The sequence below is a fragment of the Vicugna pacos genome, chromosome 6, assembly GCF_048564905.1.
Source record: "Vicugna pacos chromosome 6, VicPac4, whole genome shotgun sequence".
NCBI classification, from domain to species: Eukaryota; Metazoa; Chordata; class Mammalia; order Artiodactyla; family Camelidae; genus Vicugna; species Vicugna pacos.
In genome coordinates, this window is record NC_132992.1 from 418,444 (window position 1) to 479,391 (window position 60,948).

The window sequence follows — 60,948 nt, forward strand, 5'->3', positions numbered from 1 at the left end:
ACGGGTTGAAGGAGAAACACTTACTCTGGTTTCTCAGTCTGTTTCCTAGTGTCGGTTTGAAGTTCCTGCAGTTTTCACTGTAAATCCGTGTTGGAGAGTGTATCTCCACATATATGTATGTAGTGGATTTTGCAACTCAAAATAAACTTTGTGTTCCCTTCAATTTAGGTGAAGGGGGCTTTCACACACACATATCTTTGAGAAATGATCATGTGGAGAGACGATCATTCATCCAGCACAAAGGGAACGGGGTGCAGGAGAAACACTTACTCTGGTTTCTCAGTCTGTTTCCTAGTGCCGGTTTGAAGTGCCTGAAGTTTTCACTGTAAAACCGAGTTGGAGCTTGAAACTCCCCATATATATATATGAGTGGAGTTTGCAACTGAAAAGAAACTTTGTGTTCCCTTCAAGCTAGGTGAAGGACGGCTTTCACACACACTTATCTCAGAACCGAGCATGTGGAGAGACGTTCGTTCATCCAACACAAAGGGAACGGGTTGTAGGACAAGCACTTTCTCTGGTTTCTCAGTCTGTTTCCTAGTGCTGGTTTGAAGTTCCTGCAGTTTTCACTGTAAATCCGAGTTGGAGAGTGTATCTCCCCATATATGTATGTAGTGGATTCTGCAACTCAAAATAAATTTGTGTTCCCTTCAATTTAGGTGAAGGGGGCTTTCACATACACATATCTCTGTGAAATTATCATGTGGAGAGATGATCGTTCATCCAGCACAATGGGAACTGGTTGCACAAAAAGCACTTACTCTTGTTTCTCAGTCTGTTTCCTAGTGCCGGTTTGAAGTTCCTGCAGATTTCACTGTAAAACCGAGATGGAGTTGTCCATCCCCATATATATGTATGTTTGGAGTTTTCAACTGAAAACAAACTTTGTGTTCCCTTCAAGATAGGTGAAGGAGGGCATTCACACACACTTATCTCTCAGAATTGAGTATGTGGTGAAACGTTCCTTCATCCAGCACAAAGGGAACGGGTTGCAAGAAAATCACTTATTCTGGTTTCTCAGTCTTTTTCCTAGGGTCGGTTTGAAGTTCCTGCAGTTTTCACTGTAAAACAGAGTTGGAGCTTGTACTTCCCAATATATTTATGTAGTGGAGTTTGCATCTGAAAAGAAACTTTCTTTTCCCTTCAACCTAGCTGAAGGAGGGATTCACACATACATATCTCTCAGAACTGAGCATGTTTAGAGACATTGGTTCATCCAGCACAAAGACAACGGTTTGCAGGAGAAACACTTACTATGGTTTCTCACTCTGTTTCCTAGTTCGGTTTGAAGTGCCTGCAGTTTTCACTGTAAAACCGACTTGGAGCTTGAACAACCCCATATATATATATGTAAGGAGTGGATTTTGAAACAGAAAAGTAACTTTTCATTTCCTTCAAGCTAACTGAAGGTGGGCATTCACACACAATTATCTCTCAAAACTGAGCATGTGGAGAGACGTTCGTTCATCCAGCAAAAAGGGAACGGGTTGCAGGAGTAACAATTTCTCTAGTTAGTCTGATGCCTAGTGCTGTTTTGAAATTCCTGCAGTTTTCACTGTAAAACCGAGTGGGAGCTAGAACCTCCCCATATATTTATTTAGTGGAGTTTGCAACTGAAATGAAACTTTGTGCTCCCTTCAAGCTAGGTGAAGAATGGCATTCACAAACACTAATCTCTCAGAAGTGAGCATGTGGGGAGATGTTCGTTCATCCACCACAAAGGGAAGGGTTTGTACGTGAAGCACTTACTCTGGTTTCTCAGTCTGAATCCTAGTGCCGGTTTGAAATTCCTGCAATTTTCCCTGTAAAATCGAGTTGGAGCTTGTACCTCCCCATATATTTATGTAGTGGAGTTTGCAAGTAAAAATAAATTTTGTGTTCCCTTCACCTAGGTGAAGGTTGTTTTCAAACACACATATTTCTCTCAACTAAGCATGTGGAGAGAAGTTCGTTCATCCAGCACAAACGGAACGGTTTGCAGGAGAAACACTTACTCTGGTTACTCAGTCTGATTATTAGTGCTGGTTTGATGTCCCTGCAGTTTTCACTGTAAAACCGAGTTGGAGGTTGTACCTCCCCATATATTTATATGTAGTGGAGTTTGCAACTGAAAAGAAATTTTGTGTTCACTTCAACATAGCTGAAGGACGTCTTTCACACATAATATTCCCTTAGAACTGAGTATGTGGAAAGACGTTCGTTCATCCAGCACAAAGGGATCGGGTTGCAAGAGAAACAATTACTCTGGTTTTTCAGTCTGTTTCCTAGTGCCGGATTGAAGTTCCTGCAGTTTTCACTGTAAAACCGAGTTGGAGCTTGTACCTCCCCATATATATGTGTGGAGTGGAGATTGCAACTGAAAAGAAACTTTGTCTTTCCTTCAAGCTAGGTGAAGGAGGGCTTCACACACACTTATCTCTCAGAACTGAGCATGTGGAGAGACGTTCGTTCATCCAGCACAAAGGGAACGGGTTGCAGGAGAAATATTTACTCTGCTTTCTCAGTCTGTTTCCTCGTGCCGGTTTTAAGTTCCTGCAGTTCTCACTGTAAAACCGAGTTGAAGCTTGAACCTCCCCATATATATGTATGGACGGGAGTTTGCAACTGAAAAGAAACTTTGTGTTCCCTTCAAGCTTGGTGAAGGACGGTTTTCACACACAAATATCTCTCATTAGTACCATGTGGAGAGACGTTCGTTCATCCATCACAAAGGAAACTTGTTGCAGGAAAAACACTTACTCTGGTTTCTCAGTCTGTTTCCTAGTGCCGGTTTGAAGTTCCTGCACTTTTCACTATAAAACCGATATGAGCTTGTACCTCACCCTATATACGTATGTCGTGGAGTTTGCAACTCAAAAAAACTTCGTGCTCCCTTCAATCTAGATGAAGGAGGCTTTCACACACACTTATCTCTCATTAGTTACCATGTGGAGAGACGTTCGTTCATCCAGCACAAAGGGAATGGGTTGCAGGAGAAACACTTACTCTGGTTTCTCAGTCTGTTTCCTAGTGCCGGTTTGAATTTCCTTCAGTTTTAACTATAAAAACCAGTTGGAGCTTGTACCTCCCCACATATATGTATGAAGTGGAGTTTGCAACTGAAAAGAAACTATGTGTTCCCTTGAAGCTAATTGAAGGACGCCTGTCACACACACTTATCTCTCAGAAATGAAGATGTGGAGAAACGATCATTCATCCAGCACAAAGGGAAAGGGTTACAGGAAAAACACTTACTCTTGTTTCTCAGTCTGTTTCCTAGTGCCGGTTTGAATTTCCTTCATTTGACTGTAAAACCGAATTGGAAATTGTACCTCCCCGTATATATGTATGTATTGTGGTTTGCAGTTGAAGAGAAACTTTGTGTTCCCAAAAACTTAAGTGAAAGTCTGCTTCCACACACACTTAAATCTCATAACTGAGAATGTGGAGAGTCGTTAGTTCATCTAACAGAAACGAAACGGGTTGCAGGGGAAACAATACTCTAGTTGCTAATTCCGTTTCCTAGTGCTGGTTTGATGTTCCTGCATTTTTCAATGTAACACCGAGTTGGATCTTGTTACTCCCTATATAAATGTATGTAGTAGGGTTTGCATCTGAAAGGAAACTTTATGTTCCCTTCAAGCTAGGTGAAGGGCCGCTTTCTCACACACTTTTCTCTCAGAAATGGGCATGTGGAGAGACATTCGTTCATCTAGCACAAAGAGTACGGGTTCCTGAGGAATACTTACTCTGGTTTCTCAGTCTGTTTCATAGTGCAAGTATGATGTTCCTGCAATTTTCACTGTAAAACGATTTGGAGCTTGTAAATCCACATACATATGTATGTACGGTGGTTTGATACTGAAAAGAAACTTTGTGTTCTAAATATCCAGGTGAAGGACGGCCTTCACATCCAGTTAACTCTTTGAAATAAGTATGTGGATTGACGTTCATTCATCTAGCACAATTGGAACGGCTTACATGTGAAACTCTTACTCTGGTTTCTCAGTCTGTTTCCTAGTGCCGGTTTGAAGTTCCTGCAGTTTTCACTGTAAAACCGAATTTTAGCTTGTAACTCCCCATATATATTTATGTATTGAAGTTTGGAACTGAAAGGAAATTTTGTGTTCCCAACAAGCTAGGTGTTGAATGGGTTTCACACCCACTTAACTCTTAGAAATGAGCATGTGGAGAATCGTTCGTTGATCTAACCCAAAGGGAACGGGTTGCAGGAGAAACACTTACTCTCCTTTCTTAGTCTGTTTCCTTATTCCTGTTGAAAGTTCCTGCACTTTTCACTGTAAACCCGAGTTGGAGCTTGTACCTCCCCATATATATGTATGTTGTGGGGTTTGCTATTGAAAAGAATCTTTGTTTCCCAACAAGCTAGGTCAAGTACGGCTTTTTCACGCACTTATCTCTCAGAACTGAACATGTGGAGAGACGTTCGTTCATCTAGCACAAAGGTAACGGGTTGCAGGAGGAACACTTTCTCTGTTTTCTCAGTGTTTTCTAGTTTCGGCTTGAAGTCATGCATTTTTCCGTGTTAAACCGATTTGGAGCTAGTACTTCCCTGTATATATTTATGTCCTGTTGTTTGCCACTTAATAGAATCTCTGTATTTCTCATAAGCTAGATGATTAACTGCTTTCACACACAGTTAACTCTCAGAATTTTTCTCATGAATTGACTTACATTCATCTGAAATAAATGAATGTTTTGCAATATTAACACTTATTTTCTTTTCTCAGTATGTTTCTTAGTGCCCGTTAGAAATTTATTCCATTTGTTTTTAAACTGATTTGAAGCTTGTACCTCCCCTTATATATATTTGTAGATCAAAACCCACTGTGTGTTCCTAAGAAGCTTTGTTATTGTAGTTATTTTATTCTTTCATACATATTCATCTCTCAGACTTTAACATGTTCAGAGACTATTGTTCATGAAGCATTAGTGTAATGTGGAGCAATTTTAACGCTCTGGATTTTCAGTATGTTTCCTAGTGCCTGTTTCAGTTTCGTTCTGTTTTCTCTGTAAAACATTATTTTAACAAGTGCCTCCCCGTATACAATTATGTAGTGTGTTTCCCCAATCTAAAGTTAACTTATGTTCCCAACAATCCAAATTATTGTCGTCTTTATGCAGATTCAGCTCTCAGAATTATTCATGTGGAGAGGCGTTCGTTCATCTTGCATTAAACGAGTGGGGACCCGTAGAAACAATCTAATTTCTCAGTATGTTTCCTTGTCCATTTTGAAATTTATGTAGTTTTCGCTGTAAAACCGAATTGTATCTAATCCTCCTCTTATATATATATATATGTGTTTTGATTCCCCACACAAGAGAGGCTGTGTTTTCCTGACAAATTAGTGAATTGTTTGCTTTCACACACATTCAACTCTCAGTAATTAGCTGTGGAGAAACGTTCGTTAATCTAGCATAATAGAAATGGATTGCAGTAGAAAGTCTTACTCTGCATTCTTGTATGGATTCTTAGTGCCTGTACAAAGTTCATATAATTTTCACTGTAAAACTGAGTTGCAATTAATACCTCCCCTTGTATATGTATGTGTTCTAGTTACCCACCCAAAAGAAACTGTGTCTTCCCAACAAGCTATGTGTTTGGCGGTATTCACACACATTCAACCCTCAGAATTCAGTATGTGTTGAGGCGTTCTTTTTTCCAGCATAAAAGGTAGAGTGAATTGTAATAAGACATCCTCTGATTTCTCTGTATGTTTTCAAGGGCCGGTTTCAATGAAAAAATTGTTTGCTCTGGAAAATACAATTGCTACGATTGCTTCCCCTTAGATATGTAAGTTGCGTAGTTCCTCTAGACCAGAAACTCTGGCTTTCCAAGAAGTTATGTGAAGGACGTCTCCAACACACATACTGATGTCAGAGGTGACCATGTGGAGAGACATTCTTTCATCCAGCATAAAATGTAGAGTGACATGTAGAAACACTTACTCTGATTTCTCAGCATGATTCTTAAAGCCGGTCTCAAGTAGAAGTGGTTTGCAATGGAAAAGAGCCCTGGAGTTTTTGCTGCCCCTTAGATATGCAACAAGCCTAATTCCCCGTGGCCAGAAACTCAGGGTTTCCAAAAACCTAAGTGAAGGAGGCTGCAACACAGATTCCGTTCCCAAAATGGTACATGTGGGGACTCATTCCTTTATGTAACGTAAACAGCAAGGCTACACCTCAAGCACTTACCATGATTTCTCAGCATGTTTCCTAGAGTAGGTTTAAAGTTAAAAGCATTTTTCGCTCAAAAACCTTATTAGAGCTTGTTCCTTCTCTTATATTTATAGGTCAGGCAGTGCCCCTAACACCAAAATTCTGTGTTCCAACAGGGTTGGTGAAGGATGGTTTGCACACACATTCAGTTTTCTCTCCTCCTCACTCTTCTGCTAAGGGAACCATGCAGGTTGTCTATTCTGGAAGCCAAGGAAATTTTTTTCATTTAGGATCAGCCTCGGAGATAAATGAGACTTACTTCTCCTTCTTTTCCCTGCTAGATTTCCTCTTGATGCATTTCCAGATCCTCAAGTGTGAGTTCCTGTAACCAAGAAATTATTTCAAAGAAAATGAACAGGTTTCCATAAGGCCACTAATTCTTTTATATTCTTGCTTTTTAATACCTCTTTTACATCTCTTTATCTCCAGGTATCTTATTTGTATGTCCTTTGGTTGGGGCTGAAGGCTAATCAGCAATAGTGTAGAAATTATTGCTTGATATTACTGATCTACTTTCTTTCCATGGATATTTGAATTATCATTGGATTTTAGGGAAGATAACTTCTTTTAAAAAATTCTGGTAAGTATCTTGTGGGTGATTATGAATCTCTTCATTAAGAATTATAATGCTTAATTTCTGAATAAGTGATGCTCTCATAGAGCTCAAATTTCCAAAGGTTTGAGTGTCACCACTCTCCCGAAGCCTTTCAAACTTTTCCTTGGGGGCACTCAGAACTGTGTGTGTGTGTGTGTGTGTGTGTGTCTTTCTGGACTTAGTTTAGCATGAAATGAGCAAAGGGAAGCACCCCCCTTTTTACACAAACAGCAGACGACTTTCACAAATATATAACTTTCAAAAATATATGAACTGTAATGTTGTAGAATTTTACAAGGTGCAGTGACCTTCAGGGCTGTCAACAATGGAGGCAGAACAGTTGGAGGGACAGCAGGTGCTCGTGCTCAGTGGCTGAAGTCACATAATATCCACGGCCACCTCTGGTTAATCTTATAGAGTTGGTGCTGTCTGCAGGCTTTCAGGGCTGTGCCCCCCTCCCCACCAAACATATATATTAGGAAAAGTGGTGAGCCTCAGTATGAGAAACAATAAAGAATTAGAAGGGGAAATTGAGTTTATTGTTTTTAAAAAGAAAAATTAGCTTCCAGGTAGTTTAATTTCGGCTCCTAATAGACTGATGTGATGACATTGACAAGGATGCGTAAACACCTGTAAGATCATGGGGCAGGACCGGAGACTCTGAAGCAGCAATCACCACACACAACCTTCACTGCTGTCCTTGACAGCCTTATTGAATTACTTGATTTAAAAAAGACCATAGATGTAAAATGTCATCATTTTGAGAAAGCAGTTCTTTTGAAATCTTATATACTAATGTAACTGAATTGCATAAAGAAATGCTAAATGTGTGATAAAGTATCCAAAGAGGTAATGATTACTGAAAATACCACAAATTGATGATGACCACAGAATAATGTGCATATATATTTTAATGATCTGGAAGAATCAGCTCACCATTGTATTCAACACATCTAGAGATGATGTCAAATGTGGTTGTCCTTGGATAGCTTTTTGTGAATGTTAGAATGAAGTCAGGGTCAAGCACACAAGTTTAGTTTAAAAGCAAAAGGTGAAACAGTCTTCTTTTCAAAAAGCTATTGTGTCTGGTTAGATATCATCGAATCCATGGGTCAAGGGAAGAAAAAAACCTAGTGACCACGTGACTGTTTCAGGAGCTGGTAGTAAAATGACAGTTGACAATTGTGTAAATTAGATATTATATTCATGTCCAACTGACCCAATGATTTTTAGTCCATGTGCAAAAAATATATCAAGGAATAAATACTGATTTATGTTTTCTCAGCTCTGTTGCCCCCCTTCAAGCCTGCATTCCGATTGGGAAACTAAGAACTTCTACTGCAGGGAGGGGGATTTTCAAAAAAGGAGTGTCCCCCAACCGAGAAAATAAACAAAAATTAGACATACACTGTAGAGACACAGGGAGATCTGTTGAGCCAGATGACACTTGTTTTACTGTCAATTAGTAAGAGGAGCAGCTTTTTGATGAGTTGGGTAACATATTGCTGCCTTTCTCAAGGTATATATTGCCCACGGCTCTTGAGAAGTGATGAAGTGGGGCCAAGGAATTCGCCTCCGCATGCCCTCTGCCATGGATGTTGTCTCTATTTTCCACTTTTAAGCTTTAGCTTAGACAATTTGCAGTGTCTTGCAAAGTGAGCTACAGACAGTAAGTGCGTCTTGAAGCACACGACTCTCCTCCTCACTGCAGCAGAGAACCTCTGCATTGGAGCAACCTGAGATGTCATCTGTCGTCATTTTTCATGTTAGGAATCAGTAAGGATGCTATGTCCACGTGGATGAGGAGGGTAAGGTTTCAGTTTCTAAAGTGGTAATGATGGGTTGACATTTTCACTAAAAGAGACTCACATCAACAAATGCGTGTCTGTTCTGGACCAAGAAGAAACAAATTTTTCAAAAATAATAGCTTGAAAGGTTGGTGGGGCAAGTCAGGCATCTTCTTCATGTCTTCAAGTTCAGGTATCAAACATGGGTTTCCTATCCTGAGTGATACTGACAATTTGTCATGCTCTGTGCCTCATGTATACCAAAGGCTTTCCTAGATAAAATGTCTAGAAATGGTATCATTCTTGATATGTGTTAAACCGGGGGAGAAGGAATTAAAATTAGTCCCTAATGTGCACTGATTTTTTTAAAGACATCAATTTTATAGAAACTTTTGAAGAATTAAAGTGACAGAAAATTGCAAAGCACCTTCTCCTTCTGGTAGAAAACTGTTCTGTTTTCCTTTTTTGATGAATGTGACATAGAACCAGTACTAATATTGTTTGTATTGCACTTAGTGTTTACAGAGTGATTCACAGCTATTCTCCTTTTTCATCTGTGCAATGACGTCTGGAAGATAAGATTTCCTAGTTATGCTTTTTAGTGTCTATTTCTTAACTGTGTCTAAAAGCAGATTGATTGAGATCCATTTGTTCAATTTAGAAGGCTGGATTGATTAATTGTGTCAGAACATTCCAAGAGGCAGAGGAAAGGAAGAGACAGGGGTTCTACACGATGGAAGCTGTTCCTGAAATAATTTGACCAGCAGCCTTATCCATTTTTCCCATGGCTGGGAACAAAACACAACCCAAGACAAGGAAAACAGGGAGCCCATGTGACTCCAGCCTTGTCACGTAGAGTCACAGCTGACCTCCTGTGCCTTGGAGAAGAGAATGCTTTGGGTCTCTGTTCTACAATCTCTGTTTTGCTTTTCCTCCACAATGTCTTATTTTACTAGCATATGCTGAAACTTGACTTACATTTCATAGCATTAAAACAAAAATCAGGAACTCTTTATCATTTATTAACTATTTGGTAAATAGTTTTTGGTGAAACTTTAACTTTATTATTAGGACTTACCATGGCAATGTACAACAGCTACTTCCCCAGATAACAGCAGTGGCTTACACATGCTAAACTTGTATTTCCCTCTTACATAAAGAAGTCAAGCAATCGGTACCGCAGGGCTGGTTTGCATGAACGCCCCAGGGTCAGAGAACCAGACGCCTGTTATTTTCAGCCCGTCAACTTGATGGCCCAAAGTGGCTGCCTGAGGGTCAACCATCAAGTCCACATCCCAGGCAGCTGAGAGGAGGGAAGAAAGGTGCTTCAGTTCCCTTTTGGGATGGTTCTGTATAGTCCCAGGTAGCTTTCCTGCTTTTATCTTGCTTTAGACAGAGGGCTGAGAGACAGCTTGCTATGAGGGAAGCTCAGCTGAGGACCAGCCATCTCCCTCGAGGGGAGGGGAGGGAGGGGCCTGGGAGGCACCTCTCATCCTGCACGTGGTGTAAGGCACCACGATGAGCCGCCAGGGGCCTCCGCAGTCCGTCCATTGCTTCAGGCTGCACTGAGCGGCTGGTAACGATTGAGATTGTCATGTAGAGCTGCGTGTATGCTGGAACAATTGCTCGGTTCATTTAAACTAGTTGCTACCAGAGCATGTTGGAGAACACATTTGTTCTCACCTTCTAGCCAGGGAACCTCCCGCCAGGTTTCTGTCCTGCTGTTCATTTCCACGTTATTTTCCAAGACTTCTGGAGGAAATGTAAGCAGCCTGATGCTCAAATGCTTTTCTGTGTGACTCCCCCCTTGTTCTTTGAAGGGACAGCAAATTGCCAAGAGAACAGTGGACAAAATACCAACCCCCCATTTAGTTAAGGGTCTGAGATTTCGTGTTAGGAAATAGAAGAAATTTCCAGGAACACACTTAAGAAACATTATTTCTTTCAAATGTGATTTGGAACAACAAAGGACAATATATTTTATAGCACAGATTTTAAGACAACTGAATTGGCAGTAAGTTCCCATAATGAAACGTCCAACAATTCTTTATATTTCTCCTGGAATTTCCTTGGTTCTTGATGTAAATTTTTAAAAATTAATATCAGCTTTCTATTCTTTCTCTTCCTGTAGTTGTAGAATTAATGTGAAAATAGCTCGTTGTCTCACTGATAAAGCCTCCTTGTCAGCCTTCTATCTAAACAGCTTGTGTACGTTTTGGTGGCAGGTGTGCTAAATAGTAGTTTTCAGGCACTTGAGCGATGCCCATCACACCAGCACTGCGGGAGCCTATTTCTCACCCACGACCAGGTGAGACCCTCCTTTCTTCCGCTGCCTCACCCAGGCCCCCATATTCTGATTCTTTCTCACGACCCATTTTCATAAAGTTCAGCCCTGCACCAGCAGAGGAAGCCTTGGTTTCTCAAAGACCAGGAAATTAGTTCTAGATTTTCTGTTAAAGGACAGCGTATAAAATCAGGCAAATTGATATGTCTTTTGAGGTCTCAGGATCCCTGCATTTAAAACAAGAACTTGAGTTACAATACTATTCTCTTCCACTTTTGAAATTCTAAAGCTCCACACAATAGCTTTTTTTAATTGCTAAAATTTTTCTAGACTATATTTTTCGAAGTTTCACAAATATCTGTTAATTTATACTTAAAAATGTTATATTTAAGAAATGGAATAATTATTTACATTTAAATAGGAATTTAACTCAAGAAATGTTTGATACTGGATGTTTACTATGAGTTCAAGTATGTAAGCTTGATTTCTGTGGTACTGTCGATAAACCACAAAATTTGAGAGATGTTGGTTAAAGTTTATCTGGGGCAAAATGAGGACCAGAGTCCAGGTGACAGCATCTCAGAGAGCTCGGAGGAACTGCTCTGAAGAGGAGGGGGAGCTCAGAATTATATAAGATTTCAGTGAAGAGGGTCGTGCGGTCCAGTACACGTTTAGGCAGAGGCTGCTGCTAGTCAAGGAGCAGGTGTCTGTGTTAATGATTTTCATGCTTTTCTAGATAGGAGGAGATGCAAGAATTTGAGCTCATAAAATTTCCTGAAAATGTCTAACTATCTGAAGACTTTTCTGCCCATTTTCCCAGAGCACAGAGCGTCCCATTCTTGATGTTCAGAGGGTGTTGGAGGTCAGCAGTGCAGTGGCTCATGACTTAACCAAATCAGAGGCAGATGACAAGTGCCAATTTTTAGTTGACAATATGTATATATTGTAGGAAAAAATGTTATTTTCCAACCCTACCTGTACTCTAGTTTTAGTTAGAGATCAAAGGATAACTTTGTTAGATGACTTAGGTCAGACGAGGGGGCGACGGAGTCGTCTCGTGAGCCGGCCGGTGCTCTATGTCAGTCTCCTTGATCACATTCAAGTTTCTTTCTCTTCAAACAGCATGCTTCTGACTTTGTGAAGTTTGGAGCCTGTCCTGAGCACATGGGTTCTGGAGGTGGCCCTGATCCTGTGGTCTTTGTTTATTCTGTGAATTATGGTGTGAATCTTTATGTGCCCAAGCTTCATCATAATTTCAAACTTAAAGGATTTAAATATGGGAGATGGATGCCAAGTTCTGGGAATAGATTTTTAGGATAACTGCCAGGATTGGTAAAAAGTAGAGAGAATGGATACAGCCTTCAAGAGAGAAATGCTATTTTACAATTTCTGGCAGATAAGTTAAAGTGCTTGTTGGGATTCTATCAGGAATGTTTAATTGGGAAACTTGTCTTCCATTTTCATGAAACAAAATAATTTAATTATTTGTTCAGTGCCTACTGTCTGGCAATGAGGTAGCCCGTTTGCATATAGTTTTATCATTTAATCTCTACAGAGTCCTAGGAGAACACACGTGTCACAGGTGAGGGAACCAAGAACATCCAGGGTATGTGGCAGGAAGGCAGATGGGCTGGAGGGCTTACGCTCCTTCAGGCTGAGACAGAGACACCAAGGTTTATTGACAAGCATGTTGCTGGAGTGGTTTATTTAATACTTTGCTTCCTTGATGAATTGGATCTCTTGAAATTGTTTATGTCTGGCTTATTTCCCCTCTCTCCTCTGCCTCAGGACTTCTCATAAGTAGAATGAATTTGGCCTGAACATATTCAGTAAAACCAGAAAATATAAAATTAGCCCACACAAATGTCTGTTTAGCCCTTGTAATTCAGTAATTCCTAAAACTCCTAGAATCGCAAGGAAGGTGTGTTACCTCGGGGACTGAGTTCATTTGAAGAGTGAGAAATGTAGTGTGATCTGGTAAAGGCACAGGCTCTATAGACAAAGATCCGGGTTTGGATCCTGGCTCCACCAAGTACTGGAAACATGACCACCCATAGCCTCAGTTCCTTCATGTGTTGAATGGGCTGATGGAGCTCACCTCCAAGCCATCAGGTCAAAATGAGATGGTATGAGTGACTCACATGCAGAATGTTTGACATAGTGCTAGTTGCTCTTGCTGCTTTATAATGTCTTCTTAGGTAATTCCGTTGTCCATTGGCTTGTGAATACCTCCTCATTTGGTTTAAGAAAAATAGCATGCCTTCAGAATTTTAAAAAAAGAAATGAAGATATACTGATTAATGCTGGGTGTATTCTTATAGGTCATTTATTAAAAAAATAAGTAGGAGTTCTCTAAAGAGAATTTATTCAGTGTGCCTAGAATATGATTCACTTAAATATGATTTTCCTTTAAATTCTTTTCAGAAATTTCCTGTGATATTTTTATTGTATAGTAGTTCAAGTTTTCTGAGGAGGGGTTACATTCTAAAAAGTTTATTCTAGTAACAATTGATACATTAAATTAATTATTCATATCCCTGGACAGCGTAAAGCCCTTTTTTTTAATATATATAGTTTTGGGGGTTAGTTCTATGACATTTTATTGGGCAGAATTATTTCCCATTTTCATTTTACAGACAGAGAAGATGAGTCATACGATACTCATTATACAAGGAGCAGCAGAGGCTGATTAATTTGGGCAGAGGAGGAAAAGTGTGTGGAGAAAAAATTCTTGATTCTCAAACTAGACACATTCTGCGGTGCTGTGCAGCTGAAACGGTTTTGAATTTGTTTCTCGGTTGTCCTAGATTTCGGCCCATGTGCCTGGAAAGGTCTCTCAGGCAAACATGCTAATTTAAGAAGTTTGTCATTCTAAATGCTCTTAAGAGGATTAAACAAATTCCACAGCAAATAAATGAACATGTTTGGAAGGTTTTCCACCCTCATGCAATTTCCAGAAAACAGACATTATTCACTTGCTAAACCAAACACACAGGTATATTAATGAGCCTGGCTCACATGACTGGACAGCACGGAGGGAGCCTCATCTATTGGCGTGACTTCTGCTGCAGGAACCACACCTGAAGGTTTAATTAGAATTTATTTCCAGCGAGTGCTGCTCCCTCCTTTTTCTCCCCAATGTAAGGAAGAGCCCTCCTTGCCTGGCCGTTAGTGTGCAGAGCCCCGCGGCTAACACACTCCCCTGATCATCAGGAGGGTGATGGAGCCAGTTTGCTTAGAAACGCTTAGCTACACTCGCAGCGGGGATCATCAGTCACTTCTGTGTGTTCACCTCCACGTGCAGGGGAGAAAATCGAGTTTTGCTGGAGACAAACGCTAAATGACCACCAGTTGTTTCAGAGGGACTGTGATGTTGAAAACTGGAGTCCCTTTCATTTTTATATGTTGGATGCAAACTGCACGGCGACACCCCCACTGTAAGTACACCCACCAGGGAGGGGGTCGGAATTTGGATCTGCACGTATTCAGATCCTGGCACTGGTCAGCTTACTGTGTTCTCGCTGGGTTTGGGAGACTGTTTCCGTAGTGATTGATTTGGTTTCCAATAAATTTGCACAGCCGTCTCCTTCAGTCGAGTCCTGATGTGTTCAGTTGGGAGGGGCATGTGAAATTGGGGCAGGCAGAGAGGTGCAATGAAGACTAGACACCATCTGGTTTCCTCTCATTTTTTATGGGCCCAAAATGGTTGTCTTCTTTTCTTTTCCCCTCAATCCACCCCTTCATGTCAGGGAGTCGTCTTCAAGAATATCTTCCTAAAATATAAAGTAATGAAGAAGGCAGTGTGTCTCTTTGGTTGATTTCATTTGACTTGGGTTCATTATTAAAGATTTTCTGGTGAGGATTTTATGAGCTCTTAAAAGCTGGAAGAGCAGCACAACCAAGGAGAGAAAGTCATAGAAACGAGTCAGCGGCCCCTGTGAGGTCTGGGGGACGAGGGCAGGAGGTGGTGCAGAGGCAGCACCGTGGCCTCCCCTGCAGCCCTGAGGGCAACTTGCGCATGTAAAGCCAGCGTCTCTTGTCACCATGTGTTCTAACAGGGACTCCCACTAAAAGAACGTGTGGAGATTTGGGGAGGCCTTACCCTTTACCCTCTTGTCAAACATCTTTAATGCTGACTGTATTTATTCAAGATGACACAGAGATCACCTGCAGAGCTTGAGGGAGCGGTGCTTGCTTCCTGTCTTGCCCGCCCCAGGCTCACTCATCAGACTCCTGATTCTTGCAGGCACTGCAGTGCCCGTGGGGGGAGCTCTGCTCCTGGGGGTCTCTGCTCCTGTGGTGGGAGCTCTGCTCCTTGAGGAGCTGGGCACGGGAGTGCTCACATTGGAGCCGGTCGCAACAGCGCTGATCCCTCTCCACGTGATGAGCCCTTTGTGTAAGTAGTAGAGGTGGGATCCAGAGTCTTCCTGCGTCTACAGAGTTCTCCAGTAAAGCCAACTTGGAGGAAAGAAAGAAAATGCCTACTGTTTCAAGACTGTGTCCTAAGGGTTTAAAGCTCACTGTGGAGCACACGTGAGATCTCATCCAGTAAATACTCTGGGGTCTTGACTCAGACTTGTCATGAATTTGGCGTTCTCATAATGTTATTTCTCTTATAATATGTCTAAGCAATCATTTTTGTGTGATGGTTATATGTGCATAAATGTCCTGAAGAAACTGTTGTTGATGGAAATGTGGGCATCAGTGATACCACAAGGGCTGGTGGCCCTGGGGGCTCTCCGAGCCCCACACCATTTGTTACCAGCAGGCTTTCAGATTGCATCTTATTCCAGAGCTCACCGGGGCTCCCAACTCTCACTATGTGTCTTGAGAGAATATTTGTTCAGGGGGGAGGGGACAGGATGCTTCCAAGTCTGGGTTCTGGGGTTCCCTGTCTAAAGGTGGCACTGGCACAAATCCTTTATTCATGGAGTAATGAAGCCCCGCAGTCTCGTGGCTAATTGGGCCTCCCTGTCCTTCTTAATGTTAGGAACCGGAGGGCTTGGGTTAGGCCCCCAAACCTGTTTATGGTGGGCTTTCAGCCCTATCACACAACCTGGGTTGTCTCGATTCAGTCACATGACTTTGATTTTTGCAGGTAGGTGTGACTCCTGGACAGTGCCTGGGACTTCAAGGTTTCCCCTACAGTAGGAACACTGAAGAAATTTCAACCTGTAAGGGGTGTTTGGGGGCCTCGAGGACAAGTAGGGACCCACAGACAGATATCTGGGTGGGTGGCGATCAGGCCCGAGTCTTGGAAGGACAGAGATTCCATTACTGTTGTAACAGTGAACTTAAGGGAGGAATTCGGGAAGGTCTGATGCATTTGAGATTAAAAGTATTATCTGGCTTTTATTGTTAGCAGTAGTGGTGTTTAACCCTTAGACCCATTCCCGCTTTTTATAAGAAATATTTTGTAACCTTTCTTTTTTGGTGCCCGGAATTGAACACCATAGAAAGTGTAACCTAAGTATAAATATGATAAACAAATAGACAGGTAGATGGAAAGATGCGGTACCTCAATTCTTATATTATGGGGTATTTTATATTTATGCTAATTAGTGACCTCTCAGGACAAAAGGCACATACAAAGGAAGTCACTTCTAATAAACTATTTTTCCAAGCCTTACCTAACTGGGAAACAAGTGGCTTCACAATGTTAGAGCACCTTCCAGGCCCCGGGGAAATCTCCTTGTCACAGTTACACTTGCTGATGGTGTCCTGGGCCAAGTGCAAGCACATGCGGTTCGGAAGCTGCCCGGAGGCCGACTCCGGGGATTCCTTCTCCGTCGCAGCTGTGAGGGAGCCTTGCCTTTCCTGACCACAACCACAGAGGCGATTTTAAGTCTCTGAAAACTGCCATACCAGTGTATATCACAACCCCCACAAGATATGTTGAATAAAGTAGAAAACTTTAAATGCCTCCTTTAAAATAGAAATAAGATATAAAATAAATCATGATTTAAAAAATTCTAGTGCCCGAATTAGTGCTACATTACACTGGATGTATTATTAGGTTAGACATCTTCATTACTGCTTTCCATACCACATTTTCTAGTTAGATTTTATTTATCTGTTTTTTCCCTAAAGAAAAAAATCATATGAATCATTCTTGTGTCAGAGGTGACGAACAGAGAGCAAGTGCAAAACCAGAAATCGTGATGCTGGTCAGCTTCTAATATCAGCTCCGTCACTGCACAGATCATCTTAACTCATTTTACTGCACTTTTTGGAATTAAGTTCTCACTTGGAAAAACCTCTGTGTCAGTTAGATTTGTTAGTAAAACAATTCTTTTTCATACTTAGTGCATCAGTGATGTTTTCAAGATGATAAAAAATTTGCCCATGGCATTTAAACAGTTGCTTGTTCTCGTAATTCATGGCTCACGGTCTCGTACTTGTCACAACTGGAGAACTGTTTTCTGTGTGCAAATTCTCATTGCTTTGGTGACACAGGGACACGTGTCCTTACTGGATGGAGTATGATAGTAGTTGTTTGCATTCTCTCCCTAAATCTGGAGTCCTGTGTTATGATTCCTGCTAACTTACAAAATATGAATATTGTTATTTACCTAAATAGCTAACATCGCACCAGTGATGCATATCAAATTGGTCCAACTAGGAATTCTAATATTAAGTGAGATAGTAATTTCACAACCCACTATTCCAAGAATTTGGATTGATGGTTCAATTATACCAGGGACATTACCTGTTTTAATTGAATCAATCATTGCTTTCTTCAATAAAAGTTTCCATTCCATCTGTTCTTTTGGTTTATTGTTCTTCAGTGTTTTGTCTGCTTTCTTTCCCAAATATATGTGATTTTGGCTTTTGTCATTGAAAATCCTTGCTGGTTTTGCTACCTCATGCTGGAGAGGAAGCCTTGTGACTGTTTTGTAGTCACTGGTTTCATGGTTGTATGAGTGCTTAATGTCACCTTGCAGGGGTGTACAGACCTAATGAAGTGTGTACATAAAAGGCTTAGTCTACACTGAGTGCAGGGTTAGTGTGAGCAGCTCATGTCATCAGTAACATAGTTAATCCATTACAATCATCCTCTGTTAATCAGTGTTATCCTTCTAACGTTTCCAGGAGAGGAAGTGTAGTATTCTAAATGCAAATCTTTGCCACAATTTTAGTCAATTCAACACCTTCAAAGCTTTGCTGTAATAGGACTGTGTGCCTGCTATCCCTATTTCTGCTCCTACTGATCCAGGACGCGGTCTCCATGGCTGATGATCCACGAGACACTGGATTCTTGGTCCCATGGCTCTGTGTGTTCTGGGACATCTGGGGACTTCAGCACTGTTTTAGGGTCTTTGGGTCCCACCTCTTCATAGCATTGCTGAGATGAGATCTGTGGTTTCACCCTCATTCTTGAGTGTACGGTGCACTTTTTCTAGAACCAACACACGCCACCGTGGCAACACTGCTTTGACCATGTGCTGGGACAGTGAATGCTTGTCAGTTCTCGGGTTTAAATTTTCTGTTCTAATTTCTAAAATGGGGTATATTGACAGACACTCTCCATGTAAACAGAAGCTCTGTGGGGTTTTCAGCAACTTTTAAGAGCATAAATATTCCTGAAGCAGCTAAACTTCCTCCCAACAAGTGAGGAGCAAGCAGGCAGGTCCTGGGTGACTGTGGCAGCCAAGCTGTGCAGCCCAGGCTGCTCAATGAGGAGCAAGGAGAAAATCTTAGAAACCTACTTCCATGCTGTCTTTCACAGAATCTCAGAAATGAAAGGTTTAATATCTAAAGAGGGGTGATTTTTTAAAATATTTTTTAATTTTTTTCCTTTTTCAGTTTTATTAGGTAGAATTATTACAGTTCAACTTCACATACACATATTACATGTAAATACATGTATAGAGTATACTGCATTTTTTAGTTTACATATATGTACTAATTACTCTTTCTAAGAACAGATTAGAAATTTAGATTTTTAAAATTAAAGTTACCAGAGGAATAAGGACATTTACAAAAGAATAATAAACAGAATATGGTAATCCAATCACAAAGGACAGTCAGATGTGCTTACATATATTAAAGAAATCAAAATATTTAGTTCATTTGTGGTCTTATTATTATTGCTATTAATTTTAGATTCCCCATAAATGAAGTCATATGGCATTTTTCTTTCTCTTTCAACCCCAGTTCACTTAGAATGACGGTCTTCAGGTCCATCCATGTTGCTGCAAATGGCATCTTTTATGGCTGAGTAGTATTCCATTGTATATACGTATCAGCTCCTCTTTATCCAGTCATGTGCTGATGGACATTTGTGTTGTTTACATGTTCCTTGTTCTATGTCCCTTCTGGCAACAATTACGGATTTTAAATATTTTCCACTTTAAAATCCTTCCTGAAGGAGATGTGGTAACTGGAATCAAAAACAGTTACAGCACAGGGTGGTGTGTGATGGGCCCTGGGGACTTGGTAGAAAGGTTGGCAGTAAGGATTTCAGATTCTTATCAAATGATTCCACCTCTTGTAGCCCTGCTGACCACCTCTCTCACGGCCTGCCCTACAAGTTTGACCAGTCCCTTCTATGAATCCTACTGTATTGTGCACAAATTTGTCCAAATGGTGTCATCCAGCAGGGACCTTAAGTGAGGCACCCAAGCTCCTGTGTTGGTTTCTTCCATCAGCCCTTAAACTTCCTTGGGAGCCAGGACTGTCTCATTGCCCCAAGGATCCCTAATGCCTAGTGAGATGCCTGATACAGCTGGTACATAATGAGCACATCGGTCAAATGGAAAAACCTGATTAAAGAAAAGGCCCTCATTTTTCAGACATGCCTACTTGAGTACATAGGGTAAAATGACATGTCTTCTTGAATTTGCTGTCAAATACCTCAACAAAGGACAAATAAAAGAACAAAGGTCTGAATAAAGGAAATATGGAAAAGTTTGTGAATTCCTTAATCTGGGTGATGGGCTTACTCTACTATACTTACTGATGTATACTTAAGTTAGTTTATAATTTTACTGTCATTAGCTGAATAGCAAGTATTAATACTTATTAATTGAAATCCTTAGAACTGACCAAACTTACCCCACACAAAATCCTTAATATCCAAGTAGTCTGTCTTACAGAAATCTTTTCCCACAAAGACAGGAAAAAAGGGAAAGGCAGATCCGTGCAGTATTTCCACATTGTCAAAAGACCAAAGGCCGACACAAAACAAGAGATTGCAGAAAAGATAAAGGGGCTGAAATCAATGTCCGGAAAACCTAGCTAAGAATCCTAAATGGCCGAACTTCACTAACCTCAGCCCTGCCGCATCAAGAATGGAGCAAATAGCACCTAGTGGATTTTATTTTTAATAAATAAATAATGATCCAGTTCCTACCACAGGCAATTATACTAAGACTGAGTATAATTTCTACCAACAAATAGTGTACAAATCATAATTTCTACTTGATTCAAACTGCTTCTTCTATAAAATTTGAATCTTTTTATTCTTAAGACAGATTTGTGGCATATTACCTAGTGATAAAATTTTCAACTGGCTTGTATTAAAAAAGTTCACCATAGTGAGAGTTTATAACATCAGCTATTCCTTTTTGGGAAACCCATGTGCCTTGTCACTCTCTTTCATAAGATTTTCTGTGGAAAATTCAATCCTTCATTCAGGAAAAGGCTGAGCAATATATCTCATGGAAAACCGTCATAAACTGCAACACAAGAAAATGAAAATGACAGTGAGCAGCCCGTGAAGCCGGCAGACACACACAGCGCACGGCTGTGTTCCCACCTCGAATTTCTGTAACCAGCAGGGAAAATTTGCATTTAAAGAAATAGACATAAACACTTTTCAGGACCTGAGCACACAATTTTCATTTCAGGGTTTAATGGGCTTCCATTTAATTCTATGAGAAATGTATAAAACAACAGAACAACAGCTGAGATAGGGTTTAAAGTAACTTTTATGTCTTAGTGAAAATAAAGCCAACTGATAGTTATCATTTTTTACTTTATTTGATCTCACTCTCTTACTTTACCTCCCCAACCTCCTCCACAAAATGATGGTGAACATCCCCTCCTGGTTCAGAAGGCGAAGTAGAAAGTACCAATCACATGGAGGTGAGATTTGTTGTTTTGTTTTTCAAAACAAACAAGTTTCATTCATGTGATTTAATAATTAAGATCAGAAACAAAGTCTACTCAATAAATGGCAGCCAACACATGTCGTTATAGCTGCTCATCAGGTTTGGCCCCACGTTACACTCTTTTACATGGACATGTGCCTTGTGCTTTCATGGGAAACGGTGAGTGGGGACAGGGCCTCTGCTCTCACAGGGCACACAGCCTGGTGGGGGAGGAGGTGTTCAATCACTGCCCTTTTTTTAAATATACTTACAAATTATGGGAAATGCTATTAAAAAGAACAAAATGAGTCAATGAAAGTGAAAAATACAAGGACAGTATTTAGGCTGAGGGAAGACAGGGAACCTCTATGAAGAGCTGACACTCCACTGAGACCCAAAGGACAACTCCGGTGCTACAGGTGAAGGGCAGGGACACACTGATAAAGGGCTGACATCCAGAATATACCAAAATTTCTTTAAACTCAACAAGAAGGATGAATAACCTGATTAAAAAATGACCAAAATGCCTGAACACACACCTCATCAAAGAAGAAATCTAGATGCCAAAGAAGTCTATGGAAAGATGCTCCACAGCATCTGTCATCAAGGGGATGAAGACTGAAACAGCGAGGTATCACTGCACACCTGTCAGAACTGCCAAAACGCAGAACACTGACAGCACCAAATGCTGGTGAGGATGTGGAGCGACAGGAATTCTCATACATTGTTGGTGGGAATGTAAAATATCCCAGATACTTTGGAAGACGGTCTGGCAATTTTTTACAAAATTAAACGTACTCCTAACATATGATCCGGCAACTGTACTCCTTGGTGTTTACTCGACGAAATGGAAACTTATGTCCACACACAAACCTGCATACAGATGTAAATAGCAGCTTTATTCATAATCACCAGAACTCAGAAGCAACTAAGCTGTTCTTCAGTAGGTGAATGGATAAACTGTGGTCCATGCAGAAAATGGACTATTATTAGGTGCTAAAATGAAATGAGTTATCAAGGCATGGAAAGACACGGAGGAAACTTATATGCATATTATTAACTGAAAGAAGCCAATCTGGGAAGGTTCTGCAACTGTATGGTGTTCTGGGAAAGGGAAAACCACAGAGACTAAAAGATCAGTGGCTGTCAGAGGCTAGAGGGGAAGAAGCAATGAATAAGGTGCAGCACGGAGCATTTTAAGGTCACTAAGACAGACGACTCTGTATGATGATGTGATGGTGGATACATGTCATTGCACATCTGTCCAAACCCACAGAGTGCACACCACCAAGTGTAAATCCGAGTGTCAAGTATGGGCTCTGGGTGATGTTGACGTGTCAGTGTAGGTTCAACCATTGTCACAAATGCACGCTCTGGTGCAGGTGTCAATAGTGAGGAGTCTGTGGGGACAAACTACAGTTCATACACCCTATCCAGCCCCAGCCACTGCTGTTAATAAAGCTCTGTGGGTGTGTGGACTGTCCGGCTGCTCTGGCGTCTGAACAGCAGAGCTGAGCAGCTGCACCAGAGATCAGGAGGTTTGCAGACCCTGAAATATTTACTCCCAAGCCCTTGACAGAAAAAGTCTGCTGAGCCCTGTTCTAAACGAATCAAAATTCACCCTGATGAGACAGGACAGCAGGGCCCAAACCAGGCATGGTTAATGAGACTGATGCAATGTTTTAGTTCCAACACCTTTGCTGAAGTCCTGCAGGTCCAGCGACAGACTGTAGCCAGGAACCGTCTGCAGGAGGAGGCGGGAGCAGGCCTTCCCGCCAGGCTCCGGGATGCCGGGGGCCGCGCGCCGCACGGGGGCCACCCGCTTGAAGGAGGCGGACTTGCAGTGGAAGCCGATCAACTCATAGAGCTCGGAGAGGAGGCTGCACTGCTGAATTCTCTCCTCGGAACGCTGAAGCACAGGGAGAAAAGCAACAAGCATCTGAACGAAACATGTCAGTGAAAAAAGACCCGTAAAAAAGGTTTTCCCTTAAAACAGAGACCCGATGACACAGGAAGGAAGAGGAAGGCTGACTTCGTGCACTGACGGGACCGGATGCAGAAACGCAGGGAAGCAGCGCTGTGCAGACGCTCCAGACCCCCTCCGGGCCCCACCTCTCCGCGTTCCGCCTGTCCTTTTACTAGAAATGCCCTTATTCCCTGAAATAGAGGAATCTGCTACCTAAACATGGGACACAAAGAAGGGAAAGAGGAACAGGAAGGGAAAGTAAAGGAACAACAGTTCATCTAGACCCTAAGGTTTGGGCGGGACTTTCACCAAACACACAACCTCTCAAAGCACAGAGCGCACAGTGAGAAGCTGACAGTGTGACTGCGACTTCTTCTCCTTAAGCACCAGCTACCTGCAAGCACACGCTGCACCCGTTACTGAATCATTACAATCATCTCAGAAACAACTACTACCCCGGCTCACAGGCAAGGAAATCTGAAACTCAGGGAGGAATTATTATCATCCTGGACAAAGTCCCACAGACCAGAAGTGTCAGAGCCTCTGGCAGACCATGGACTAAAATGCTTCTCATCACCACGGGCCCTGAGCCTCAGGCTGAGGCCACGTCAGGTCTGCACGGGCCCAGAGCACAAGTCTGTGGGACAGGAAATGCTCCCACTCGAAGTGCCAGGCGAAGACCCTCAGGAAGCTATGTAATGAAACCAAATCCCCAAACTCATTTCCAACCCACTGCTCTGTCCGGGAGGACTGCTCAGCCCATCTGTACTGTCACCTGTGCACAGGCTGAGCAAGGGGCCCAGACAGGGACGTGACGTCCCAGTGGAAGTGGCTCGGAGAGGGCTTCTTCACAGGACAGACTCTCCCGGCTTCCAACGCTAACTCTTCGTTCCATTTCCAACTGGAAAGGAAGTTTAGACTTGCTTTCCTCTCCAGAAACAAAGAGAGTGTTAACATCAGCGGGAAACTCAAGACTGAGGAAGAGTCTCCAGGCCATTTGGAAGGATAGGCCGGGGAGGGAACAGAGACAGGGATCAGAAAGACCCGTGTTCCAGTCCAAAGTCTGCACGTCACTCGCTTTGACAGTTTCCTTTTTAATGCAGGTGATAAAGTCTAATTATGATTGTTGGGAAAACTAAATGAAATAACGTATTCCACTACCATAGGTGTAAAATCCTCCATGAGTGTTCCAGAAATGAATGTGATCATGGTTAGTTACTGTCTGCCAAGTCTTGTGTTCTAAACTCACATCACCCAACCAGAGATGTACCAGAGAATGCCTTACCAGCCAGCAGCCTTCTCCAACTTGGAAACTCACAGTGTCCGAAGAGCAGGCAGTGGTGGATACTTTGGGGCACTCTGGAGGTAGCACTCCAGTGATGACTTTAAAAAGCTGGGGAGAATTTAGGGGACCATACAGTTCAAATACAGAAAACTCATTCCGTGTCTACAAATATTCATCTCTAGCCATGATGATTCAGAGAGGAAATACACATTCAAACGTACATCATTTTCCCACATAAGTGCATCAAAACAATTTGGAAAGAATGTAACTTTCTTCTCTAGATCACACAGCGGGGATTACAAGGTTTGTACTGACAGCCCTACTTGTAAGTCATCTGCAAACGTAACTGGGTCCAATACCAGTCATCATCATTCGAAGAGAAGGATGGAAAAGAGCAAAGCCAAGCTAATACGCTCCATCCTTTTGTTTGGTTATGATGACACAGAGGAGACGGACAGCTCAATAAGGAACCACTCTGCCGTGATCACGGAGCCTGGGAGCGGGATGGACGGCAAGATGTATGATGCACCAGTAGCTGTGCCGCGCTTCTAGGCAGGTACCAAGACTCACCTCGACAAGATATCAAACGTTTATGCCCACGTCCTCATCACCTGACATGTATTAAAGAGAAATGAAAACATATAAAAGGCCAATACCCTTGGTTGGTACACCGTCCAAAGAGTAAAGTCACAGTTTGACAACTGGCCATCACGGTTCCCTGGGATTCATTCTTGGAGAACCTTAAAAGCCTCTCCTCTGTCCTCAAGAAGTGCTGCCTACTTGTCCTATCTTTGGCTCAGGGATACAGCACGTTCACGTGGACTTTAATGTCTGCACAGATTTGACTGTCTTTCTCCAGGTTCACTTGTCCATTCTGAAGAGGCCTGAGTTAAGTCCATCTTCCATAAGATCAACTCCCTCCAGTGAGAACTCAACGAGCCTGCAATTACAAGCCAACTGAACAGGACTGTCCTCTGCTAAAAATGTCACCCACCCTTCATTGCTTTCATAATCTCCTCTCCTGGCTAATTGCAACAGACCAACAACACCCTCCACCAAGTTCCCCAACTATGTCAAGTAGAAAGTAAGGTCCATAAAAGAGGAGACAACTCCAAAGTCACCTCTGAATTCCTAGCATATAATAATGTCAATAAATAGAACAATGATTATTGCTTCTTTCCTTTAAAACCTTTCTGGTTATTTAAGTGAGACCATGGAAGGGAGGTATTTGGGTCCAGTATCTTGATATAGAAGACTCTGGAGGCCTTTTTTGGAATGGCGGTCCACTGAATCTTCAAAACACAACAACTCTTTCCGGGAGGAGCTGAGATTTTCTACCAGGAGTTTGTGGTCACTCTCATGCCATAACAGCTTTAAAATAAATCCTTACATTGTATATGTTATTTTTTCCCTCTTCGAAAAAAATTGACTTTCCTTATTTCCTTGCCTTGAGGAATGTATTTTTTCTTTTATTTCAAATTCACCCTTTTGTAAAGCAGGATTCTCAGGATGTACTTGGCCTTACATAAGAACAGCCATCCAACACCCAGTGTGAGAGGCCTCGGGCTCACCTCCTGCCCTCCTGCCAGGGCAACTGAATCTCAGTTCAGGAGCCAACCTGCACCCCAGGGCTTCTAAGGCACACATATCTCCCAGAATCCCTACTTTCTGGTTTGTCTTGGCTTCTGAGGATTTCCCCTCATTTTCTTGACAATTAGCCTTGCAGCTTGAAAGATGAAGAAGGAAGGTTTTATTTCTTAATCTGCATTTTAAGGAACTTATGTAATGAAGGTTTTCACGAGTTTTTAGAACCCTCCATCGCCGAGACAGAAAGCATACTAGATATTTTCTAAATTTAGCTATCATGTGCATCTTTTCTTTGATTTTGTTTTCTTAACTGCTAACAGACTTTTTTAATTAAAAAATAAATTAAGGCCCGCAAATAGGATAGAAAATTGAAGGGTCAAACAATATTAAAGGGCAAAGACAGAAAAATGAAAAGTACTCTACAAAGTTAATAGAATACATACACTATGGATCAGATCAGAAATTCTCAGTAACAGCTAATTGAAACCTGACCATGAGGTAAAACGTCTCTCCTGTCAGGAGATGGCCAACAGAAAATAGAATTAAACCAACAAACTAAAATTCTAAGTCTGGCGAGGTATAGAAGTCTACCAGCTAAATGTGTCCTCTTCTGGAAAAGAGGGAGAATCACCAGCTCTTTTCTGTGGAGCCTGAGCCCAGGGAAGGGCGGTGAAGTGAGCTCTGTAAGTTCCCAATTAGCAAAGTGAGTGATGAATAAAGAGACGTGAGCTTTGATGACAGAGATGATACTACTATTCACTTGTCCTGTCAAGTATGACTTCATACTCAGTGATCAATACCTGGGCGTCCTCAGGGATTGAGATTATAGGAAAATGCACAGCCCGGGCCCAGACCTCCTCTGTGAGCTCGTGACACTGCACTTAGATATCTCAAGGGTACCTCCAACTCCACCTGTAAAGAGCTGACTTCACGGTGCTCCTCCAATAGCCGTCCTGCCCAAGGCCCCTGGTCTGGGGGCAAGATCTCCCTGCCTCTCCCAGCTCAGGCCCATCACTCACAGATGTGACTGGACCCCTTTTTCAGGGCCCAGATATCTTCAGTCACCAAGTCCCACCACCCACAACTGACCTACCATGTACTCACTGGCACTCACTCAGCACTGACTCTGTGCTGTGGACCACACTGCACACTGTGCACACATTATCTCACTGGATTTCCACAGCAGTCCTGGGAAGTCGGTACATCATTGCTTCAATTGATTAGGTAAATTGTTTCACTTCCTTGAGTGCGTCATCCAAAGTGTCACGGCTACTGAGCCACAAACCTGGGACTCAAAATCACTTGAAAACTGAACACTGCTACACCTCACAGCCACCCTACTCTGACTCATCACATCATCTCCTGCCGAGCCTTCTAAATGTTTCTAAGCATTCTACAAGACAAAAGTGACCTACGAGAGCACCCCACTCCCCTACATAAAATCTGTCAATGACGGTCCACTGCCTTTAGGAAAATGCCCCACTGGGCCTGAGCATAGCCCAATGGCCCGGCATCTGCGTTCCCTGCTCAGCCACGCCACCTCACCCACCACGTAGTTCTACATGTGCCGTGTGCAGACAGGGATGCTGATTCCGTTCAACCCGGGGCTCGTCTCACTCAGACAATGATCACCCTCTTCAGTGGTCACCCTCTTCAATGCTGACACTCAGAAAAATGTTTTCTTGGGATGAATCAATATCTTTTTCCTTACAACTTCCCATCATTGCTAATGAGCTCCCCACAAAAGAGAGAAGACTTAATCCTCAGTCTCCTTATCTGTAAAGTGCGAATAACAAGGAACTATGAGTGGTTTTAAGAGAAATAATTTTCATGTGAGTCTGCGGGACAATTACCAACATACAGTAAGCACTCAATATTTGCTTTCTTAATATTAATAAAAATAGATTCCATTCTAGCAACCTTCAATCACTGCTTTATGGCTTTGTCCATAAGACCACCAACAAACTGTTGGGCGAACCGCTTTGAGCAGATCAGCATAAGCGTACTGGGAGAGGTAAACGCTGACTCCATTTACAGCTGCAGCCAACCAGCACTACGGGTTGGGGGCAGCTTGCTCAAACTCTTACATGTTGCTTGAGCATTTAGTTGTAGCTATTGAATAAAGACAGGTATTATTTAGTCAAAGCTCCTGAAACATAAATCTTCAAAGATTGATGCAAATTAGGTTTCAAGTACAACACACACACTAGAAATTATTTGAAAATTTTACTCTTAGATCCTCTGCACATCAAAAGGGCATGTTCTTAATGTATCTGACTAAATACACTGAAAGGATTATTTAAAAGTAATTAAGATGAACCATCCTGAATAACCTCAGTATCATCTGCACAAAGCCCCACCCAAGGGTCTCATTTCTCACGTCCACATAGGTGTTCAGGCAGCTTAACCTAGGTCTTGGTTTCTTATAACACAGGGATGGGAAGAATTGTGGATAGATTTATGTAGCAAATACAAACCTAGGGTATTTGCTGTGAAGGAATCCTAGAAATAAATAAATTGATATATAGTCCCACCCTTAGGAAGCTCAGCCTTTCCATTTACAACAGCATTAAAAATAAAATGAGAGATACATTTAACAAAATTTTACAAGATTTGTACATTGAAAATTTTGAAGTATCACCAAAAAATATTTAAAAGATCTACATATATGGAAGGCATCCCATGTTCATGGAATGGTAGACAATATTGTCAAAAATGTTAAGACTCCTCAAAGTGCTCTACAAATTTAATGGAATCTCTATCAAAATTCCAGCTGACTTCTTTCTAAAAATTGAAAAATTGTTCCCAAAATTCATATGGAAATGCAAGGCGCCCAGGTCAGCCAAAACTATCTTGGAAAAGAAGAGCAAAGTTGGAGGACTCACTCAAAGGTTACTACAAATCTATAGTACTCAAGTCATTATGGTACTGGCATAAGTTTGGATGCATAAATCAATGAGACTCAATAAAAAATCCAGGGGGAAAACTTACATTTACAGTCAGTTTTCCACAAATTTGCCAACAACACTCCATTGAAAGAATAGTCTATTCAACACATGGTGCAGATACACCTGGGTATCTGCAGGCAAAAGAATGAATCTGGAATCTGGACCCCTGTATTTTATATAACAAATAAATATTAATTCAAAATGGATCACAGACAGAAACGTAAAAACTAAATGTATAAATTTTCTAAAAGAAGACATAGTATAAATCTTTGTGGTCGTAGTATAGGCTATGGCTTCCTGGATACAATACCAAGGGCATAAGTAATTAAAAAAAAAAGCAGATAAAATTGACTTCATCAAAATTAAAACCATTTGTTACAAAGGACATAATCAAGAAAGTGAAATGAAAGAGGAAGGGGGTAGCTCAAGTGATAGAGTGGGTTCTAGACAAAAATAAGAACAAAGAAAAAATCTAATTACCTCCCCTATAAAGAAATTGTTTTAATGTTTAAAAAAATTACAGTGAAACGACAGTCTGCAGAATAGGAGAAAAATTTTGCAAAGCATATATCTAATAATAGGCTAGTATCCGGGATATAAAACAAATGCTTACAACTGAGCAATACAAAGAAAATCGACCCAATTCTTAAATTTGCCAAGGATTTAAATAGATACACAATTGGCCAATAAGCATATGAAAAGATGCTCAGCATCAATAGCGAAATCTAAATCAAAATGAGATCTCATTTTACACTCACTAGGATGGTTATAATCAAATCTTGGACAATAACAAGTGTCGGTCAGGAGGCAGAGAAATGGGAACCCTCAATACACAGCCGTTGGAAAGCGGCAATGGTGCAGCTTCTTTGGAAAAGCCTGGTGTTTCCTCAAAAGATTAGAGTCATATGGCTCAGCAATTCCACTCCTACATATAGAGTCATCCCTCAGTATCCTCGGGGGGTTGCTTTCAGGAACACCCCACCCTGGATACCATAATCCAAGGATGTTCGAGCCCCTTTACAATCAGCCATCTGGATCCATGAAGAGGAAACTACAGAAGAGGCGGGCCAACTGTACAGCCAACAGAATGAAAACATATTCTCGCAAAATCTTTCACATCAATATTCATAGCAGTATCATTCAGAGTAGCCAAAAGTTACTAACAATATCCATCCATCAATGAACAGATAAACAAAATTACCAAGAATAGTCCGACAAACTTTTGGTCATTGAATCTTTGACAAAGGAGGTGAGAACATACAATGGAGTAAAGGCAGCCTCTTCAGCAAATGGTGTAGGGAAAACTGAAAAGCTGCATGTAAATCAATGAAGTTAGACTACTCCCTCACAGCATACACAAATATGAATTCAAAATGGATAAAGACTTAAACATGTAGACAAGAGAATATAAACCTTTTAGAAGAAAACATAGGCAAACATGTGACATATATCTCAGCAATGTTTTCCTAGAGCAGTCTACTCAAGCAATAGAAATACAAGCAAAAATATACAAGTGGGATCTAATTAAACATACAAGCTTTTGCACAGCTAAGGAAACAGTAAGCAAAACTAAAAGACAACCAACCTATGGAATGGGAGAAAATAGTTGCCATAAATGAAACTGACAAGGGCTTAATTTCCAGAATATGTAAATAGCTTTTATACTTAATAAGAAAGAAAAACAAACAATTCAATTCAAAAATGGGCAGAAGTCCTAAAGAAACATTTCTCCAATGAGACATACATATGGCCAATAGGCACATGAAAAAATGTTCAATATCATTATCAGCGAAATGCAAAACAAAAGTGCAATCAAGTACCAACTCTCACCAGTCAGAATAGCCATCATTCCGAAGTTCACAGACAATAAATACTGGAGAGGCTGCGGAGAATTGGGAACCCTCCTACACTGTGGTGGGAATGCAGTTTGGTGGAGCCATTGTGGAAAACTGTATAGAGGTTACTCAAAAGACAAAAAATTGACCTCCCATATAACCCAGCAATCCCACTTCTGGGCATATATCCAAAAGGATCTGTAATTCAAAAAGACACCTTCACCCCAATGTTCACAGCAGCACTGTTTACAATAGCAAGACATGGAAACAACCTAAATGTCCAGTGACAGATGACTGGATAAAGAGGTTGCAGTATATTTGTCCAATAGACTACTATTCACCCATAAAATAATAATAAAATAATGCCATTTGCAGCAACAAGAATGGACCTAGAGAATGTCATTCTAAGTGAAGTAAGCCAGAAAGAGAAAGAAAATTACCATATGAGATCGCTCACATGTGGAATCTAAAACAAAACAAAACAAAACTAAACAAAACAACCAAAGAAACAATAAGATAAACTTATCTACAGGACAGAAACAGACACAGAGACACAGGAACCAAACTATGGTTACCAGAGTGGAGAGGGTGTGGGAAGGAATAAATTGGGAGTTCAAGATATGCAGATAGTGAGTATGTATAGAATAAACAGCAAGATTACACTGTATAGCACAGGAGAATATATTTAATATCTTGTAGTAACTTATGTTCAAAAAAATATGAAAATCAATACACGAATATTCCTATTTAACTGAAGTGTTATGCTGTACACAAGAAACTGACACAACATTATAAACTGGCTAGACTTCAATGAAAACATTTTTAAATAGACCAAAAACGAAAAAAAAGAAAAAGGATATTATCAAACACAAAGAATAAAGTACTAATTCAGGCTGCAATATGGATGAACATTGAAACTCTACTAAAATAAGCCAGACACAAAATACCAAATAGTGCCCTTTAAGGTGAACAGTATCTAAGCGTTTATCGTACTACTCCTGTAAATTTTCCGTAGGTTTGGATTCTATCAATATCAAAATAAAATGTATTATTCATTAAAAACATAAAACACTTCCTCACAGGAGGGCTTTAATTGTTAAATGCAGAAATGCATGTAAAGCTTTGGAACAACATTTTGCACGTCCACAGACAGTCAGTATTGTCACTGCCACTCAGAGGGTGGTGCCAGTGCTGATGAGAGCTGCCTCCACTCGCTCCCCTGCAGACAGTAGTGAGGGCCTGAGCTCTGACAGGCAGGGTTTGCGTGAACCTGGGTCAGACACATCCACGTCCCAGACTCTGCGTTACCCAAATTTCTTATACAAACTGCAACATGAAATGTAAACACGCTAGAGGGATGTATCATACAACACAGGGAATACAGCCAATGTTTTTCAGTAACTGTAAATGGAGCATCTATTGTACAGATGAAACATATATCATATATTAAATCAGCTATATAATTATAAATAATTAAAAACTATTTTAAAAATTTTATCACTGTAATAGCCAATTCGGTTTTTAAATAACTACTAAACAGCTTAGAATGTATAAAACCATTTAAGTGTGCTGTTTGTTTACATATTTATTTACTTAGAGCCTCCTGCTAAAAGAGAAATTAATCAAATATTTTCAACACAGCTTAACAACCATAACAACAAAAAGGCAAAACTGAGTGAAGAGAAAATGGAGATTCAATGCTTTAATGATACCAGGGGGAGATAAAGTCATAAAAATGGATTCCATGAAGTCAGGGCAAGTGTTATAGGCCGACTAGAAATTCAGCTGTAAGATTCTTGGCAGCTAAAGAAAAAAGAAAAAGATGATGGGGCTGGTGGTAGAGCATGTGCTTAGCGTGCATGGGGTCCTGGGTTTAAGCCCCAGGGCCTCCACTAACAGATAAATACACCTAATTACCTACCACCCCAAAAGAGCCCCAAAGAAAAGAAAGAGAAATTCTTTTCCAAAAAACCTTGATATTAAATTTGGATTAAATACTTAAAGAAGAAAAATAGGAAAGATAAGTGACACAGTGAAGGAAAAGCCCAGCTGGGCTAACAAGCTAAGTCACATATCCAAGTGTGATAAGTGTCGGTTTACTGATCTAAGTTTTGCTGGGCTAACTCGTAAATCCAAGGTCAACAATTGTCAGTAACGTGATCTGTTCCAAATTGATAAGATTCAGTGCACTGATTCCTTGCTTTTTCTTGTTTGAGCCTTATTGGCTAATAGCCCCATACTTGTAATTAAGCCTATAAAACCTCATGTGCAGGTCTTGGAGGTGCTCAGACCTTCAGAACAGAAGCCGCTCTGAGCCCGCTAGCATTGTAAATCTCAGTACTCCAACCCTCCGAGTGGTGCTTGTGTCTTGGCTGGTCTGTTTTTTCCGCAACAACACAAGCGATAATGCCCGTGACATAAATCTGCGGTGGCTGCTGGCAGGTCCCCATGTCTCACGTGGGAAAATCTGAAACATCCTTCTCAACACTCAGAGTCATCATAAGCCAACCCCACACCTCAAACTGTTAAATGCAGGAGAACAGGCAGGGCCCGGCCTTTGCTCTCTCTGTGTCATCACAGTGAGACAGGATGGAAGGGGGCAGAGAACAGCCATTCAAGGAAGGCCACAGCAATTAACAACAAAATGGTGAAGGATTCAACCCCCAATAGGCCTTGAGGCTCAGGATGAAGAGATTTAACTTCTAGCAGAGCTTGAGTTTCATTAAACACCCATTGTAATAGTAACATTGTGAATAACCCGGCCCCAGGCACCAGGGCAATTGCAAGGCTAGCCACAAAAGGTCACAGGGTGGGAAATGGCTTACTCCTTGGGAATCCCGGCCCCTTGCCCTAAGGCTGGTCCTTCTACTTATTAGCATATGAAGCCACCAAGCCCAAGAAAATGAGCAACACAGCGCCACCTCGCGGGCACCCATCTCTCTCCCTCTTCGGAGAAGGCCCACACTCAGTCTGTGGAGTGTGTACACACTTTTAATCTGAGCATCAAACCCCCACACGTCGTGAAGTTTCTCTTGCATTTCAATGTATCTCTCTGAATAAATCTACCTTTACTCAACACTGGCTTGCTCTTGAATACTTAACTGCATGAAGCCAAGGAACAAAATCTGGTTGGGCACATCCCAGGGGCTCAATCAAAGCCTGGGACATAGCCCTTCTCATGCCCTACTTTTTTTTCTTGTATCAAAAGGACTGGGTTGTGAAGGGAGCTCTCAGGCCCCAGCTAAGGGACAGAAGCAGCCAACAGGGCTCCAATTGGCGGGCAGCCTCTCCCCCAGCAGGGGAATTGGGGTCGGCCCGGTTCTCTGTGTTTGTTGTGATGACACCCCAGCCAGAGAGCGTTCTCCTAGGCCTGTCGTCACAAAATCCTTTTCTCCAAAATACAAGCATATCATGTCACAATCCTTTTGTTCAACCAGGAAATGTTCAACCGACTTTTTCCCTCCCCAGTAAAGTACCCAACTGTCCTCCCTCCCATCCCACCACTTCTTTCTTTGTGAGAATTCTGCACTCTCCACACACCATCCTGAACGCAGGTGCCTTGCTAGCTGGACCCGAGATGCTTCATTCTCACACACCCTGCATCCTTTCACTTTCCCCTTTCTACCTTAAAAAAGCCTTTCCTGAGTCACCCACTCCTCTGATTTGACTTTCACAAAGTACTGAGGTTGCAGTCACTTTGTAAATACCTCCCAGGTTTTGGCTGGGTTTCCTTCCCAAGATCTTCATTAAGGAGCTGCATGAAGAAGTTTAAAGAGGCTAGTCTTACATCTGAGTGGATTAGCCTGCATAAAATTAAAATGGCTTTGAAGAGAGAATTAACCAGGAACAGAGAGGTCGCAGGTCGTTGTCAACAGTGTCATGAGGCAAAATGTTCTTCAAACGCTCAGAGTGGTTTCTGAACGCGGAGTTGGCAGGGAGGAGATGCCAGGAAGTGAGTGGGGTGAGGGACACAGGGTACGCTCCCCCAGCTGGGGAAGAATTGAATTTTTTTCTAGCTTTCAAAACAATTTCTTACTACCTTTTTCTCTTATTGTCACATACCATTTCCTACGAATTAAGAATATCAATATCAGTCATTTGGGCCGCTTCAGAGAAGCTACACGATGCCATTCACATGGCTGGGATATGACAGCCACACCAGTCTAGGTGGAAAGACCAGTGGGGTATTTCCAAGGAAATCACGGGCATGCAGCAAACTCCCCATTTTCAATGACCTCATCTCAAAAGTGGGGCCAATAAAACTACCAAGAAAAGTGCGTGATGATTATGGCCGACATCTGTTTACTAGGTAAGTGCCCGTGACAGCTGCAACTGAATGGGGAATGATTATGATTAACAAGGCCCTGTCTATCTGGCCACAAACGCCCTGCCTTCCTGCCTTGGTGCAGCAGCAGAGCTTGTTTAGCTGAGATGAACGCCCCCAGAGCAGCCCCGACGGGAAAACCCCCAGCTCTGCACGGCGAGGCCTGTTCCTTTCCTTCTCAGAGTTGATCACAGTTTGCAGTCGTCTGTTTTTATGTTTATCCCTTTTCTAACTGCCTCTCCTTCGGAGTTTTTGCTCAAACAGCGCAGGGCAAGGTGTTTCTTGCGACCTGCCGGATATTCTGGGCTGGGAGACAGCTGAACCCACATTTGGCTCTGGTGCTGAACGGAGAGGGCAGAAGGCCCAGGGACCCATGCTGAACTGAGGCCCCTGCACCCAAAATTATGGTCTGACTTTGGACAAATAGCACAGTGTTTTTACCCTGAGATTCCTCATCAGTCCATGAAAATAACTGCCCACGGCACACAGAATTACAAGGATTAAAGGAAATCACCAAATTCACAACCTAGCCAAGGGGCTGCCAGTGCGTCCTCAAAAGACAAATGCTGCCTTTCGGCTCTGACACACGCCAAGCGTGGCGGCCGCACACAGTAAACACTGCTAAGTGCCAGTGTGTTAAGTGCTTCATGTGTGCTATAATACTCTTTAGAATTTACAACAATCCCAGGAAGAAACTAATATTATCACGCCCATTTCACACATTCACCAACAGGTTAAGAGAGGTTACATTCTAGTCCAAGGCCCTATGTTGATGAAATGGCGATTTAAACCGGAATCTGGGCCCAGGCCTTGGCTCCAACTCTCTCCCATCCACCTGACCACTTGCCTATGAAATCCACCTGTCCAATACACAAGTTTCCAGCCGGCCAGCTCTTAAATGCAATGTGTGCCAACGTTTCTCAATGTTGGTTAATTACCATAAACTGTTCTCAGAAACCACTACAGAAAAGAAAGGAATTCTGCATTGCGTTCTCATGTAATGTGCAGAAACCCTTCCCTACACCACTAAATCCTTTTGTATGCTTCCTCCATGTTTATGTATGCACACGGCTTACTAAAGTAGAAGGTACCTGCAGTAATTCCATCTCGGTTGCTTTCCAAGTTTGCAGATTATCCATAATCAGCCTGTGAATGAAAATACCACAATGTGAATGAAAATACTGCAACCATGTCAGTAAACAAAGAATGCTGAAACCAACTCATTAGCGGCTGCCACCACCCCCAACGAGGACAGGCCTGCAGCCCAACCTCTCAGCCACTCACAATGGTGCCCTCTGAGCAGACTCAGAATAAGAAAGGACAGGATACTTGCCCTAGATAGCTAGGTGCTCGTCTAAAGTATGAATTCAGTGAGTCCAAAATATTTGCTTCCTCCCATACATAGAAAAGCACTACAGTCCTGAACTTGAGATACCTGGCTTTCTTTAGATAACAAGCAATCTTTTATTGTTCCAACAACCTGGTCTTTGTTGTAAAGCCCCTATATATACTAGCTCCTCCGCAACCCATTTGTAGTAGTCCCTCAGAGAGATCTGACAGGCTGTCATCCCGTCTCGAGTCCTCCCACCAAATAAAACATAACTCTTAACTTTTAGGCTGCACATGTATTTCAGTCAACAGTTTTGGACACCATGAAGGGACCCACGGCAGACTTCTCTCCACCTGGACTCTCCGAGTAACTGAAGCCTTGGTACCAGCAGTGGCCCTTTGTGCCCATCAGCCTCCTCGGGGAGTCCAGATGAATTTGGGTGAGTCTCTCCTGTTTCTCAGATCTCACATACTGGCTGATGATCCTGAGTTTCATCTGGCGGTGTATCCAGGTACATGGCCCTCCAGTTGAAAGAAACTGGGGTGAATTACCCACCCAGTGGAGACATACTGGGTGGGCCCTGGTTGTACAATAACGGGAAAAACCCACCTTGAGGAGACGTCCGAAGTGGGGTTGATGGAAACATATGAGGAAAATACTCACCAAGTGGAGACATCCCGAGTGGGTCCAAGTTGAAAGACACTGGGTTCAGGACTGAGTGGTCAGGTAAGAGCCTGGTCTAATGTTTTCCTCAATTTGGTTACCTCCATTGAATTTTTCAGGATAAAAGTAAAACTCTTATGAGGAACATTTCAACTCCAAAAATGAGGCCCTCCTCCTGGCTGGCAACAGCTTTCTCGGGTGACAGAGAACCTTGCAGGAGTGGTATATGCAAAGACTTCATGCCATTAGAGTTGTCCCTGTGGGAAATCTTACTAGCAAATTTATTCTGAGAACCCGACCTTACAATGGGGAATAGAAAATTAAAAAAAAAAAAAAGAAGAACAGAAAAGTAATTAAAAGAAATGACAGATTGCCAGCCTCCAACTGTTACCCCAGCCAGGTTTATATACGTACAAAACTTACAACATTAATTGGGAATTAGAAAAAATAAAAACTCACTCTGAATGTACCTAACCAGGCCCGATAAAAACATTTTTCGCAATTCTGAACTTATAAAAACAAAATCCCCTTTAGGGGGAACTTGGATTTCTCTTCCTGTGTCCTTGAAATGTAAATGTTGTATCTTTCTCTGGGTGTTTTAAGTGTGTGTATGTATGTGTATATATGTGTACTTTTTTTTTAAAGGAAACCTTGGACTCTGCCATACAAAACGTAGAAGTATTATGTACATATGGTGGCCACGCAAATAAATTGGATTCTAAGCAATTCTTTGTACCAATATTCAGATATTTTACCATCTTAAACTTTGTTGCATCAGCCTGGACCACAAAGGCCTTTAGCTTTTGGAGAGTAAACCTTTGAAATTTATTTAGGCAACACCCCACTCTCATGTGGAAGGGCCTCTTCAACTGATTTTAAAACAATCACTACATATATATATTCTATATATATAGAAAAATATATATATATATATATAAAAATATTTATATATATATTTATATATATATAAATTGATGGCCATAGGATGGATCTTTTAATTTGGAAAAACTTTTCAATTTGTGAAAGTTGAAATGAGATCTCATTATAAGTAGCTGTTTTATTGGTACCTATTAAATCAAGTTTAAAGGTAGAAAATTATATCTAATGGTTAACCTAAGAACTTAGTTAAAAAAATAAACCTGGTTTGAAAAGCTACATTTATGTTTTTCCTTTCCGATAAATGGTTCTAGAGATGCTAATAAAAACTTAGAATAATTAATGTTAATTAGTTTGAATAACTGGAAAAAGGATCGTAAAAATTTTGAAAAAAAAAAAAGAACAGGGCTTATCCCAAATGGATAAATATTTTTATATGGTTACTTTGAATGAGGTAAATAAATTGGATATTTTTGGATTTAGATATAAAGTTTTGATACTACACTATTTAAAGTTAAAAAAAAAAGGGACAAAGAGATCACCTACTGCCCCCCAACATTAAAGTTCAAACAAGTCCGTTTTATTTACCACAGTTTAAAATATATGTATATATAGACTGAAATACTTGAATAATGATTGGGACAACAGACCAATTAATCAAATTAAAAATTGAGAAGGGCCTAAGCTCTTTGGCTGAAAGTTGGGCATCCTAGAGACTGTTCTATAAAATTAGATACAATGCACAAAAAAAAAAAAGGCTTCTGGCACTCCTTCTAGAAATAAGAATTATTGATTAAACCTAATAAATATAAAAATTAAAGGTATAAGATTTAATAAAATTGAGATAAATTTTGTAAAATTGGTATATTTAAACGGTCTTTATATAAAACTTTTGCTTAATTATGTTGTGGGATAGATATATTTCAACAGAAATACGCCTCCCCTTCTTGGTATTATAAGGCTGGGCACATACCTGTCCCTCAGAAAATATTAATTGAACAAAGTAAAGGAAACCAGTAGAGTTACATGAGCCATTTAATATAACGTAAAACTGAAATCTAATATTCAGTGGCTAATAAAAAATATAATAAATGTTTTACCCTGGGTTTAACTTATAACTCAAGGAAAAGAGACCTTACTAAATGCCTTATGCAAGCTTTGGAAGACATGATAAAGTAAACCTTAAAGTTTTAAAACATGGAATTCTTCGTTTACTGCTCTTCTCACTGATACTAAAATGCCAATTAAGGAGATAAAATTGGGTATGGGTGACAGCAGTTCTCTGGGGACCTGGACGCGTGTGTCTTTGTCTTGCAGATCAGAAATATAAATACAACAAACAGTGACCTAGGATTGAGCCTAATTAGCTCAACAAAATAAAACTTAAGGCCAAGAAACTTTTGGCATTTGAGAACTCAGAACTCTGACGGGTCCTTCAGACTTTGTGAAGAAATCTTAACTGTCTATTTCATAAATAGTAAGCCTTAGTGATTTGAGCCAGCAAATTCAGCTTACTCCAACTATTATTACACCTATCTTATAAGTAAGTTTAATAGTTAAGCTATGAGATCTCTTGCTTTTGTCTGTTTATAAGCCTGTGTACACATTATAGATGTGAGATATTTCTACTGCTAAAAAAGAAAAATCAAAGTCAAAGAGCTCTGCTTAATTGATGTAAAAAATAAGAGCTTAAAAATTAAGTATTTTTAAAATAAAAACTGAACAAATTCACTTTCAGCATCACATGAAATGGAAAATATTCAATATTAAGGTAATATTTAATATTGTTTAGTTTAAGTATGTTCTAATTAACATAGACATCTTTAAAGTCATCAATATTAAGTATAATAACTTTACTGTACCTAGGTTAAATGAAAGTCAAATAAGATCCTTCTATATCTGTTGCAGATTTGTCAAAAAAAAAAATAACAGTAATGGGGTGTGGTAAAATTTTAAGGAAATTTAATGCAAATGAGATGAGAACTTAGGGTAAATTCTTTCAAATACATTTTTAAAATGTATGTTTAAGATAATCTGTAAATGTTTGGTATCTTTAAATTCTAGATTTGTGCTAAATTATGTTAAATGATAGGATTTTATTAAATAGCTATGCCATTTTCAGATAAAATAAGATTGAAAGATGAATTACTTAACATTTAACTTCCTCTTACAGTGAAACTAAGGTGTTTAGAAATATTAATAAATGGTTGGTGCCACCCTGAAATAGTCTCTATTAGTAAGGGAATGATCTCAGTTTCCTACCAAAGTAATATAAATGTGTAAAGGAAGACATAACAATGAAATTATATTTTGTTAATGAAACATAGTGAATTTCTCCTGAAGCTGGTTACTTCTGAATGGAAGAGAAAATAAGGGACACACTAATATGAGTATAGAAATCTGTGGAAGGCTTGTGGAAGAGGAAACCTGAGGAAAGAGTTTTGTACGTGTTTAGAATTGGCTAAGTTTAGAATCAAATTGGGCAAAGTAAATGAATCTTAGAAGTAAGCTGGTACAAGAATAGATTTGGTTTTCTCTCTGTTAAGAGGAAAAATTTTTCTTAAAATGTTAATCCACCTTCAGTAACAGATTGTAAAACTTCTTATACCACTTAGCTGATATGTTCTGCCTTTACCTTTGACGTATTTTCTTGTTAATGAATAAGTACTACTTTACAATGATCTATATGTTTATCTGACCAAGTGTTCTGAAATCTTTAAAAAGATCCCCAAGTATCAATTTCTAATTAAAGTTCTTTTAATCTCCAGTTAAGTTTGGGATGCTACAGAGGGCCCCTGAAACATCCCAAGGAGAGATTTTGAACTAGTAAGTTTCATTTGCCATGTTAAATATCATGGTATTGTCAAATGAATCATAAATCTTCTAAGGTTATATTGAATGAGAAAATATTATTAATATAAATACTGTAGAAATTATATGGACTCCCTAAAATTCTGGTATATCTGAAATGTTAAAAGTGATATTTCTGGGTATAGTGACCAGGTTTCTTTATAGATTATTGTGTAACGGTGTTTAACCATGCTTTTAAATCTTTTGTCATATATAGACAGCTAATTGTTTTCTTCTCATGATTTTGAAAATGCTTGCTCTTCATGGAGATTTACTGATTTCTAATAAATTTCAAACTATAGCACTGAACTAAACAGGGTAAGAAATTTTTAATATGCAATGAAAACTATGATTAAAAGGATTAGTTTTGTGGGACTGAGTAAACTGATGAATATGGTTACAGTTTTTGATTTTGTTTGAAATACTACTGGTTTTAACCTGTTTCCCATTCATAAAGAAACTCTTCCTCTTAGGCTAGTTATGAATCACAGAAATTTGATAAATTATATCTATGTAAGCAGACTTGAAACAGTTATCTTTTCTCTCTATATGATCGCTCAAGAGACTAAGAACACTTAGGTCCCCAGTGGCTCTATGAGACAAATGAGGAAGATCATCTCTTAACAGATATAGGAATCTCAAGTTATTTTAAGGATTTTAAAGAGAAAAGAATTTACCTAAATCTGTAAGGCAGAAATCCATGACAAGCACTTGACGTGGCTTTCCTGGCCTTAGCAAATCTTATTAACATTCTACCCTGAGACACCGTATTAAAACTTCCAACACAGCCAATTTTAAAAACCCTATATGATCAAATAATCAGACTTTAAATGTAAAGAAATTAATCTTGATTTAGCTGTATTTGAGAAAAATGAGTGTAACTTTAGAGAGAGAAAAAGACTTTATTTTAGTGAATATTAAATTCTAGTTCTGTTAATCGAGGTCTATATTTACTAAGACACTTCCCAAATCATTCCTTGCTGTTATGTCACATTGCTGTACAGTTTAATTGAATTATGAAAAGGATACACTAGGTTTGTTTCTGAAGCTCAGTAATCTATCCTTGGGTTAAGTTCCAATGCCCCATGACCTGCAGTCAGGGGATTATACACACTGGAACAGGCATGACTTAAAGAACTGTCTCCAACCTGAACAGAAGGACACTTTTTCAGGTACTCTTAACTAGACCATACACACCAAAGCTGAAGGAAACGGACTTTCGGATTCATTTCCTATCAGAAACAGCCCCTGCAGTGCACTGGCCTATAGAGCACTGCTCACCTTAAAACAATGCCCAAATGGAGAAAAAGCTACCAGGCCAGGATCAGTAGGAGACGAGATCTGAGGTAGAAAGCTGACCCAAGACACCAGACCAAGTTTGTATAACAATTACTTTGACAATTTCTCCTAAGTTTGTTTATGAACTACTCCAATTGTTAAGTTTATGGTAAATTACCTATGTATAGTACTTCTGTGTTACCTTGGTGGGTTTCCTTACTCCAGCGCTCCAACTAGATAGCCCTCAGAAACGTTATTTTAAAAGAAATTATAGTTATGTTTAGGCAACTGTTGATCTTACAAGGTGAGAGACCTCATCTGGCCAATTAATACCTGCTCTGACCCTGACCATAAATATGAAATTTCTCATAAGAGCACTCAAACTCAATCAGAAATACAAGCAAAATTTTAACCCAAAAATATAGCTTCTAGACTATTAAATTCTTACTCGTGACTTCATTAACGTTACTAGCTGTATTACTTATATCCTGTCTATTTTATAAAATTGTTGTCTCTTACATTTCCCAATGTGTAACTAGGCCTACAAGATTGATGATGGCTAAACATCTTGAAGAAATAGATAAAATTTATAACCCTGCATAAAATAACAGTAATAGTGTGATTCTAGGTGTGGGAATTAGCAACGAAAGGTAAACATTTCCTGGATCAGAAGAGACTAGTAAGACAGGCGATCCAGAGAACTTTTAGTATCAACAGGGCCTGATAAAAAACCTAACACCTTGAATGGCAGCTCAGAAAATTCTTCACCTGTAGTAGGAATGAGCCATCCTAGCACCGTGGGACAAAATTCGTCATGAAATGTCTCTCAAAATATTGGTCGAATTTAGGAAAAAGGGGGAGCACTGTGAATGAAAATACTACAATGTGAATGAAAGTACTACAACAATGTAAGTAACAAAGAATGCTGAAACCAAGTCATCAGCGGCTGCTGTCAACCCGCAGCGAGGACACGCCTGCAGCCCAGCCTCTCAACAACTCACAGTGGTGCCCTCTGAGTGGACTCAGAATAAGGAAGGACAGGATAATGTCCCTAGACAGCTAGGTGCTTGCCAAAGAAATGAATTCAATGACCCATATGTTTGCTTCATCCCATACATAGAAAAGCACTAAATACTTGAACTTGAGATATCTGGCTTTCTTTAGATAACAAGCAATCTTTTCTTGTTCGAAGTACCTGGTCTTTGTTGTAAAGCTACTATTTATCCTAGCTCCTCCCATACCTCTTGGAGCATTCCCCCAGAGTGATCTGAGGGGCTGCCTTCCAGGCTCGAGCCCTCCCGCCAAATAAAACATAACTATTAAATTTTAGTCTGAAAGATTATTTCAATGAAGTCCCAGAATAGACACAGCTCATCAATTCTGTAATGGAACGCACTGAATCAAGAACCAAACGCGTGTTCTAGTCCAGAAAAACTACGGTTTCCTCTTTCTTCCTGTCATTGTACAATCTCACCAGAAGTCATTAATTTGCTGTCTGCTCAGTTGGCAACCAAACTCAGAGAAGAGTCAACTCAACAGAGCACCCTGCTGGGAAGAACCCCCCGCAGCAGCACCGCGGGCTGCCTGCCCTCCCGCATGCTCTGCTGACCCCTAGTGTCCTCCGTGGAGACCAGGCCAACAGAATTGCTCCAACAGCTGCAAAGTCCCACACATTAAATAAAAACATTTTATTTTATACTATATGTTATGTATATACTCATTTCGGAAAACAGCTTTTCCAGAAGCCCAAATCTTCAACATTAATCTGCAAAGTCAAATCCGGTCCCCAAGGGAAAACAAGTCTTAAGACGATGCTAAGGCCTCCAATGTCCTCTCCACGACTGTCAACAAAACTGACTGCAGGTCTGCAGCTGCAGGCGGTTACATGTCCATTTTTAAAGCACCCCCCCTGCCCTCAGGTGCTATAATGTCCCTCTACGCCCTCCCATCTCAGGGTAAGAGCAGCCGCAGCAGAACCTTGCAGGGCAGCACTGACGGGACTAGACAAAAGGATCAGAGCTAAACTAAGCCTTCTGATGACACGAGCTTGTCACTCTATCACTTTACAGATGAAGATATATATAGAGAGATGTGGGGTGACGGTGATATTGCTCAAAGTCACACAGCTAATAAGTGGCAAAGTCTATAACTCTGCTCCTCCCTCTGGCGTGATTCCCCAGCTGGGAGGCCCACAGATTTCTCTCCTGCCTGCCTGACCAGTCCTTCCCTGTCACTCATAACCCACCACAGTGTCTGATCCTAGCCTGACTTTTCGGCACCTTTTCCCTCCAGTCTGGCAGGAAGAAGGCTGCTCGGGCCACTGTATGACTTCCGGCTTCCCAAAACCTCTGTGCTCAGGCTGGTCTTGCCTGTGCATCCGGTCCCCTGCTCAGAGGCTCTTCCTCCCCTGCAGGAGGACGTTTCCACTCTCCGCAGGGACACCCCCTCAGGGAAGCCCTCTTCTCGCCCTCAGCAGGGCAGGTGTCCCACGCCACATTCCGAGCTGCCCCATTAGGACTGCGGGTGCCCAGGTCTGCTAGTCAGACCAGCAGCCTCAGACCCAGGGATTATGCCCGGGCCACCATGCAAATCTACTGCCCGCCTCACAGCCCCCAGCCAGCAGGTCACCTGGAAGTCACAGCAAGTGCCCCACCCAATCCAGAAGCCTCTTCATTTGCCAGCACCGCTGATGACTGGTCTCCAAACTTTGGTCAGTTTTGCAAAAAACAGCACCTTCTACTGTGAACCGGGGATTTTCGCTTCTGCTCCCCATCCTCACTGGAAACGTCAAGGGAAACCAAAAGTCCTTTTCTCAACACTTTTCTAATGACATCCTCCCACCCACAATATTCACATGCTCAAGAGCTTTGCGTCCACGTGATTTTGTTTCCCTAACGGTAACTGGCTCAAAGCACTGCAGGATTTTTTCTTTTTTGAGGGTATTTGTACTCAGTTTATCGGCTTTAATCTGTTTTTGTCTCTCTCTTCAGTATCCCTAGCAGTTACCTATTCTTACTCCCTTCAGCAGCCTCCCTCCCAACATCTAGTCTAGGAAATCAGCTGTGATGAGGGGGCCAGGGGCAGTCACAGAAGATGCAACTAAGGCACAGAGAGGCTACATAATTTGCCCAAGAAGATCAGCTTCAACCCCCAACTGTGTGTGTCACTTCCCTCTGTTTAACCCTTATGATAAGCAAGCTAACTTTTTGAAGATTATGGTTATAAACAGATGAGGTATCAAAATAAATATAAGGACACACATCAACTCTAAGATGTTCATTAACTCCACTATTTTGTTTCTATTTATTTTATTTCTATTAAAAAATAATTAAGAACCTCTGCAGTCAATATAGCGAAATGTTACTGGGTTTTAATCCAAAATATAGAAATGTTAAGTGTGTCATTACTCATCCTTATTTGTATGTTCACAAGACAAAATGATTTGAAGGTCTCTCTCCCCTCCCCCTACTCACTACTGGCTCTCACCTGAGCTCCCAGAGCACACATCTAACAACCTTTCACTTCACCCACAGCTGAAATCATCAGTTTTCCCCCAGAAATCCCTCTGCAGCTTTCCCTCCTCAGAGCACAGCAGGACCATCATTTACCTCATTAATCCACCCAGAAACCTGGGTCTTACTCCATCCTACCTTCGCAGACAGCATTCATTCTTTCCTTTTTACCATCTAAACATGCCTTCAATCTGTTCGCTTTTACCCACTGACCATCCCACCGCTGAAGTGGAAGCCACCAACACTGCCCACCTGGACTCACGAGTCTCCCAAGTGGCCCCACAGCCACTCTCCCCTACTTGAGACAAATGGGATTGTGTCACTCCCGCGCTTTTTGGTGTCTTTCCAAACCCACTCTTCTTAGAAGAAACTCCAATTTCTTTACCTGGTGAAGGTCTTTGCTATGAAACTGTCAGCTCAGGGAGGGCAGGACACGCCCTCTACCCTCGGACCCACCCTCTGGCAGAGCATCAGTTTGGGAGGACCTGCTAAGCTACACCTGCCTGTATTCTAAACCTGGTTTTGAGTTCTTAGGAAACTGCTTCACTTATCCATACAAATCCAAGGTAGATTAGAAAGATTTTAGATGTTGAGCTAGACTATTGATTTGAGGATTTTGCACTAGCAACGTGCAAGGACATGTTCTAATGATTCTGTCTTCTTAAAACCACACCCAGATTTAGGTAGTATTTGTGGAATATCTTCCAAGTAAAGGGACTGTACTTTTACAAACTTTATGTTTTATAACATGAACATCCCGGACAGGGTCACAAATGGAACAGCCTCACAAGTGACGGAAGACAGGTGAGAGGCATATAGCAACAGGTCACAAACATGGTAAGAAAAAAGTTGTTTCTCCAACCCCCGAAAAAATTCCTCCAAGAACCAAAAACTCTGAATTTTGAAAGTAAAATTCTATCATATATAGACATGAAATAAATAATCCTCTTCATCAGGGTTTCAAGATCTGACTGAAGAATTTTTAGCATGCCATACTGAATCCTAGCACAGAAAAATCAGATGGACTAGTGGTGAGTATTTTCCAGGGAAACGGCAGTAATTCCTCCACTTGTAAGGGGACACACACTCACTTGACGAAGGTGATTGTAAACCACATTCTGGAGAAATTCAAAAGATTCTGTCACCACTTCAAGATGGTGATGACATGGTAGGACGGCTTGGATTCATGCTTCTAACTGACTCACCGGCATTCTTGCACTGCAGGGGGAAAAGGAGGCCCCCATTCAACAGCAGAGATGTTCCTGTCATGTCTCCCAGGCCATGCCTCGGGGACTTAGTGCCCTGTAGCAGCCTGGCACCAGGCGAGGACCCGCAGCCTGGCCCACCCAAGCAGGAGGGGCACTGTGTTTGAGAAATCCCATCTCCGATGGGAGCAACAGGGGCTGGTGTGGTTGTGTGAACATATAAATGCTCATTGAAATACACCTGCATACATTCAAGTGATACAATTAACAGTAGCAGGCTATTAAACAAAATTTCAATTGTCAGTGTTAATTTTACCATTCCTTTCCTCTTGTCCCCTGCACTCTGAGACAGGCTTAGGCTCTCTCACACCTGCAGCTGTGATGCAATATTTGTGAAGTTATTTTAGTTTGCTGCAAGTGTCTTCACTCCCCTTGTCGCTGTGACTGTCGTCTCTTAACACAGTCAGATGTCTTCCTAGATCTCTCCATGAGTTCCTTGTTCCTGCTTCTCAGATGCTGAGATAAAGAACCGGTGAAGGCACATGACTAGAAAAGGCACTGTGGACTTGACCAAAGTCCTCAGTGACCCCCTAGATGAGTGCCTCTCACGCCTTACCTTCGATTCTCAAGGTTCTGCCCAGGGTGACATCCAGACCGGGAGAGAGTCTTGGGCCCAATTAATGGCTGTGTGGTTTGGGTGCGGGGACAGGTGCAGGAGCTGGTTCCGGAGCCGGGCCCCTCCCCACCTGTGCTCCTCTCTCTCCCGAGGCCCCGCTCCCAGGCCCCCAGGCTCCCTGATCTTCTGTCCTTCTCATCTACTCTACTCCCAGCCCTTTTCCTCTTCCTTTTTTCCCTGATTATCCCCAGCTAGAGTGATTTTTCCATCACAGTATCTGAAAAAATTTCCTGCAGCTGAAAAAGAGGTCTCCAGAGGGCAATGCCCATATGCTGGTACCTGAAGAGAGCCCCTGGCTAGGGGGACCCTCACCAACACTCACGGGGCATCAGACATGTTGCAGGGTCGGCCACCCCCAAGAAGAGTTTGCTGTGACCCCAAGGCACGCACAGCATCCCTGCTCACAAAACTGTAGTTGGCCCACATATCCGTAATTAAGAAGCAAAAAGAAAAAAATTGCTCATGTTTCTTACTAAAATTATTTATGAGGTGAAAAAAGAAGTTGTAATACAAAAGAACAAATTTGACTCCATGTTAGATACGTTCGTTTGGCTTTAGACCTGTACCCTGTTTTCTAGGCTCAGACTTGCTATCTCTGAACCTTTTGTAAAAGATAGTTGCCTTTAGCCTGAAATATCCAGGAGAGCCTATTCTCCGGGCTCTGATCTTTAAGGATGTTAGCTCTTCTACACTTACGTAGAGATGGCAAGTTGCAAAATAGAGAATAACCTATTTTTTTAAGAGGTTTTACGGGGACACCATGATTTGACCCACATGGACAGCTGCAAGATCAAAGGATTTCAAGGACAAACAATTCGTACAGCAAGAAGTTTGCAACAATCGACCACAACCCCGCCGCTTTTTACTATAAAATGAGACTGAATTCTGACTTGGGGAAGAGAGTTCTCCTGGATATCAGTATGCCATTTTCTGGGTCTGCCAGCTTTTCAAATAAAGTCACTATTCCTAACTCCAACATCTTAACTCCCGACTTATTGGCCTGTCATGCAGCAAGCAGAACGAGTTTGGACTTGGTAACAAAATGACTGCATTGGAGGTAGTATGTCTCCATTGTTTCCTCATTTCCAGTATGTCACACCCTATCAATTTTACATGCTGTTTAACAACACGACCAAAAAACCTATTATACAGAATTGATTCCACGGAAATAAAATTATTTCTACTCCTTCAAAACTAATTTTTTCTATTTTATTTTGTTGCTTATTGAAAAGAAAATAAAAGACAAATCATTTTATTTCACATATTTTTATAGCTACATATTTAAATACTAATAAGATTTAAATTACAATAAAAATTGTTCATATATTAGTATAAAGATATATACACAATCAATGCAGATTAGGAAATGAGTGGATATTTACTAAAAATCCATTGCGCATCCAGTCTTTTACAAGCATATTCTGGAATATAAGCTCTATTATCCAGGGGTCCCCCACCCCCATTCTCACTGACGAGTCCCTTAGTAATCAACTACCAAATCACCAGCATAGAACAACACGATCACTATTTCAGGTATAAATGAGGGAATTAGCTCATTCAATTCTAAACGAGAAACCTTAAAATACATACAGAACTTATTTACAGATAAAGAAAATTGGACACAAAAAAGAACAGTTTCTCCCCCACGTCACAAAGATAATAACTGGTAAAGGCAAGATTTGAGCTCATCTGCCTGATTCTAAAAACTAAGGTGGAAAACCCTTCGACTGGAGAGGTCCAGCAGCACAGCCTATCACCCTATCTTTGTTCAGATCTAGCTTTAGACAGCCTAAGACAGCACCTTATTCCTATGGAACTCGAGGGCAAATGATAACAATAAGGATTTTATATTCAGTAGTTTCTTAGTTCTCATTTATTTAAAGTGTCAGCAGGTCAGCAGAAAACTCTGGGAAATATGAGTGGGTCCAGAGCTTTTTGTTGATAAGAAACTCATTCTATCAGGACAGAGTGACCTTCCCATGAAAGGCCTCATGGACATAAACTAAAGGCAGCTGAGCAATAAAAAGTAGCATGACCCTGGAACTCAAGCAAGAAGGAACCCTGCCATCCCCTGCCCAGTTGCCTCTTCAACCACGTGGACACAATGGCAGAAGACCCAAGTTCTTGTCAAAGTTACACCATCATGGATACTCACCCATAAATAGTTACGACTCCATGCTCTCTTAAGTCCTTTCCAACTCAAATATGATGACACCAATATCTCACCAGAATCTCTATGTGTCCACTTTCTCTCTTCTATTAGGAGACTATATCTATGGCCACAAAGCAGAAATCCAATTAAAAACACCATGCACGGAGCCTGGTGAATGTCTGCATAAGAGACTTTGTCCTCACGCTCAGTGAATGAAAACTCAGAAAAAGTAGACCTTCTCCCTCTGCAAGTGGAATGTAGCCTGATTGTGTGTGTGTGTGTGTGTAAATCAAATACAATCAAGTCTGGGTTGTGTACAGGTTTTTTTTAATGTCACTGTCATTTCATGGGGATGAGCCAACATTTAAAGTAATTTGAATCTAGTGTTCTGAGAGTCTCATTCTCTTTTGGTGGAGGAGGGGAACGGGGAAAGGAAAAAAGGAAAGAGGTAAATGAAGCAAAGGAGTAAGAATATTGCTAGGGAAAGGCAAGACGTTAATTTTGTTCCTACTTGCATCACACAAAAATTAGGGGCTGGCTTCCCCCATGTCTTGTCAAGCACTAACTTGCAGAAGAAGAGGCGACAGCCCATTTCTCACTGAGACTGTGAATGTACGTGGCATCTTATAGACACAAATTATTTACCCTGATCAAACACTTTAGCAGCAGGCGGTAATTCTCCTATTTTGAGAGACAAGAAAACAGGAATTGAAAGAGGGTATATAACTTGACAAAAGTCAGAGGAACAGTAAACTAAAGAGGATGAATTCATACTCAGATATGAATGCAGAGTCTGAACTTCCCACTCCCAGGGCTCGAAAATCCTTAACACACAGGCTCCCCAGCTCCCCTGCATTGTTCCCGGCACCAAGCATTTCCCATGGCGATGGTCTCCAGTTCTCAGACACAGCACATTTTGCAGCCAATAACTTCCATTCGACCTTGATCATCTACCAGCCTCGCCCACCAGGCTTCACCATACATGCAGGAAAGCTGGCTTTCAAGTGCATACAAAATCACCCCTGGTCTGACCTGGGATCTTCCGTGTCTTTTCCAGCGAAAAGGCAGCCATAAAACTGCTCACAGTTTGTACATGAGCCCCACTACCTCTCTCCTTGTGTCTCCCCACCTATACTACTAAGCTGTGACCATTTTGATAATCTTGGAAACAAATTTTTAAAAACAGAAAAGAAAGGATTCTTTAACAATTACTTAATATTTGCAATTTTAAAGTAAAATTTACAAAGTGAGTATTTACAAACCGATTCTACCTTCCTATGTGTCAGTTTTAACAGTTACAAAATATAATAGCAAAAAATTCTCACTTACAAAATTAACAAAAACATCAACAATAATCTGGAATACACGCAAAAACAATGCCCATGTTGTACATGCAGAAAGTACAGGAATGTACTGAGGGGTGAAGTAAGAGGTGTGAATGTAGAGACATCAACATATTGTATGGAGGAAAGCAGTTTTGTAAAGATGTACTTTCTCCTAAAGATAATTCAAAACTTACTAAATAATCCCATGACAACGCTTATCTTTTTTTTTTTAACTAGAAAAAAGTATTTTAGAATTCTTCAGGAATAATAAAGTCATAATACTAGCCAAGAAAATTAGGGATGGAAGAATCAAAAAAAATCACACTGTCAGATATTAAATAAATTTTTACAATATGTGAGATATAAAACTGGAGTAAGAAAGTAAGATTGACAGAAATAAACCATGAGATCAAAAAGAGACTGTAATATGCATAAGTATTTTTTACAGGTGGGATTTCAAATCAAAGAGCAAAGTATGAATTCAATAATTGTCCCGGGACAATCAGAGAATCACCTGGAAAAAGCAAATTCTATTCCAGTCATAATGACCACTAGAAAAATTACAGATATTGATGTAAATATTAGAAAGTATTTCTAAGAATAATATCAAGGATAAAACCAAAAAGAAGACATTTACTAGCTTAAGATTATTTTGGACCACAACAGAAATAAACCTACTGAACAAAATGAAAGGCAAGAAATGACAAGAAAAAGCTCTGTGATACATGTTGATGAAGACAAGTGGTTAATGTTGATAACATACAAAGAGCTGTCACAAAGCAACCAGAAGCTCCCTCACTTAAATGTTTGCAAAGGACAAAAGGGATCATTCACTTTTAAAAAGTCAGAAGGCTAATGAGTGAAAAATGCTCAATACTTCACTGGTCATCAAATGCAAACTAAATCAATGAAAAAGCACTTTGGCTAACCATATTGCCAAACATTTTTCAAACATATTCTAGCTAGTGTCCATCTTTGGGAGAAAAAACTGTGTGAGATCTTTTTGGAGGATGACATGTCAATGGATATGTAAACTCTGCAAAACGTGTGTACACACAGACTCAACTCCACTTTTAGGAATCGTTTCGTTTAGAAAAAAATCAGTTCAAAAGATGTACTCATCAGAGCATTTACACAGCACTGTATACAATGGTGGGAAGAAAAGATGAAGTGAAATCATATCCAGCGATAGAGAATTGGTTCCATAAGTTATTCTACATCTTTTCATTCCCCACTGGAGAAGGAATTTCTAGAGTCACTTGAAAGGAGCCTGTGATGTATGTAATTGTCACATCCAGGGACTAAATTTCCAGAAGCCTTAATCAAAGAATACTCATACAAGATCACAGGAATGTTTGTACGAGAAGGATGCCAGTCAAACATACTTTCTGACAGTGGAAATTGGAGAAAACTTAAGTGTCCACCATCAAGACAGTGATGTGGCAAATGAAGGCGAGCTGTGGGCACTAAGGGGCCGGCGTTTCGGCGTGGCCCAAGGCCTTGTCCACAGCACTCTCCCACCAAAGTTGTCCTTGCAGAAGAGACCAAACCTGCACATCAGGAGACCCCTCTATCTGAAAGGACCGGGTGAGTCTGGAGTGGGAGGACGTTTATGATAAACACCTGAGTGAATAAACCGAGCTTCAGAAAACATATAGTATGGCTTTATTTTTCAATAAAGTATATATACACACACATATACATAGATTTCTCATATACGTGTCTGTATGTATGTGTATACATATATGACATATGCATAAAGGTCATGAAATATATACTCCACATTGTCAGCAGTTTTTACTCTCAGGAAAAAAGGGGAAGGGATGTAGGGGCCTTTCGGTACAACCACAGTTCTCTTTTCAGAATTTCAATTAAGTATACTTGGAATTTAAAAGCTTATTTAAGTCCGAAGTAAAATGGACGATGCCTCCACTAGACAGAATGCTATACTGGTCATTAAAAATCATGCCAGGGGAGATAGAATATTGTAGAAAAATGTGTAATAAGCCGAATGGAAAATGGAGGTCTCCATATAGTAATCAGGCATAAAGTGCTCGCTGGTTTTTATGACAGAGGTAATACACATTGATGAAAAGAACAGAAAGTAGATGTTAACGTGTTAATTATTATCTCTGAGTACTGGCACCAGGATAGACACTTTTGCCCCTTTTTTCAGACTTTTATATTAAATACACATTATTTTTCATCTGAAAAAAGCATTTATAGATGTCTAGTAAAACACATTGATAAACATGCACGAGTACTTACGGAAACAAATAACTAGGAGACACCACAGCAGCGTCACACAATGTAGAACGGGCGATCCTGAATAACACCACGCAGTTACATAAGGACCCACAAAGTGAGAGCACCTGCTGTAACAGGGCGTGGCCCCCTTCTAGTTGTCAGTTGTGTCTTCAGGGCTGAGGCAGTTCTGAGCACGGCCAGTGTCAGTGCTGGTATCTGGATGGATGCCACTGGAGGTGAGGGCACCTGCAAGCCGAGAGGAAGAACAGAAATCATCCTCTGCTTTTCCTGTCTTGTTTCTTTGTTACTTTAAAAGAGAGGCTTAAATAAGATAAAGAATCTTCCCTACTGAAATTTCAGTAATGAAACCGTTTTTAAAGTGTTCACAACTTATATTCTGCCTATAACTGTCTTTTCAACAAAGCATCATATTTATTAAATGTTAATTAACTCAGTTAATTAACTATCTGTTGAAACCCATTAAAGAACATGAAATGTACTATGTAAAACCACCGCGCCTGCAGTGACTAGCTCAGATGTCTTGACGGCAGTGCAGGCATCCCCCATCATCCCGTGGCCCTGTGCTCCTGATGCTGGTAAGAGAGCACGCTGCCTCCTCAGATGGAGAGAAACGGTGAAAGCATTTTCTGAAATCTACAGCACTGACAAAACATAACTGACAAATCCCAGGCTCCTTGGAGGCTGTCATTTTCTGCTTCTGGCCAACACCCGTCAATGAGCAGAACCACCCCATTCCTGAGCCATGGGACTCACGTGGGAAGCAGTTTTGGAGAAATTTCCAGGTATAGAATGTAACCAACTATACATAGAACTCTCACAAAAGAAAAGATGCAATACTCTGGTATTGGAACACACTCAAAATATTCTCCTAAGCCTTAGTAGATGGAAAGGCTGGGCTTCTCCTCAGCCACTTATTAATTTCACAGCCAGTGAGCATCTCCCACAAACCCTGTTTCCCTGTGTCTGCTGGGAGCCTGAGGCACACTGCTGCTGTCGATCTTATAAGTCACAGGGCAGAGGCGAGTGTCTCATGCCTGCAACCCTCACACAGGCTCGCCTCCTAGCCTCACTGTCTGAACTTGGCCCCATTTTCTCACCTGTTTATTTTGGTATCTGTTTTTCTGTAAGCTGCCTGAAATGCGTTTTGGAACAAGTCAGAAGAATCAGTGGGTAGGTAAATGGATTGAAGGAAAGGTCAACAGAAAGAAGAAAGAAAAGGGGAACAAAGAAAATTTCCTATGCAAAACCCTCTTCTAGTCAGGGAAGGAAACCACCACGGAGAATTGTGAAGAGGCAGGTAGCTTAGGACTGTTTCCTGGATTCCATGAAAAGTCACACCAAGAGATGAGAGGGTAGAATTATAAATAATAAAAGAAAAATAGCATGCATGGTTGAAAAATATATCTACAATATGTACTTTATAATGAATAGATTAAAATCAGCAGGGCCCAATAACACAATCATTGGGTATTCACAGAAGTGAGAATCCCATCTCCAAACCACAAGGCATCCCTTCGGAGCAGAGAGTCAACACGGGGCGGTCACAAAGCCGTCACCACAAAAGCTATGCTATCCTGCACTTACGAGGAACGAGCAGGTGTGCTCAGGCTGCCAACACGCGTTATTTATCCCCCACAGCACCTCTACGGGGGGGGACGCCTAGCGAGCTCCGTCTCTGCAGGACAGAAAACAAGTCCATGATAGGCTAAGCCGAACTACCAGTTCTCCATCTCAAAGGACTGGTCAATTCAGAGCAGGACTAGAACTCGGACCCACACTTGTAATCACAGTACTACAGTACTTTATGCCCTTTTTGTGTGTATAATACAATTGTTTCTGGCATGAAAGGATATGTAATAAACGTTCGGTTGTTTTGTCTATCTCATTAGCTCACAATCTTTATATTTTTGAACTGTACTCTTTTCCCCTGGAGAAAGAACGGAAAGAGCACGTGTCAGAATGAGTTTGGGCTCCATTCTTTATCTGTTACCTCATCTCATCCAAGTCCCCAACCTTGGAGAAGGAGCAAATATTCTCTTCATTTTAAAGAGAGGGCTCCAGTGATGGTGACTTACTCAACTCGAAAACGAAGGCTGGGGAAAGGCACATGCAGCAACCAGAGCAGTATCATCTGTAGGAAGGCAAAAAGAGCTCAGGGGAGGGCTCAGGGGGTCAGGTTTATTTAATTACATTTGATAAAAGAATACGACAGTCTAAAAATACTAGCATGCAATGTATTTGCTCTTTTTTGACATCTAAATATTTCCACAGCCCACATGTAACATTATCGTGAACTAGTGAAAGGAAGAGTCCTCAGGCAGGGAAAATCAATGCCACAGGCAGGCTGAAACCCAGGCTGGAGGAAAGGAAGATAAAGGGCATAGATAAGAAGAGGGGAAATTTTGGGAAAAAGACATTATCACAAGGACTCTTAAGCATCATCCAACAATCATATAATCATTCATTCAAGAGAGAGTTACTGACATCATATTTTGTGCAAGATTTTACAGAGGGCAAAGAAAGACCGCAGCGTCCATGGTGGCAGCAAGTGGTGGGGCAATAATACAATTCTGATCCCGGTACCTTGCACACTTGTACTCAGTATAAAGGCAAAAAAATAAAGTAAAATAATACTATGTAAACTCTATGCATTTTTGAAACAAAATTAAAGAAGACCTAAATACCTGCACAGACACACCACGCACATTCATGGATCAAATGACAGAGCTCTTGGCATGGCAGTGCTCCCCAGAAGGATCCGTATACTCAACGTGGTCCCGATCACAATCCCAGCGGGCTCCTCTGCAGTAACTGACTAGCTGCTGCTACAATTCATATGGAAATTCGAGGGTCTCAGTAACCAAAACGTACTTGAAAAACAAGAACAATGTGAGAGGACTTGTAATTCTCAATTTCAAACCTTACAACTGTATCTCCAGGTGAGATTAGAGGCCATTTTTAAGTTATTACTGTGTTTATCCTTATTTTCTAAATTCTGTACCATGAATATACCTGTTAGAATAAGAAAAATAAAAAGTAAGATATATTTTAAAACATGCACAACAATTCATTCATTGGGAAAAAAAATTATTTTAACTATAAAGAGGTAAATAAATATCTAGTGAAAAAGGACTACTTAAAAACTAGTGTGCATATACAATTTTCATAATTTGAAAACTGAAAAGCACAAACACATCAAGTTTCTAGGGAGACCGGTGAAACATACTAATAGTTATTTTCAAAACTTCTAATTGAACAATGAAATCTCAAGAAAGGCAAAATCCTAATTGGCAGCCAACTGCAAACACATGGAGAGCAAAGGCCTAGAAATCACAGCTCCTTTAACTCTGCTACTAACTCAATATGAGAGGAAATTCCTCACTGAGGGGACAGTGGAATCCCATGCATAAGACAGGATACACAGTACAAACTGCAGTATTAGGGGAGTGAATTTCTTAGGAGAATTCTAAAGTTACAACATTGCTTATAAACTATAAAAACACTGTCAGACAGATTAAAACACACAATCATATATATTATATAGAAACATATGAAGCCTGCTCTCATGTTGCATAGAAATACAAACATATTTCTTCATTTATAGGCACTGATTAATTTATCCCAGTTGGAATATTTCAACTAAAACAAATAATCAATACTACACTCCTCTTGTCAAATCTACTTGATAAGTTATTCTGCTATATAACCACAAAATGTCTAAGATAGATCTAAAATTAGTGAAAAAGATCTTTGTATGGTTCCTTGAATTCTTCTCAAAATTCCAAGCTTAATTTTAAAATAGATCTGAGCAGTATTTCTATATTATCTATTCCCTTATAAAATAAACAACACAGTCTATTGTCAAAATTCTGTCCTTACAATGATTCACGAGCACCGTATCCTCACAAAATTGCTGGACTGAAAGGCACTATCCAGACACTGTGACTGAACCAATGAAACACAAGGAAGACAGTGACCCTATTCTGGAGGGCTTATAATCTGTGTCAACACCGGGGTTTTTATTTGATTGGTTTGATTGGGTAGCAAAATAAAATCAATCAAATACTTCCTTCTTTGAGCATTCTGTAAGTCATGACTGTTTTTAGTGTCATGAGCAGCAAAGACTTAAGCATTACTTGATTAGATCAACTAGCAACAATCATCACTGGAGAGTGAATAATAAAGAAGTTAACTGATAGCAATGCTTCTGCCTACATGAGACCTAAAATAAACCTACACTGGTTTCCGAAAGGAAAATGAGGAGATGAGGTCCCCAATGAGAAAACAAACTAACAAGAAATCAAAAAAGGAAAGACGTTTTCATTCACGATTCCAGGAAGTAGTGGAGCATGGTGGTGAAGAGCACAGATGCTGGGGACAAACATGAGGGTCTGAATTCCCACAGCACTGGGTAGCTGTGACACTGATATTTCAGTGAAATTTTCTGCATCTCAGTCTTCTATCCATAGACTGGGGAGAACAACCACACCCATCTCCTAGAACGGTCCTACGAATTAAGTCATTTTAGATATACAAGTTTAAATAAAATAACTCAGATTTTAAATAGTACCCCAAAAGCACAAGGAACAAAGAAAACAGAGATAAATTGGAGTTCATCAAAATTTAGAACTTTGCTTCAAAGGGCACCATCCAGAAAGTGAAAAAACAACACACAGGAGAAAATTTTTTCAAATCATTTATCTGATTAGGAATTTGTATCTCCAAATGTAAGAAAAAAAAAAACTCCTACAACTCAACACTAAAAAGGCAACTCAATTCAAAGGTGAATAAAGGATCTGAAAAGGTATTTTTCAAGGAAAATATACAAATGTTCAATAAGCACAATGAAACGATATTCAATATCATTAGCTGTAAAGGAAATGAAGTCAAAACCACTAGGAGAAACCGCTTCACACTCACTACAATAGGTTATAATAAAAAAAAGAATAACAAGCACCAATGAGGACACAGAGGAAGCGGAACGCGCAGCCTTTGCTGGTGAGGACGTAACACAGCGTGGCCACTTTGGAAAACAGCCTGGCAGGTCCTCAGAGAGTTGAACATTTGGTTTCTGAATGAACCACAATTCTGCTGTCTGGGCACACACGTAAGAGAACTGAAAACAAATGTCCACATAAAAACTCCTAAAGGAATGTTAACGGCATCACTACTCATCACAGCCAAAAAGCAGCAACAACCCAAATGCCTATCACGTGATGAATGGGTAAATAGTGCGGCCCAGCCATACAGTGGAATATTATTCAGCAATAGCGAAGCATAGAGCACTGACCCAGGCCACAACCTGGACAAACATTGAAAACGCTACTCAGTGTGAAAGAAGTCAGTCACAATAGACGGCTCCACTTACAAGAAGTGACTCGATTTACATGAAATATCCGGCACAGGCAAACCCACAGAGAGAGAAGAGTGGCTCCTTGGGGCTGGGGGAGGATGGGGAAGATGGGAATGACTGCTTATGCGTACAGGGCTTCCTGTTGGGGAGATGAAAATGTTCTAAGATTGACTGCGATGCACAATTCTGGGCATAGAGTAAAAACCGCTGTACATTTTAATGGGTGAATTGTATTAAAACTGTTAAGAAAAAAAGCACCTCGGGCCAGTACCTTCCATAGTAAATGCAAATTGCTAACTTTTGTTAGAGGAAAAGAAACTGCCCTCAGCATGATAGCAGGATATCAGCAAATGTGAGTTAACCGGAATTGGACAAGAGCATTTCATTTGAAACAGTTGCTGAGTGTACATGAAATATTCAGAAATACGAAAATCAGTTTGACATCACGAAGAAACATTCTGCTTCAAATGCAGATCAAGTATTCGGCAAGCCCAGCAGCTACAAAAGTACAGAGAAGAAACCTGGTTCTTAAAACAAGCACCAGAGCCATCAAGGGAATCGTGGTGAGGAAAGCAGGCGGCCGAAAATCTGGAACAATTTGCTACAAATACTTTCTCCACTGAAAATTTAAAAATAAAATGAAACTGATGAAATGCTCTGTTGACCTCACGTGAATGGGCTTCCTCTGGTGCTAGACTCTTCTGTAACCCCGATTGAAAGACTCAGGAAAATCAGCATGGCTGCTGGGAGTCCCCAAAGGACTGCCCACCAGCACGCTGACCACCATCAAATCTGCCAGCGTTGTATTACAGAGAAGAGACCAACTTCTGAAAGGCACAGGAAATGTTGAAAAGGGAAGAAAAGGCTGCAGTCAGTCCTGGGACAGAGGCCCTCTGAGCAGAGGCCAGAAGGCTGCAGGTGAACTGCAGTGGCCCTGGGGCAGGAAGGGACCACGAGGGAACAGATCTCAATTCTCTTCTCTGTCTCCATCTGGTAGGAGAGATAAAGCCTGCATCGTTCTCACCTGGAACTGTGGGTTCTGGCTGGCAGAAGTCTTACCGACACGGAATGATTATTCAAGACTCTGTGGAAAAAGTCAAGAAATCGAGAGGGAGTAGGGAGTCAACTCCAAGAGGCTCTCAAATGCTCTCATATTTATTGTGTATAATCAAAGGAAAATTCATTAGCAGCTGTGTGATAGTAAGGAGGAACTTCGGAAAAGACAGGGTGAGGCAGAGATTGTAGAATACACAATGAGTACAAAGGATTAGTTTAATTTTAAGGAAGTAATGGGGTGAAGGGAACAAGATACATTTTTAGATATGTGAATTACAAAGCAGACCACCAGACCAGCCAGGTCCTTGTTTTGGGGATAATAGACTTTCTAACAGCACACAAGCCCAGCGTTTATAGCTGAGGGCCTCGGCCCTTGCTTTGCAACCAGCAGAGTGCTATCTAAAATCTCAGCTATTCAAGCAAAGCATTGTCTCTGCTTTTTAAGGCAAGGAGACTGGAGTGAGGATGCACAGGTACTTGCTTGCTAAGCAGTTTCTAAGCACACTTTTCTCTTCTTAAAGTTCACAGGCGGCAGGGGTGTGTTACAATTTGTTAACGCAATCATGGGCTCTCACATGGAACCATTATGGAGGACAGCCTAGGATGACAAATCCTTGCTGTCAGTCTTTTTCTGCCAGCTGCAGCCACTCTAGCAGGGACTAGACACATCCGTGAATAACGATCCTACATAACCACCCACACTATTAACTCCTGGTGCTTGAAACTTAATAGTAGCTCTACACAACTTACCGTAGAAAAGTTTCAGAAATAAAAGTTATTATAATCCCTTTATATCTCATCATATTACTGATTTTTCTGATTGCTCTAAGCTGTTTCTACTTAGTAAAGCATCTAATTCTGCAGGTGAATTCAGTAATTCCCATTGGGCATATCTAGCCAGCTTGGACTCGCTAACATCTATTTGTCAAATACCGATAAACTTAATTGATTTCTTTGTTTATCAATTTCAGCCCGGAGGAGAGGGAGTGTCACTCTGTTCCTCAGCCCAACCTCAACACTTTTCTCATCAACTCAGGCCTCCTGAAAACAAAACAAAGCATTTTTTACCCTTCCACTCTTTCCACAAACCCAGCAGGAAACATCAGCCTGGAGAAAGAATTCAACACAAATGTTAAAAGAAAAATCTATAAACCTGAAGCAACTCCATCTCCGAATCATGATACACAATGACATGAGAGTAAGTGTGTCAGGCACAAAGCATGCGTGAAGCTGACCACCTCACTTCTATTCTTCAAAGGAAGGAAGGTTTTCGTATTTTTTAGTATAATTCTTTGTCATTGTTTCTGATTATGCCAAAAAATAGTTTATGAAATAATTATGCACTGCAATAACAGACATTTATTGTATAAATTACAGAAGGCATTCAGAGGGGTAGGAAAACCCACCTCTGTAAAAAATGCAAAATTTCTTCCCCTGTGAAGAACACGTATACAAAATGCAACAGAGAATTCAAATTCTT

At 40.9% G+C, this 60,948-nt stretch overlaps 1 protein-coding gene across 4 annotated transcripts; it reads right to left on the minus strand.

Annotated features, from left to right (window-relative positions):
• Nucleotides 1–20,474: 20,474 nt before the first annotated feature.
• Nucleotides 20,475–53,213, minus strand: LOC140696739 (trafficking protein particle complex subunit 9-like). 4 transcript variants are annotated; one of them, XM_072962172.1, is made up of 4 exons: nucleotides 49,470–49,577; nucleotides 36,016–36,070; nucleotides 22,675–22,888; nucleotides 20,475–20,565 (listed from the first exon to the last, which is right to left on the minus strand). In XM_072962172.1, exons 2-4 carry the CDS (start codon nucleotides 36,061–36,063, stop codon nucleotides 20,546–20,548), a joined length of 282 nt encoding a protein of 93 aa, XP_072818273.1. In that variant the 5' UTR covers nucleotides 36,064–36,070; nucleotides 49,470–49,577; the 3' UTR covers nucleotides 20,475–20,545. The 4 variants fall into 4 exon arrangements, 3 of the variants coding, with proteins under 3 accessions (XP_072818273.1, XP_072818272.1, XP_072818271.1); XR_012073216.1 differs by lacking the exons at nucleotides 36,016–36,070; nucleotides 49,470–49,577 and adding an exon at nucleotides 34,308–34,385; XM_072962171.1 differs by lacking the exons at nucleotides 20,475–20,565; nucleotides 49,470–49,577 and adding an exon at nucleotides 53,060–53,213 and having other exon boundaries at nucleotides 22,406–22,888.
• Between the last annotated feature and the right edge of the window lie 7,735 nt (nucleotides 53,214–60,948).

What these genes read in the sequence shown, in the direction of transcription:
- LOC140696739 (XM_072962171.1), bottom strand. Translation starts at nt 36,063, where the DNA reads ATGGATAATCTGCAAACTTGGAAAGCAACCGAGATGGAATTACTGCAG. An exon ending in CCGAGATGGAATTACTGCAG is followed by an intron (nt 22,889 to 36,015) that starts GTACCTTCTACT and finishes CCTGTGCTTCAG; the next exon opens with CGTTCCGAGGAGAGAATTCA.